Here is a 72,089-nt window from a genome sequence, read left to right on the forward strand (position 1 = left end):
ATGATTAATGAATTTTTTTTTTGTTTAGAAACAAATGGTATTGATTGAGTATATATGTTAATGTGGGGTTTGTAGATGCATATGATGTAACAAGTTAGTGTATATATGCTAGGCTTTTTTTTTTTTTTAATTTTTTTATAAGAAGTAAAAAATATTTAAGATATATATTTGTATTGTTAGGCTTTTATCATGGCTATTTTGTTGTTGTTTGGTTTAATATTTGTTATTATCTTTTTGTTAGAATGATTTGAAATTTTGTAGTAGGGGTAAGTGTTGTCTTTAGTTTTTTTATTTGTTTGAGTATGAAATAATAATGATTGAGTGTGTTTGTATGTGATGTGGAGTGAGTATATGCAAATGTGGGGTGTGTTCGATGTAAGAAGTTGTAATTTTCCTACTTTGAGTACATAAAAATGTTTTGTAATTGTGTTAAAATATGTCACTAACATATTACCCTTGACTAATAGGTTCACAATCTCTGAAGAATATTGACATAAATGTATACTACGGTGGTCCCCTTTTCAATCCTGAACAGATTAACGGATTCCCATTTCAAGGGCCGAATATCGAATGCTATTACATGATGATACGTCGTAAGTTGAAGACATTAAATGATTTGAAGATGAAAATAATGAAAGAACTGAGTTTGAGCCCTACTTGTTATGACATAAATATTATTTATCGTTACCCACAAGAAGTCCTTCATGAGCGGATAAATTACAAGTACATGGCGATCAAAGAAGATAAACATGTAAAGGTCATGTTTAATAGAATCCATAAAATGCCCCAAGTAAATGCTGCTGAGTTGTACGTAAGTTCCGAGCCGCTTGCAAAATTTGATGTCGAGGAGTTGCAGCAACAAACAACTACATCTTTGCAATTAGACGATGGATGCACTACAATGGGAGGTTACACATTCCCATCTCAAGATTATGCTGCCAATACTAGTGAAACACTTCAACCTCAAGAGACATATTTAGGGGTGGAGGACGAAGATCATTTTGTGAATAATGATGAAAATCTCGATGATATGGATGAGTACGAAGAGAGGATTGAGCGAGGCGACTTTGAGAAGGATGTGGATGACCATGAACTTGCTTCCAATTTTGAAGAGGAAAATATGGAGTGCCATGATGAAGGTGATGCGGACAATGATATTGGTGTCCAGCATGTTACAAATACGACCACTGCCTACACACCTCCTGCCGAGTCATTCTCCGCAAATACTTGGGAAAATATGGTTGATCCTTCACATCTTCAGATACCATTTGTTTCTACTTGGGAAGATGGGATGCATTTTAATAAAGGGTTGACTTTTGCAAATAAAGAGGCGGTGAAGCGTGCATTGATAATATACGCAGCGAAGGATAATAGAAATTTTATAATCCGGAGGTCGACCAAAACTAAATTGTGCGCCGCGTGCATTGACACCAACTGCAAGTGGTACGTTGGGGCATTCATGAAGGCTAAATTAAATGGTCTGTGGATGGTCACGTCTTATGTGGGTCCATACAGTTGTATACCCTTTGGCCTGCAAAGAGACGGTAAAATGATAGATTCTAATTTTGTTGCATTAGAAATTGTGGGGAAATTGCGACAAAATCACACTGCTCGTATTGAAGAGCTCCGGGGCCACATAGATACTAAGTATAATCATAAGCTCTCTTACTATAAGGTATGGGATGCAAAACAAAAGGCAATTGCTAAGATATTTGGAGATTGGGAGGAGTCTTACCAAAGGTTGCGAAAGTTGTTGTTGGCATACTTGGATCAGGATTCGGGTACCCAGTACAGCTATTGGACCATACCTAGCCCTATAGATGGTACTACGTTACTGCGCTATGTATTTTGGGCATTCGCTCCATGCATTGCTGCATTTAGATATTGCAGGCCAGTGATCAGTATTGATGGGACTCATTTGTATGGTAAATATCGAGGGGTGTTGATGATTGCAATGGCAACGGATGCTAACCAAAAGGTTTTGCCTCTCGCCTTTGCTGTTGTGGACAAGGAGTCAGGGGCTAGTTGGGGGTGGTTTTTAGAGTGTCTCAGGAATTCGATAGGGCATGTGATACCTAACGAGGGCATTTGCATTATTTCTGACTGACATAAAGGTATCAAATGCGCCATTGCAGAGTGGCCTTTAGGTGATGATGGAAAGTTACAGGTACATCACTGATATTGCCTTCGACATGTTGCTAGCAACTTCAACACACACTTTGATGACCCGACTCTAAAGGCATTGGCCTTGAAAGCTGGATATGCGACTCATGACGCTAAATTTAAGTCCATAATGCAAACTATTAAGAATGTCGAGATTAATGCACTGAGGAGGGTAGACCCTGATGATCCCCATCTTGAACGCTATATGCCATACACATATCTAATGAGTGAGGATGTGGAGAAATGGACCCAGTCACATGATGGTGGAAGACGTTACGGGGCAATGACAACCAATATCTCTGAGTGCTTTAATGGGGTACTTAAAGGTGCCCGCGGTTTGCCCATTGCTGCAATGGTTGAGTTCACTTGGTGCAAACTTGTTGCATATTTCCATGATCGACATAAACAAATTACTTCTGATCGCTCTCAAGGTAAGGTGTGGAGTGATTATGCAATGGGGATCTATAACACAAATTTGCAGAAAACTTCAGGACACACTGTGAGGGAATTTAATCATGAAACTGGTGTATATCAAGTGGTTACCCCGTATAACGACCATAGAGGTGGAGGGGGAAACCACAGTCATGAAGTGCGCGTATTTGCTAGAACATGTGGTTGTGGAAAGTGGCAAAACATTAAGATCCCTTGTTCACATGCAATTAAAGTTTTGCAACAATTGCATCTCAATGCGACTAGCTATATTGACCCATGTTACAGTTTGGAGAACGCCATTCAAACATATTCACATCAATTTGTGGTGCCAATGTCAGAGTCATTGTGGAGGGACGTTCGCGGACCACGGTGGGTGCCTGACCCAAGTCTGTTGCGGGCCAAAGGTCACCCTGTGAAGTCAAGAATAAGAAATGAAATGGATGGGGTACGGCGAAAACGGGGAAGCCGAAACCCAGATTCGGACTTGAGGGAGATTCAACCGAGGCAGCGATGCAGAGTGTGTCATGAAGAGGGGCATAACCGCAGAAGATGTCCCAATTCCCTTGGGGGTTCGACAAGCGGTTCTCGTGGGGCTTCGACAGGCGGTAGTGCTACAAACTAGGCAAGTGCCTTTGTTGTTTTGATATAATATGCTCAGAATCTTATTTGGTTTTTGTTCTTCGCATTTAGGAACTAACAACTGCATTTTAATGTTTTTCAGGCGAGCGGAGGCTCGATTTTGGAATGGCATTGTACGTGGGAGTTATAGTTATCTTCGGTATGGACAACAAGTGTTAGGCAACTATGTAGACTATGTTGTATCGACTTAGTTGTTATTTTGTTTATTACTGAATGTTGTTGTAATTAAAGCAGTAGCTATCCATTGTACTCGTTACATTAGTTGCGTTGTGCAGCTTTTTTGCCTATAATGCCAGCAATCGTACTACTTTGGCATTAGTAGCACTTACTTCGGCAAGTTCAACCACAGGGCCTTGTTTGAAGCAATGATAGCTAGTTATCAAATTGTATGCCGGATGTACACGGCCTTAAATTTGTATGGTCTGTACCTAAGAGGGCAACTATATTGCCCATCCCAGTAACTAATTAATGTTTGTATACATTGCCCATGTGTTGTGTTCTGGATTTGGTTTACAGTTGCAGGGGGGAAGGAAAAAAAATTCTTGGTATACTACTGCAGGGCATGCCAAGGCCTTGGCTGCGTGCCTTGGCCTTGGCTGCTGCGTGCCCATGCCTTGGCCTTGGCAGCATGCCCATGGGGGCTGCCTTGGCTTTGGCTGCATGCCCTACCTTGGCCTTGGCAGCACGCCCATGGGGGCTACCTTGGCCTCGACTGCACGCCATGCGCCTTGGCCTTGGCTGCTGCATGCACATGGGGGCTGCCTAGGGCCTGGCTGCATGCCTTGTGCATGCCTTGGCCTTGGCAGCATGCCCATGGGGGCTGCCTTGGCCTTGGCAGCGTGCCCATGGGGGCTGCCAAGGCAGCCAGGCCCTAGGCAGCCCCCATGTGCATGCAGCAGCCAAGGCCAAGGCGCATGGCGTGCGCAGCGTGCCCATGGGGGCTACCTTGGCCTTGGCAGCACGCCCATGGGGGCTGCCTTGGCCTTGGCTGCATGCCTTGGCCTTGGCAGCGTGCCCATGGGGGCTGCCTTGGCCTTGGCTGCAGGCCCTGCCTTGGCCTTGGCTGCTGCATGCCCTGCCTTGGCCTTGGCTGCTGCATGCACATGGGGGCTGCCTAGGGCCTAGCTGCATGCCTTGTGCATGCCTTGGCCTTGGCAGCTTGCCCATGGGGGCTGCCTTGGCCTTGGCAGCACGCCCATGGCTGCCTTGGCCTTGGCTGCGTGGGCCTTGGCCTTGGCAGCACGACTGTGGGCCGCCTTGGCCTTGGCTGCTTGCCTAGGAAGACTAACAGGAAAAAAAAAAAAAAAACAACCCAGTGGAAATCGAGTCTATAAGACTCGATTTCTAGTTAAAATCGAGTTACAAAAACTCGATTTATATACGACTTATTTACGAAAATACCATTGAGATAGAAATCGAGTGTCAGAGACTCGATTTTTACTGGGAATTTTTCCAGTGGCAATTACCCGTAAATATTTTTGAACTCTCTGCCTGGCGTACTCGCTGGTAGGGAACTCGAGTTCCACTGATGGAAATCGAGTGTCTAATACTCGACTTCCATTTGAATGGCATAATGGTAATACTGGTAGTACAAATCGAGTTACAAAAACTCGATTTCTGTACGACTTATTTACGAAAATACCACTGCGATAGAAATCGAGTGTTAGAGACTCGATTTCCACTGGGAATTTTTCCAGTGGCAGTTGCCCGTAAATATTTTTGAACTCTCTGCCTGGCGGACTCGCTGGTAGGGAGGTCGAGTACTGAATATATAACTCGAGTTTCTAACACTCGATTTAGAAGGTAAATCGATTGTTTAATACTCGATTTATGTAACTTATTTTTTTTAATTTTTTTTTAATCGCAGAACTATAAAAAGGTGATGTAACGAAATTCTGCGAAATTCTATGTAAAGAAATGGAGGTGATGTGGAATCTGGTGCATGTCAAAAGAGTGATCAAAAATAAAAAGGTTTTCTCAACACCTTGAAAATTGTTTAAAAAAGATTTATAACAAAAATATAATTTATGCACCTTAAAAAAACATAGAATTTGTAGAATATATGGTTGTTCACACTTAATCTTTTATTGTCACACTTAACAATGAAGTATGACAATTACAAAATATCGAAGTATGAAATTCCCAAATAAAAATCTGTATCCAAGTATTTTATTCTATGCACGATCTTTTTTTTTTCTTCCTTTTTCTTGTTTTATTCCTCATAAAGTATCAAAGTTGACTGTGCATAAAATGGTTGGAAGTATGAAACACTAAAAGAAAAATTTATCACAAAAGAGAGAAAAAAACAATTGGAAGAAAATATAAGGGACATTTATACACGACAAAAAAGGCATATTATCATTAAAGCCAAGTTACATAGTTGATACTTGCAAGCATAAACCCTGCCTTACCTTACTTTGTTGACTGCTTGATCCCACTTCAGATTCTGTACTAGAGCCTAGAGTTGCAGGATTCACTGCACATAACACTGAAGGGCCTCCAATTTCTGAGCAAGATTGCCTTGGAATAGCCAAATTTACCACGCTGGAATTCTCCATTACAAGCCACCAAACATTGTAACCATTATTTGCTAGATGGTACATTGTAACCATTAAAAAACAGGTACTAAACATAAAAATAGCATTCAAACGCCACTCATCTCAACAAATCATGCTCTACGTATTCAAATATTTGCATTCATATTCATGATATAATCACAAGGCTGGTACAGTTTAAGTGCCAACAGAAAAAATGAAAAAATATTTAAGTAATGTGACAACAGAAAAAGGCTTAAAGCAGCTCACTAAGAATTTTGAATAGCCAAAAAGGGAAAGTATACCATCTATGAACTTTAAAATTCAAGAAGAAGAAAAAAAAAACACTATTTCTCAACACTACAAGTAACAGTTTCACAATTCCAGCTTAATTTTCTGTCAAGCATTACCAAATAAAGGTTTCATATGTTTTTGCACAAAATCCAAACTGTCCGAAAGTGAGTATTTGTAACTTCTTTAATTGCAGAAGCAAAACCAAAGGAGTTAGAGAGAGAGAAACATGAAATTCCAAGAGAAATCACAAAGCAGTCATGAGGGCTGTCTTCTCTTCAAATCCCATCATCTTTGACCCAATTCTCCTCCCATACCACAAGCTTGCCTCATCAATATCCTGACATTCTTCTTCCACAGAACTTTTGAATCCAATTAAATCATCAAAGCCCAATAATTCAAGCAAAATTGAAATGATGTTACTGTCCTATCTCCCAAATTCAACGGCCATGATGAAACCTATCTCATAAGGTTTCTGCTTGGAACCACGGCACATGGAAATCACACTCTTCTTAGACTTCACATAGTCTCTCTCTAAAAATTTGTAACAAGTAGAATATTCACAAATGCTGTTCCTGAATTAAAAAAAAAATAAGAAAAAAAAAAAAAAAAAGATCAAACATCAAAGAGCAAATTAGAAAGAAAAAAATTACTCATAGAAAATTACACAGAAACACAAACACACGAAGAAAGAGCTCCACTCTGATAAACATATTTAACATATACTAATAGATAAATAAATATTCAAGAATTTATTCATTTAGCCATATATTCATAAAACTATCACCCAAATTCAAGCCAATATGGTTAGGACCATGAATGCTAACCAGTGCTCCCAAAATCTGAAGGTGTTACGAAGCGGCGAATCAAAGTCTGTATCCAATGGCAGCAGAGCAAAGCCCCACGTCAATACATGTTGCAGGTGGGCATGAGGGTCTTCACAGTGCGTTGGTAGACTGCATCAATTAACTGGGCTGTAAAGCACTGATGCCACGGGCTCTCCCATACGGCTACATGACAGTGAAAGGTCAGGGCGATTGCTGAAAATTCCAACACGTGAAATAGAACTTTATCACAATAACAAGAAACTCAACCAAACATTTTCTCTTAGGAACCAAAGATACACTAAGCATATCAACAAAACCATGAGATTGAAAACTAAAATTACTTCCTTCTCATACATTTTCGTAGCAACCAACGGAGATGCTTTAACCATTCATAAATTACAATGGAAAGCCTCATATCCAATTTCTCTTTCCGATACATTAATTCATTAATTCTCTTTTTTTGTTTCTTATATGTTTTAACAGACAAAAACTGATATACAAAAAAAGAATCATACTATTCAAAAAAAAATCAATCAAATGGCCCTAAATGTAGTAGAGAGATTCAGAAAGAGAAAAAAGAAAGAAAAAAAAAAAGTCCCACACCGTCAGAAACAATAGGAAACCAACAATAGGAAACCAAAAAAGTCCCACATTAACTACAGAGAGCATAAAACTTCAAAATAGATAATAATAAAGAGCATCACCAGCCAATCATTGCAGTCATTTAGGACATTTAATAACCAGAACATATTAGATACGAAAGCCGAAACCAGAATTCTTTACACTGAAGTGAGAAGCATAATGTATTACACTAACATTAGAGTATAAGTAGCTAAATTTTACAAAATTATTAGACACAGAGCTGCAAGTTGGAGGTTGAATGATACTGAATTATAAGAACTTTTCATCGTGCGAGTATTAAACAGAAGTCAGAGGTGATTTCCACTAGCACTATAGCAGCCAAAAATAATATTTAATCAAAGTAATCTAAAATTAGATATCTTCACAAGTGAGACACATAGTTGATACATGGTTAAACTGTTAGAGTTACTGTTGTTATTTTTTCCATTCGCTTGTTATTACACATTAGCGAGGAGTATTCTAGTAATCTTGCCATATCGCAGTAATATAAATATGTGCTAACCTTTCTCTCTTTTCTCTGTCTCTCTAACTTCTCTTCCTCTTTCTTCTCTTTTAACCATAATTTTCATATTTTACAATTCAACTAAAACCAACAACATTAGAGTCATGTTGAAGTATTTTCTAATATGTTCCACTAATGTCCCAAGTCAAAATGTTCTGGGCCATTAAAATATTTTGTTCCAATAAAAATCCAATGATAAGGTCATCAACCAAATGGGTTGTGAACAAACCAAGCTATGTTCGTGTACAAGCTCATAAGTATCAAGTTTGAGAAATCAAATTATTTTTGCTGATAATATAAATAGTCCATTTTGGAGTAAATGAACCTAATTTTTATACTTTGAATAAACAAAGCAATACAAATATAAGGAAATAGACAATTGAGTATGAAAAAGAAAGTACCTTTTTATTGACCAAAAGGGTTCCCTTAACAGCACAACCATTGTTAAAGAGACGAAACTGGATTAGCAAAGGCTGGAAAACAAATAATAATTGAAATGGGAATGAATTCCAAACCCAAAATAAACACACACACACTAGTAAAGGCTCAAAAAGAGAAGGAAACACCAGTTTTTGATCAACTTCTACCTTTGTAGTCTTGGACAAGATTAGAGAAAACCTGACTTCACAGTAAAAGTAACTTTCAAATCATTATAAAAAATTCTTAGATATGGCTCTCAAAAGACTCATTGGATTGTCAACATACCTAGCCATATAATTGGCCACACTAGGCTATCGATGTGCATGCATGAATGAAGACCTTGCTTCATAAACCTTTTCAATTGACTCCATACGAATGAAAAAACACTTGACAGATGAAGAAGTTGGGTCTTTTTTCTTTCCTTCTTTGCCTCCATCCTTAAACACTAATCAATATAAAGAAAACATAAATTACACTAGATCTTTTAACAAGTCAAAATTGAAAAGACACATGTTCTATCGGTTAACATGTCACTGGCAACAAAACGATTAACTTGAATGATGTAAGAAGCATGAACTATATTGGATGATGAATGTGAAAGAACTTGAATGAAGGCAGCAAGAACTATCCATTTGAATCTTGCCTCAAGGGAAAAGAGCTTGTCAAACAAAACCACAGTAATTGTCGAAAAGTTAAACATGTGTCAAAGTTGCTTACAAATCAATTGTACTTTCTAGAATTCTTTTCACACTAGCTGCACATCCTCCACACGTCATTCCCTGCCATACACACAAAACACAGAAACACAACCAATAATAAACATAAGACAAATATATGAAGTACGTGCCTATATAACAACGAAATTTGTGTCTCAGTTCAGTGTCCAATTACCTTTTTTGAACCCTACGCCGTCGCGTATAATGAGGAGGAGGTCTTGCATGTCCTTCGTCAGATGCCTTAGGCCCAACATTGTGTCCATGTTTGTGCCCTCCTGTCCCACAAGGAGGTGCCTTTGCTATGCGTTTCGGCCGACCTCCTGCCTTTGCAGGTAACCCAACAGGCTGCTCAACGTGAACACGGGGTGGGTCAATGCCCGAAGAAGGGCCAGTGGATGTACTGTGGGAGGGTGGCTGCGGGTGCATGGCAGGCGGGGTTAGATCAAGACCCAGGTCAAAGGAAGGAATGGGTGACAGCTCAGGAAATGACCGTGGGGTGGGTGGACGGATGTCAGACCCAGGACATGGATGTGGAGTGGGTGAAGGGATGGTGGTGGGGCTAGAGGATGGATGTGGGATGGGTGAGGGGATGGTGGGGCTAGGGGATGGATTTGGGGTGGATGGGTGGGGATCGGGGGTAGGGACAACTCTCGGGGTAGCAACAGACGAACGAGACCCACGTCCGACAAGAGCTCTGCTTGTGCTTGGGCTTTGAGTAGGCGCTGCCGCAGGAGTAGCTGCCTCCTCATTCAGGGCCTCAGGGATAGGAGCTTGTACACGGCCAATTTCCTGCACTGCATTTAGCACATCAGTAATGTCCTTGTGGTCCTCGGTGCCCACTGGGTAACGCCTCAACAAACGGGCATATCCTTCAATCTGACATGAAAAAACCAGGTATATTAGTAATGCAATACCAGGTATATTAGTAATTCAATCGATAATAAAATAAACATTAGTTTTGAATTGGTTCTGCTAGTAATAATTGCAAGTTATAGAGTAGACAAAATGCTAATTAAAAATTCAACAGATAGAAAAGTTACCATTATAATCAATCTAGCACCGAGGACATTGATGAACCTCCGAGTTACCCTTTTGTACCAATCGAAGTACTCGTGTTGTGGAGGCATATCACCAAGCACTGCTTCACAACGCTGTTGAAGGCGATTACCCCACTCTGTAATATGCGCAGCATGTTTCCGCATCCAATCAACACCAACCTTCCCCCTCAAATCAATGGCATGAAGCACTGTATCGGTGTCAACATTACGGGGAATTTCTTGGATCATCCCGAATTGACGAACGACACGATTCGGTGTATGTTTCTCTACTAGGTGGAAACATACAAGTGGCACCGTTGCCGTCCACACGGCCCTCCCTGCAACGCACCACGGCGGAAGGTCCTCGAATTCAGCTTCATAAGGCTGCCACACCACCTACGACAGCCAAAAAACAAGCAACACATTAGGCAACAATGCTTATATGTCAAAGTTCACCAAACCTATATCTTGTTCCTAAACATGTTAAATAAGGCATTTTCATACCTGGCTTGACAACATTGAAGCTATTTGCTCGCGGTACCTGTCCAGGAAGATGTGGGCGGGCCTGTTTTTCTTGTTTGGGACCCACAACCACCTACAATCCAGAACAAGGGATCATATTAACTGATATAATTTAGAAAATTTGACACAAAATTATAGTGTATAACCTCTATTTCAAATTGTTTAATATAGACTTAAATAATTCCTAGAAGCTTTTAAAAAAAATAAATTGAAGTTACATGACGTGTATGAGGTAGAGACTTACTTCAGGGACAGTGGACCACGAACTGGAGGACCATAAGCATCCGCTGGCGGGCCATGTTCAACTGTCGGGCACAAATATGGGAACCTGGCCCATGCCCAATACTGGACCAACAGCAAACACCCACCAATCTGATTTGCTTTCTTATCGCTTGCCCTGCATAACTCTCGGTACAACCATGCAAGGCAAGCACTTCCCCAGCTGTACCTTCGTGGATTGCGAAGGTCTTCCAACTGCTGCACCCACATTAGATGCACCCTATCGCCGGATTTGTCCATGAAGATTGTGTCCCCTAGTAGCGCTAGGATGTAGCATCGTGCGTACTTATGCAACTGATCCTCTGTGGCATTAGGCGGCAATGGATTGGCAACAGCTTCCAAAAGCCGTTGGATAAGAATCCTCTGGCCATGAAGTTCCTTTCTCTGATTATTTACAGGTCTGAAGCCAAGAAATTCCTCACACACATTCTCCCATTCTTTCTGCGTGCTCCCTGTAATGACCTCGCCGTCAACAGGAAGCCCGAGAAGAACCTCCACATCTTGCAATGTGATGGTGACCTCACCATGTGGCATGTGGAAGGTGTGAGTCTCCTGCCGCCATCGCTCCACTAAGGCCGTTATCAGGCCGTGGTCAATCTCTCTACCCGGGGTCCTAAGGAGTCCCTCCAAACCGAGTGCCTTAATGATGTCAATGACTCGGTCGTCCACCATTGGCTCTCGATCGGAGAACTCTTCAGTACGGACACGGCATTTAAGAGACCCTGGATCCTGCACAGAACAAAACCATGGATTAATATATGACAACAAGTGCGTGTACATTGTATGAATCAAATGTGTGTACATTCGTTGGCATATTTAGTGTTGTGCTTTATCTGCCCATTCCAAATAGCTTCTGACCGATGGTTGGCCTGCAACGTCAACACCGACTGGTCAATGGGACCAGGCTGTGTGTAGTCAATCTGTCCAGCATTTGCAGCAGCCATACTGCACAAGAATTATAAGCAATTAGCACGTAATAGACATTGAAAACAAAAAGAAAAACAAATGCATATTAATTGGTGCTGCACTTGGCCTTGATTTCAATTTGTACAATGAATCAATCATTCTTAATTAACTGGAAGTTGTTCCTATAATTTATTGAAAAAATCAACGTACCATATTTGTCTAACTATAAAAATTGTTAGATTGCGGGTTGCCTTGGGTTAAGATCATAGTTAATGCTTAAAGTGGTAGCCAAACAAATGAACTATTCATTTTTCCCTTTCATCATGTATGGTGAGTTTATCAGTGATTGGATTTTAGCCGAGGCCAGAGGAGTATTGAATACTGAAGCTGGCAAGCTTAAGAGTGCATGTTTCTTCAAACCTAGCTGGTTAGTCGATTATGCAGCAAACTATTAGAAAAGGAAAGGTAACTATCTCAATTATTACCAACTTTTATCTTTTCACATAATTTAGGTTTCATTTTTTGGAAATTTATTTGCAATATCGTTGGCATATTATTAATTTCCTCTCTTATTCTGTTTTTATTTCATTCTCAAACAGAGCTTTGGTAGGTTCTAATGAATGAAGAGCATAGCTTCTTGTTAGAGCAAACTACAATTAGCACAACTAATATGCACCTATTTGACCCAACAGGCGTGATTAAGAAGTATGACAACCCAGACCAAAGTATGTGAGAGAAATTGGAGTTCTTTACATTAATTTACCGATATAAATTCCATGATAACACATTTAGTGCTTGTGATTTTCCCTCCTGCAGTTCTTGAAGAATTTTTTCATTTAAGACTTGAATTTTATGAGAAAAGAAAGGTGAGCTCACTTATGCTCATAGCAAAAGAGTAGAACTGATACTCAATAATTTCAGCCATTTCTTAGGGAAACAATTATTAATTGCAATTTTTGTATTTTATGCAGAAATTTCTACTGAACAAACGTGAAATGGAGTTGTTGAAGTTGGAAAACAAGGTTAGGTTTATCGTTGCAGTTGTGAAGGGAGAGATCATTGTAAGTAATAGGAAGAGAGCTGATCTGTTTGTTGAGTTGCAAACAAAAGGGTTCACTCCTTTTCCAAAGAAAACTAAAGCTGTTGAGCCAGAAGTTGCTGGTGCCATTGATGATACAGAAGAAACAGAAGTGAAATCTCTTGCTGACAGCAGTAGTAATGGGGTACAGATCAGTGATTATGAGTATCTACTGGCCATGGCAATTGGAAGCTTGACCATTGAGAAAGTTCAGGAGCTATGTGCTGAAAGGGATAAGCTCAATAAGGAGGTTGATGATTTTTCTATGGGACATGGCTACATATAGTTCATAAGACTACACGGGCAGTCACTCACATTAGTAAATTTTTGCAACAAAGAAGAAAATACAAGTATCAGAGCAACCATACAGGAAATGAAGATACATTCCTCTCAAGCTTTGTCGGACATGCCAATGTGGAACATGTCTCCCATATATTCACAAGTCTAATAATATCTTACAATTACAGGCATATGTTGCAACTTGTGCAGTCTCCTTATATTGTAGCCTCAACACAACCTAATTAGTTTGGCTTATGGTCCTTAATTTGGCATACAGAAAAGGCTGCCTTAGATATAGATCAAGGATATCCACCCATAGTCTGTCATCTGGAGGAGCAGAGTGTCCAGTGCAAATACAAAAGAACTCCAAGAAATATATATTATTACGTAGATTCAATAAGCTACACGTACTAGTTAACCACAACAAATTAAATTCAGCCAACCTTTTGATACTTTTCCCTTGATTTCTTTCTTCTTCTTTTTTTCCCCAGCTTTTTACCCCTTCAGTGGAGGAGGGGATTGCAAACAGCAAGTAGAGGCATTTGGCAATTTATTGTAAAAAATAAAATAAACTAAGAATTTGGAGCTGCATCTAAAGAAATAAGAAATAGTGTGAAATTCAGCCTTGGAAGTGTCGAAATGAAACTGCATTTGGCACTGTAAGTGCCAAATTATGTGCTCAATTGGTACTCAATTATTATGTGAGGGGAGGGAAAATGCCACACTTCTGGTAGTTAAAAGAACCAAATTCGCTCAAGTGGGAACTGGTAGTTAAGCACCAATTTTGGTGAACTTTAGCCACTGAATTTGGTGAACAGTTGCACATTTTCCAGATATTTTTAGCTGCACAATTCTGAAATTAAAGCACGGAATAAAGTGACATGAAATTCAGTACTTTAACTGCCAAAATGAAACATGTCAATAACTCTCTGACAACAAAAAGGCTACCATTGACATCCGACAACTCAAAATCTCACACCTTGAAAGGGTCTCCAAGAAGCTATGGCTTGGTTCCTTGAAATTTCTACTCCTAATTGGATTATCTACTTTTTTTTTTTTGATAAGTATTATCTATAATTTATTTCCTCGCTAGTTACCGCCAATAGCTGCTAAAATAGGCATCTCAATGCATGTTCCATTTCTTTCTTTGGTTCATCTACTCCAGAGATAATGACCAATTACAAACCAGCAACTAAGTGAGAGGACTTGATTGTCCTTTCCAAGTGGGTAACCTTTCCAACCAAGGCGATGTTTTGACTCTACAAGGGCAAGAAATTTTTTGAAATGTTCAAAGATATCTCCATTGAGACTATTTTGGGGCCATTGATCTTAGGGACTGAATGCTTATTTTCTGCAGTTGCATGGAGCTCAAATCTCAGTGGCTGAACCTCCTAAAAGAGCTCCACCAAAAACCTATGGTTCTGGTTGGCTTATTGCCCCCCAAAATACAAGTTTGGGCAAACAACAAAGATGACACTCAGGATACAATTGTTGAGTGGTTAGACAAACAAGATAGGTCTGTGGTTTATGTAGCACCTGGAAGTAAAGTGAAACCAAGTCAAGAGGACCAGGAAAAGTTGGCTCATAGGTTAGAACTATCCGGGTTGCTATTCTTTTGGGCTCTAAGAAATCAAAATATTTTGGTGGATGGGGATACTTTTTAGCTACCAGATGGTTTTGAGGACCAAATCAAAGGTCGTGGAATTGTATGTACAAGCTAGGTGTGTTAAGTCAAGATATTGGCTCATGACTTGGTTGGATGTTTCTTGACTCATTATGGTTAGGTCTCAGTCATAAAAGGAATTCATTTCTAGACTTACTGTAGTTGAGATTCAGTTCATAAAGATATGAATTTGCAGACTCTATTTCCAATTTTAAAACTTAAAACTCATTGGCTTCGGCAGTATGGCTACGAAAATCCAGCTCTTCAACAGCTAAATTCCAACATAGCAGACCCAGCAGCGCACATGGCAAGTTGAGTGCCACATATACACGAAATTCAGAACTCTACTGGTTGAATTCAACCTAATTTCAACACTTTCGCACTCAAACTCCCTGCTATTCCTGAAACCCCTAAATTCTTTCAATCTTACCCCGAACACTACATTTAATTAATTTTTTTCACAATAAACTGCTAAAAGCCTCAGCAATAAGCCCACCTTTTTCAACCATACTCCAGACCCCCATTTTATTAATAATGAACAACAAAAGAATAGAGCTCAAACAAATTAATTTTTTCGGCAGCTAGATGAATTGTTATACAAACCCAACAGACCTAGGGTCCTGACAAGATCTAAAACTGCACACACATTGTGAGTGGCCTTTGTAAGTTCTTAACCCAGGAAAGTGCAAATCATCATTCCGTGATAATCCATGAATGCATTTTTCCATCAACCTTTTTATTGTATCATATTTGAAGGTGCACATGTTCCACATTGACTAGTCTTCCAATGACAATGTCAATCATGCAATAATTGTGAACAGAAATTTGTGAATGTGAACAACATATTACTCTCTATTCAACAATCAGTTCAATCATGATTTTCGAACAAAAACCACTAACCCACATAAAAAAATCACACACTTAAGAAGAAAAACATACCTGATTACTGAGTGAGAGTGGAGAGAGTGCTTGAGAGTGGAGACTATGGCAGGCTGAGTGACAGCTTAGGGGGCGAGTCAGAGGGTGGAGAGCCGTGACAGCTGCGAGTGAGAAGGTGGACAGAGGCGCGAGAGGGAGAGTGAAGAGGCGTGAGAGGGACAGTGAGTGACAGAGAGTGAAGAGCCGCGACAGGTCTGCGACAGTGAGAGGGTGAGTGACAGAGAGTGGAGAGAGGCGCGAGAGAGAGGTCTGGTCTGTGCGAGAGGCTGGACTTGGGTTAATTTGAAAAACCCCTATTAGAAATCGAGTCTCAAACACTCGATTTCCAGGTGGTTCAAGTGACATGTCCACGTCACCTGGAAACCGAGTATTTAAGAGTCGATATATAAATCGACTCTTAGAAACTCGATTTCCAGGTGGCCGCCACGTGGAAAATCGCCACATCAGATCTGATCAACCCACGAAAATCGACTATCTAAGAGACGATTTATAGCCTCAAAATCGACTCTCTAAGAGTCGAGATGTTAGTATTCTATTAACTTCTGAAACAGTGCCTACTAACTATATTCTTCCATAAATATGGCTAATTGCCCATTTTGTCCGACTAATGAGAGTCCTACATTATTTCTTACACTCGCCGTACACACAGTCCTACGTTATTGAAATCATGTTTTTAATCACAATGTTAAAAGATGACTTCAGCCTAGCTACAACACACCTCTCTTTCTATTCCCTTGGATTTCCATGACAATCATCGGACAATAGGACAGTTGCATTCAATCGAAGAAATTTTAATGCTGGGCGTAGAAAAAAATGAGAACAAGACAAATAATGCTTTATTTGGATTGTGGAAATAATTAACACTTATGGAAATTATGAACTGCAGCGTGCAAGTACAGCCACAAAACACTTACCTACTCTATCTACCTTGCTCATTGTTCGCCTTTTTTTTTTTTTTTTTTTTTTCTCTCTCTCTCTCCTGCTGGCGACATGTAGAAATGGAACAATGGTGGAGGGGCAATAGTGGAGGAGACAGAGAGAGAGAAAAGTAGGGAGAGAGAAAATCAGATGTCAAACATTTTTGGGTTTAGAGATAAGTTTAAAATGTAATAAATGAAGGTAATTAACGAGATCTTAATAAGAATATTTGTAATAATGATGATTTTTTTTTAACCGTTGGATCTACTTAAATCCAACAGTTTAAAAAAGGTATAACTCTAAAGAGTTACACCAAGTGTAACTTGAACTCATCTCATAGTTGATAAATTTTTGTGTTTGTTATAACTCTACGTTGGGTTGGTACGATTTAGTTTTGTGTTTTAAGTTTTTTTTTTTTGTTCTCTTTGATTGTTAAATATTATACTATTGAGTTATAAAAAAATTAAAGGAGATAATATATAAGAATATAATATATATTATTCTATTACATAATATGATTTGGGTAATTTGGTTTTCATTGTTATATATATATATATATATATATATATATATATATATATATACTTTTTTAATCTTTTCACCTTATTTTATTCAATATTTAAACTCAATCACATCCTCCATAAAATTAGATTGTTTATATTTTCTTTTTTTAATTAAACATATAGTATTTTATATAAATTTAAATAAATTGAATTTTACTCACTTTTTTTAACATTTACACTTTCTCCAACCTTAAGCGTAGCGTTGAATGTTACTGTGCTCATGTTGAGTCACATTAGCATCTATGTCATTATCCTTTTTCTTACCAGTTTTCCTATAATTGTTTTTTAACATTTACTTTTTTTAATAATTGCACTTTCTTTAACTATTCTCATGTCTTTACCTTTTCATCTCCCCACTACCCTCAACCATAATATCGCTTTAAATCTTTCTTTATTGTGTCTCTTCATCTTTCCCTCCCTTACCTTTTCATCTCCCTACTACCCTTATCCTTAATGTCACTATTAATCTTTCCATTCATTTTCCTTTATTTTGTCTCTTCATATTCACAACATCTTCTATAAATTTGTTATTCTCACTTCCATTCTTTGCATAGTTTTCTATCACAGAAAGGTTGTTTCTCCCTCCCTCCCTCTCTTTCTCTCTCTCTTGATAGGCCAAGAATGTATTGATCTTTTGTGATGAATTAATTGATTAATTAGCCAAGTTTATTAATTAAACAAATTAACATGCAAAATACGTGGTAGCACAAACAAATCACCAATTAAACTTGTAAAGTTGTGATTTACAACTATGTTTTATGTTAGCTTTATTCCATGCAAAAAGTGTTGTATTGCGCTTCATTTACTCTTGTTCCACACTTAGATAAGTTCGAGTAGAACCAACCGAGCCGTAATATTTTAATTTGGGGTCTAAACAGCTCTTGTGTTTTTAACACAAATCCGAGTTTTCAAAACTAAATGCAACGGAAAATAAAGTTGACACGGTGATTTGTTTTCAAATGGGAAAAACCAACACGGTAAAAACCCTACCGGGTGATTTTAAGGTCACTACTCCCTAGAATTTACTATTATCACAACAAGCAGTTATAAGTAAAGGAATCTTAGTACCTTATACCAACCTATAGTTGAATCCTTACCCCAATACCCAATCAGACTTGTTCTGTACTGACAATCTCTCATTTTCAATGCATGGCTCCCATTACGTGACAAACTAATTGCGCGGATCTCAATACGCGACTTAATCACCAGCTTGAGAAGGATGTGGGCTACAAAGTTCTTCAGTTCATCACACGATGAAGATCAAGAAGCTCATTCATCACAAAACCCTACAGTGTACAAACATAGCAGCTTCTTCAAGAGAGAGATGAACTAGGGCAAATTCTGTCTTCGGTCACAATTTGCATGAATAAAACTTTGCTCCACACTTGTGCAACTTGTGTCACCTTTGACGGCCCTTAAAATAATCATTTTATATGTCTAGGGTTGTGAGAAAAGAAAGCCCAAACATACATTCACGGATTGGATGAAAAACAGAACAAAAAATCTGAATTTCATAAACCGCGACAGATACCCTAGCTGTCGAGCCATAAGTTGAACAACTCTCTTAAACCTCAATAGATACTAGCTGTCGAGCTTTAATGAACAATACTTTCTCACTTAATTCTTGGACAGAATTGCATGGCTTTAATACTTGAACTTGAAGCCTTGCTAGATTACTTGAACTTAAAGCCTTGCTAGATTACTTGAACTTGAAGCCTTGCTATTACTACATCTCCTTGAGCAACAATGTCTCGAATAATGTGGTACTTTCTCTCAATGCGCTTTCATTTCTTATGATCCCTTAGATCATTGGATTGTGCAACCTCTCCATTATTGTCGCAAAACAATGTGATGGAAACTTGCTCCATTCTCACAACACCAAGATTAGAAAGGAATTTCTTGAGCCAAGCTGCTCCCTTTTCTGCCTCACAAGTAGCAATATATTCAGCTTCCATGGTGGAGTCCGCAATACACGATTGCCTAACACTCCTCCAACTTATGGCTCCACCTCCCAAGGTGAACACACAACCTGAAGTGGACTTTTTGAAATCAAGATTTGATTGAAAATATGAATATGTATAACCAATGGGAATCAAATCCTCACTATGGTAAACAAGCATATAATCTCTCGTTCTCCATAGATACTTGAGAATATGCTTTATAACTTACCAATGTATAAGTCCTGGATTTGATTGATATCGGCTGACCATGCCAACTGAATAATAGATATCTGGTCTAGTACATAGCATGACATACATGAGACTTCCCACTGCAGAAGCATGAGGAACTTTTCTCATTATATTTTCTTCCTCAAGAGTCTTAGGCCTTTGGTTATCAGACAGAGGAACTCCTTGTCTAAAAGGAAGTAATCCTTTCTTGGAGTTTTACATGCTAACCGTTCTAGAACCTTATCTATATACCCAGTTTGTGATAGACCTAACATCTTATTCTTGTGATCTCGCTAAAGCTTGATCCCTAGAATAAAGTTAGCTTCATCCAAGTCGTTCATTTCAAATTGGCTTGACAACCAAACCTTTACCAATGACATTACCCCTACATCATTTTCAATGAGTAGAATATCATCAACATAAATTACTAGGAACATTACTACTTTGTCTCGATGTCTTTTGTACACATATGGTTCATCAAGATTTTGTTCAAAACCAAATGATTTGATTGCTTGATCAAACCTGATGTTTCATGACCTAGATGCTTGCTTAAGTCTATAAATGGACCTTTCAACTTGCATACCATATGCTCTTGGTTCTTTGCTATGAAACCTTCTGGTTGCATCATGTAGATCTCTTCTTCAAGATTGCCATTAAGAAATGCAGTCTTGACATCTATTTGCCAAATCTCATAATCATAATGAGCAGCAATGGATAAGAGAATTCTGATAGATTTAAGCATGGCTACTGGCGAAAAAGTTTCATCATAATCAATACCTTCTTTTTTTGTATACCCTTTTGCCACTAGTCTTGCTTTAAAGGTTTCAACCTTTCCATCTATCCCTCTCTTCCTCTTGTAAACCCATTTGCAACCAATAGGTTTAATATTGTTAGGCGCCTTTACAAGATCTCGTACATGATTGGAATACATAGAATCCAATTCAGATTTCATAGCTTAAACCCAATGATGTATATCTATATCATTCATTGCCTCTTCATAAGTGTAGGGATCCGATTCAGCCTCTTCTAGGATAGCTTCATAAGTTTCTCCCAAAACTATAAATCTTATAGGAGGCCGAACAATTCTCCCACTACGACGAAGCATCTGTATACTAGTCATCTCATGAGTAATATCTTATGGTGTATCTAGTAGACCCACATTATCCCTAGTTTCATGCATCGATTGTTCTATTACAGGTTCATTTATTTCAGCCAAAAAAACTCTACTTCTAGGAGTAAAATTATTCATATAGTCATTTTCTAAAAATTTAGCATTTGTACTAACAAAAACTTTGTTATCATTTTGATTATAGAATAAATAACCCCTAGTATCTTTTGGATAACCCACAAGCAAACATACTTCTGATTTTGGTTCCAACTTATCAGGCTTCTCCTTTAGCACATGTGCTAGACAACCCCAAATGTGGAGATATCTCATACTAGGCTTACTCCCACTCTACAATTCCATGGGTGTTTTGGGAACAGATTTTGATGGAACTAAATTCAAAAGATATATTGTTGTATCTAAGGCATACCCCCAAAAAGAAATTGGCAAAGTTAAGTAACTCATCATGGACCTAACCATTTCCAAAAGAGTCCTATTCCTTCTCTCTGGTACACCATTTTGTTGAGGAGTTCCAAGTGCAGTCAACTAGGATACAATCCCATTCTGAATTAGGTAATCCTTGAAATCCCCAAGAAGGCATTCGCCACCTCGATCAGATCGAATGGCCTTTATGCGTTTACCTAATTGATTCTCAACTTCAACCCTAAACTCTTTGAACTTTTCAAAGGCTTCAGATTTCTTTCTTATTAGGTACACATAACCATATCTTGAGTAATCATCCATAAAAGTGATGAAGTAGTCATAACCTCCTTTTGCTTGGGTTGACATAGGACTACATACATCTGTATGAACTAATTCAAGCAACTCTTGGGCTCTTCTAACTTTTGTATTAAAAGATCGTTTGATCATTTTACCTTCCAAACAAGATTCGCAAATCGAAAATCCATCAAAGTCCATGGGCTGTAAAAGTCCATCTTTGATTAGTCTTTGAATCCTATTTAAATTAATATGACCCAAACGTAAGTGCCAAAGATATGCATCACTAGTAGAAGGAAACTTTCTCTTTAATGATTTTACATGAGAGCTACTATCTAATTCAGAATTGTATAATTCATGCTTATCAGGAGTTAAAATATAAAGACCATCCACAATATTGCTAGAACAGATAAACATTTTATCCTTCTTATTACAATATTGTCTTTCAAGATAACACAATATCCATGCTTACCTAAATAAGTTGCAGAAATTAAATTCCTACGAACATTAGGTACATACAGACAGTCTTCCAATATTAAAACTCTAGAGATATGTAGGGAACTCCTATTTCATGTGTCCAAAGCCTTGACACCCAAAACACTTAGGTCCTAAGGGAATAGTGTACTGACCGCCATCCCTAGCATCCTTCTTCCCTTTGTCTTGACTCTTAAACTGAGAAGAACTAGATTGCCTATGGTCCTTGTCGAAGCCCTTCCCATTGGCATTCTTCATGAACTTCTGGAATAGCCTGATGATGTAGGACTTCATTTTAGAATCTTCATCGTCTGAAGACTCATTCGTGTCACTGCTCTTGACCTTCAGTGCCATGCCCTTACCCTTACTTGATTTCCCAATCCTTATCAAACCCAACTCATAGGTCTGCAGATTGCCAACTAGCTCTATCAAAATAATTTTTTCGGTGTCCTTTGATTCCTCAATAGCGGTGATCTTGGCATGAAATCTCTCTGGTAGAGATCTGAGCACCTTTCTCACAATCTTGGGTTTGGGAATGGTTTCCCCAAGATTAAAGGCTGAGTTCACTATGTCCTTGAGCTTGGCATAGAACTCATCAAACGACTCATCCTCCTGCATCTTGATCTCTTCGAAGCTTTTAGTGAGCCTCTGAAGCTTCGAGTCCTTTACTGCCTTGGTTCCTTCATAGGGTGTTTGGAGAATGGTCTATACTTTCTTTGCAGTTTTAGTGGAGGATATCTTCTTAAACTCCTCATTTGTGACCGCACTGAATAAAGTATTCAATACCTTGCTGTTGAAATTTGCCTCCTTAATCTTTGCATCATCCCAATTGGCCAGCGCTTCCTTCAGCTTGGTCTAGTCTATCTCCACAGCTTGCCACACTTTCTCATCCAAAGACTACAAGAAAGCTCTCATGCGCACTTTTCAGTATGCATAGTTAATGCCATCAAATAAAGGAGGTATAATGAATGACTGTCCTCTATCCATGACAAACAGAGGTCAATGGATCACACAACAAATATTAATCCTAATCAAAGTGTGCCTGCTCTGATACCACTTGATAGGCCAAGAATGTATTGACCCATTGTGATAAATTAATTGATTAATTAGCCAAGTTAATTAATTAATCCAATTAACATGCAAAATGCATGGTAGCACAAACAAATTACCAAATAACTAAATGCAGTAGAAATTAAATTTGACACAGGTGATTTATTTACGAATGGGGAAAACCACCGAGGCAAAACCCTACCGGGTGAATTAAAGGTCACTACTCCCAAGAATCCACTATTATTAAAACAAGTAGTTACAAGTAAAGGAATCCCAGCACCTTATACAAACTTGCAGTTGAACTCTTACCCCAATACCCAATTGGACTTGTTCTGTAGTGACAATCTTTAATTTTCAATGCATGGCTCCCAATACGTGACTAACCGATAGATGTGTGGATCTTAGTATGTGACTTAATCACCAACTTAAGAAAGGTGTTGGCTACAAATTTCTTTAGTTCATCAATACAGTGAAGATCAAGAATCTCTTTAGTTACAAAACCCAACGGCATACAAACGCAGCAGCTTCTTCAAGAGAAAGATGAACTAGAGCAAATTTTGTCTCCGGTCACAATTTGCATGAACAAGACTTTGCTTCACACTCGCACAACTGTGCCACCTTTAACGACCCTTAATATAATCCTTATATATGTTTAGAGTTATGAGAAAAGAAAGCCTAAATATGTACTCACAGATTGGAAGGAAATCAGAATTGAAAATCTGATTTTCATAAATCTCGATAGATAACTTATCTATCGAGCAGTTGTCGAGCATCGGGCTAAAGCTGCCTTTTAAACCTTGATAGATTCTATCTGTTGAGCTAGCTGATGAGCTTTAAAATTCAGCACTTTTTTACTTGATTCTTGGACAGATTTGCATGGTTTTAACACTTGAACTTGAAACCTTGTTCCTTGAAGTATTAAACACATTCTAGAACTATCCAATTACAAGTAAAGTGTGTTTTGTCAAAGGATTAGCCAATTCTATATTGACATATGTTCCTAACATGATTTACATATGTCCTAACAATGAGTTTAGTGTTTTATGACTTCTCTCATACTTCATTTGTTTGTTGTGGTTTTGTCACAGATTGCCAAAGGGGGAGATTGTTAGGACATATGTGGAACTTGTTAGGACATATGTCATATAGAATTGGTTAATCCTTTAACAAAACACACTTTACTTGTATTTGAGTATATCTAGGATGTGTTAATACTTCAAGGAACAAGAGTTCAAGTCTAGTATTGAAGCCATGCAAGTCTGTCCAAGAAACAAGTAAAGAAGTGCTGTTGATTAAAGCTTGATAGATATCTCGACAGATATATCTATCAAGATTTAATGTATAATTATCGACAGCTCTCGACAGGAGCTGTATCCATCAAGAATTATGAAATTCAGATTTTCAAATCTGTTTTTCACGTATATCCAAGTATTTTGTGTAGGGCTTCTTTTCACACAAACCTAGACATATATAAGGATTATTTTAAGGGCCGTCAAAGGTGATGCAACTTAATGCAAAGTGATTATTTACTCAAATTGTGATCGTAGACAATTTACCCTAATTCATCTTTCTCTTGAAGAAGCTGCTTCGTTTGTGTGCCATGGGTTTTGTAACCAAAGAGCTTCTTGATCTTCATCGTCTGAATGAACTGAAGAACTTTGTAGCTAACATCTTTCTCAAGTTGGTGTGTGAGTCACGTGTTGGGATCCATGCATTGATTGGTTAATCACGTACTTGGAACCGTGCATTAAAAGGAGATATTGTCACTACATTACAAATCCAATTGTGTATTGGGGTAAGGGTTCAACTGTAGGTTGGTAATAGGTCCTGGGATTCCTTTTACTTGTAACTGCTTGTTTTGATAATAGTGGATTCTCAGGAGTGGTGACTTTAAATTTACTTGGTGGGGTTTTGCCTCGGTAGTTTTTCCTATTTGTAAAAAAATCACTAGTGTCAAATTTAATTTCCACTGCATTTAGTTGTTTGGTGATTTTTTTGTGCTACCATACACATTGCCTGTAATTGAACCTAATTAATTCACTTTGCTAATTAATTGGTTAATTTACGAAATGGGTCAATACATTCTTGGCCTATCATTTTATGATATGCTATTATAATATGAAACTTTTTGTATACGATAGGATACAATAAGATATATATCATACGATATTGAGAACTATGAGGTGAAGAAGTTGCATTATAAAAATATGATGTAGTTTTGATAACATCATCAGTGATGACGGAGGAATTTCATATTTACCAAAAAATAACATCATCACTGATGTAGCATTTTTCTAAATCAAAGTTTCATTGCATGTGTGTGAGCTGTCGGTTTGGTATCGTTGCAAGAAAATAAATTGTATCCTAAATAGCTTCAACTAATTAAGTGGGAATTAGTTATTATTACCTACGAGTGGGGTATTGTCATAAATAGCATGGTTTAATCAACTTTGTCATAATTGACATTCAATTTATGACAAATTTTTTAGAAATGCTACGTCCACAATATTTTTACAAAAAATTATTGGTTATAATTTGAATTTGTTTGTGAAAATGTTCTAGACATAGCATTTCTCTTTCTTTTTTTTTTTTTTTTTAGTCGGGTTGGGTTGGTTTCAAAACTTTTCAATTTGACGAAGTTGGATTGGATTAAAATTAACTTTTTTTTCTTTAAGAATCGGATTAAAAATAGCTAAAATTATCCTAATTTTAAACAAAGTTAATTATTAGTCCAATGATGTGCTCAGTTTTAATTGGTTAACTCAAACACCACACCATAGACAATCTAAAAAAACCCCAAGCATTTCAAATATATCAAAATATATTGAAAAGAAAGGACGTATGCATGGGAATGCATGAACATGTGACATGCAAAGGTAATTGCATCATGGGCTCAGCCCAATCTAATCCTACCAGCACACAACTAGATAACACATATAACACACATCTAAATGCATGAAAATATAGTTATAATGCACATGAGATGCAATGCATGAAGTGTTAAGATCACATAATCATAACCCAACCTAAAAATTCCACCAAAACTTCATCAATTTCGAAAAACCCCAAATTTTTTTAAAAAAATCCCAAAATCTAGGTTAGAATGCATGAACATGTATGAAGAAAGACAAGAAAAGAGATCATACCTATGAAAATGCAAGCAAAGGATCAAGGAAGGAGTAGGGAAGATGAAGTGGTTGAGTTAAGAGTGTTTGGGAGTGAGAGAGATGAGAAACTGTCGAGAGAGATCGAAGAAATGAGATCAAAAATCGCGACAAGCATATATATAGAAACCTCATAAAGCTCGATCGATCGAGACATATCGAGGATCTATCGAGCTTTAAAACGCATCTTCAAGCTGTCGAGCCAGGTATCGAGGATTTATCGAGGATCAAACAAAAGAATTCTTCACAAAGAAGATCGATGGATTGAGGATCTGTCGAGGAGCTATCGAGGGTACAGAAGAATTCTTGATCGATCCACATAGCTGTTGAGAGGTGTCGAGATTGTGATGAAAAGCAACTGAAGAGCTCGATAGATAAGCCAAGTGTCGAGAGGTGTCGAGGAGCTGTCTAGATTACTTAAAACCAATTTTCCAAAGAAGGGAAAAATATAGACATGAATGCAATCAAACAAGCAACTCAGCTAACAATCCAGTCAACATTTTAAGCTCTCAAAATCATCTCTCAACAAAAACATTAAGCACATAGATCCCAAAACATACACACACACTAAACAAGTCTAACCAATTTTATATTTCAAAAAAAAGTTAAGACGGTTTAGTGAGCATACATTAACACATGTAAACCTTGTGATGGCCAAATCAAAAGTAGGAAAGAATATTGCGTGTTGTGTGTGAGAACATCGCAAGATTGCATAAGTGTCTCTATGTTATAACGATTTGAGATATAAGTAAATCAATTTAACTCACACACGATCATAATTGCTTGATGGGGACTATCACCTTCGAGGTACATCCTATAACTCCCACATCTCCTAGAATACACGCTTGCAATCATATTTGAAGCCTTTTAATCTTTTTTCTTTTTATTTTTCTTTGCATATTTTTCTTTTAACAAACCATGCATGGGCATAAAAAAGAGAGGAAAGAAATACCCAATTATGTTAAGCTTTTTGACATTGCACTTTTACTATGCTGAAGCATACCGATGTCATTGACATTGCACTTTTGCTACGCTGAAACATACAAATGTCATTTCATATTTGGCGGGCAACAGTGGTGAGATGGTTATTTATGCCTTTCTCTTAGGTTTTTCTGTTCTTTCCCGTCAAAAAGAGTGATATGCATGTTAAGTACAAGAGATTACTTAACCTTACTCATCACAAACAAAGAGCCATAGCGCTCACTTGCTTAGTTGTGCATAGAGATGCTCATCTAAGCTACAATAGATACAAAGTTCAGAAAACTTTGTTTCATTGGCCATCAAAGGTGCACAAGCACCAATGTATACAAACACACTATTTTTGTATTTTTCAAATTTTCAATTTTTTTTATGAAAAAAAAAAAAAAAACAAACTGAAAATAACCAACAAAAACATGATAAACAAAGCAAAGAAATGCATAAAACTAGATTGACTCAAAAAAAAGAAGGCAAAAACACACAAGTAATGCAATAAAAAAAAATGGGGAGAGAAGAAGTGATTAAATCACTAGGAGCCATTTTCCTTCCACACCTTGGAAGAACCTTTCCTTTGAGGAAAGTCTTGAACCGGCAGTGGGGGGGGGGGGGGGGGGAGAAGAATTGAACTTGTTCAAGTTCGAAAGGAACATGAGGGTTTTGAAAAGATCTCCAAAAGGTGCAAAAGAGGATGGAAATTAATTCTGGTTTCCAGATGCGATCATGTCGTTGCTCTGTTGAGTGGCTAACCACTTATAGCAATTAGGTCGAGTATGACCGGCTGCTCCACAGTGATGACAAAGATGCTACTTCTTTTGTTTAGACTTTTGAGAGTTAGCCTTCTTAGCCCTAGGATTTTTAGCTTCTTTCTTATCTAGCTTAGGGGGTGCTCCTAAGATGAATTTACCATTGTCTATGTTCTCACTAGCTAAATCAGTTTTGATATTAGTGTTCTCAATTTCAACATTACTACTAGGAGGAACAAAAATAGTAGTACTAGTAGAAGCAATATTAGAAGTAGAGAAATCATACCCTAAACCACTTTGATCAGAAGCAGATTTCTAAAGATTGAACATCTCATCGAGCTTAGCGCTTAAAGTCCTTTCCAGCTGAGCTTTGACTAGGAACAGTTTTGCCTCAAGTTTCTTGGTCTTCTCAGCCAAGAAGTTGTTCTCAAACCTCAGTGCTCCAATAGTTTGATTGGCTTCATCAAATTTTGTGGAAAGCTTTTCATGCTCAAGCTCCACATCACTGAGCTTCTTGGTGGTCAGCTTATACAATTTCTCATGCTTTTCTGAGGCCTTGTACAACTTTGTATAAGTTGTATGAATGTCATCTTGCTCATCCATCTTTTCAAATTTTGACTCCACCAAGTTTTCTTCTTCTTCCACATCTTCTACAATCTCTTCAGTAGGATTGACAATGGCGGTGAAGGCATTCAGGATTCTGTCATCCTCATTTTTGGAATCATTCTCAGGTTCGATGTCGCTTAATGTAGCAACAAGTGCCTTGCTTTTCCTAATAGACTTGAGATAAGTGGGGCACTCCTATTTCATGTATCCAAAACCTTGACACCCAAAGCACTTGGGTCCTGAGGGAACAGTGTACTGACCACCATCTTTTACATCCTTCTTCCCTTTATCCTGGCTCTTGAACTGAGAAGAACTAGATTGCCTACAATCCTTGTCAAAGCCCTTTGCATTGGCAATCTTCATGAAATTCTTGAACTGCCGCGTGATGTAAGACTTCATTTTAGAATCTTCATCATCGGAAGACTCATCAGTGTCACTACTCTTGGCCTTTAGTGCCATGGTCTTGCTCTTGCTTGACTTCCCGAGCCTTGTTAAACCAAACTCATAGGTCTGCAGATCTCCAAGCTTGTAGTAAGCCTCCAAAGCTTTGAATCCCTAACAGCCTTGGTTCCCTCATAGGTTGTTTGGAGAATGGTCCATGCTTCCTTAATAGTTTCAGTGGAGGATATCTTTTTGAACTCCTCATTAGTGACTGCACTAAATAATGCATTCAATGCCCTGCTGTTGAAGATTGCCACCTTGATCTTTGCATCATCCCAATGGGCTAGTGCTTCATTCAGCTTGGTCCAGCCTATCTCCACAGCTTGCCACATCTTCTCATCTAAGGACTGGAAGAAAACTCTCATGCGTACTTTCCAGCATGCATAGTTAGTTTTATCAAATAAAGGAAGAACAATAAGTGGCTATCCTCTATCTACGACAAAAAGGGGTCAATGGATCTCACGGCAAGGATTAAACCCTAATCAGAGTGTGCCTGCTCTGATACCACTTGATAGGCCAAAAATGTATTGACCCCTTATGATAATTAATTGATCAATTAGCCAAGTTTATTAATTAATTAAATTAACATGCAAACGCGTGGTAGCACAAAAAAATCACCAATAAACTAAAGCGTAGCGGTAAATAAATTGACACGGTGATTTGTTTACGAATGGGGAAAACCAACACGGCAAAAACCCACTAGGTGATTTTAAGGTCACCACTTCCGAGAATCCACTATTATCAAAACAAACGGTTACAAGTAAAGGAATCCCAGTACCTTATACCAACCTATAGTTGAACCCTTACCCCAATACCTAATTGAACTTGTTCTGTAGGGACAATCTCTCCTTTTCAATGCACGGCTCCCAGTACGTAACTAACCAATTGCGCGGATCCTAGTACACGACTTCAATCACTAACTAGAGAAGGATTGTTGGCTGCAAAGTTATTCAATTCATTACACATTGAAGATCGAGAAGCTCCTTGGTCACAAAACCCTACAGTGTACAAACATAGTAGCTTCTTCACAAGAAAGATGAACTAGGGAAAAACTAGGTCTCCTGTCACAATTTGCTTGAACAAACTTTGCTCAATACTTGTGCAACTTTTGTCACATTTTACGGCCCTTAAAATAATCCTTTTATATGTCTATGTTTATGAGAAAAGAAAGCCTAAACATACAATCACGGATTGGAAAAATAGACTCGAAAATCTGAGTTTCATAAATCTCGACAGATACCCTATCTGTCGAGCTGCTGTCGAGCCACGGGCTAGAACAGCTCTTCAAGGCTCGATAGATGCTAGCTGTCGAGCTTTAATGAACAACACTTTTCACACTTGAATCTTGGACAGACTTGCATGGCTTTAACACTTGGTCTTGAAACAAGGTTCCTTGAAGTATTAAACACATCCTAGATCTACCCAATTACAAGTAAAGTGTATTTTGTCAAATGATTAGCAAATTACATAAAATAGTGACATATGTTCCTAACATGTGAAACACATATGTCCTAACAAAGATAACTCAAGAAGAATGCCAAAGGGAAATCAAGCGAAAGCAGAAAATGAGGGACAACTCATTGGAGATGTTATGGAGATGTTGAAGAACATTTCATATGCCTAGCTAGCTTCACCCTGAGGTTGAGAGGTAAGTCAGTGGTACCCCTCCTTCTAAGGACCTCACTCAAAACACTTGTACAGTGTAGGTGAAGAAGGGTACTTATGCATGATCACTGTCTATGTCCATGCAGTAATACTTCTAATGTATTAGGGTCATAGTTTCATGTATCATGACATATGCAATCTTCTTGTGTCATTGCTTCCATCCTAGCATGTTTCTTTTATAGGTTTTTGTCTTGTTTACCTTTTTGTTTGTTGATTTTACTTTATTGCTTTGTTTTTTGGTGTGTTGAAAAATTCAAAAACCCATAAAAAGTAAAAATCTCAAAAAGTTTGATCGCTTGTGTTGTGTATATCATATGTTGAGTTTGGCCTAGTACCTCCGTACTAATGGCGTAGTGCATTTATGGGCTTAGCTTGTTATGTATGCACATTTTTAAGTGTGAGCAAAATCTAAAAATCTACATTTGATTGTTGTAAATAGATCTGCAAGCTTATCATGAATGATTAGTCAATAGTCTTGTTTGATCTTGATACATGCGTAGACTTGTGCCTATATATCTCCTCACATTTATTTTTCTCTTAAAAGCTCTACAAATGTCAATCTCTAAAAGAGAAAGAGCTGAAAAAGCCTTACTTCTAAAAATAGTTTGACTAGGAAAATGTGGAGCAAATATGTTTTCAAATAAATGATACCAAAGTCAAAGGCTTATTTTTCAAAGAAATATAAAAAATTCCATGGCATCGCTTCTCAAAAATTGAGTTGTATAGAAAAAAGTATGAAAAATTGAAGCCAAATGAAAAGCTTTCAATCAAATGTAAACACTTTGGTGGGGGGTTATATATGTTCATTTCTACTAGTGAGGTAGGTCACTTGACTTCATGCTAGTTGTGTATGACTTGATTGAATTGTTCATTGAAGCTTCATACTAGACTATGGACTAGTTCATACTTGATTCACACACACAACACACAAGTCTAATGTTCAATGAATGCCTATTTGTGTGATTGTACGTGTTCAAATGTGATATGTGTATACTCAATTGCTTGATGATCAAACCCAAAAAAGATTTTTGAGTATTTTTATATTTTTGAAAGTGTTTTTGTATAGAAGTTTTGTGTTTTAAGGAGTGTTTCCAAAAAGCAAAATCTGTTTTGTTGAAAAACTCCATCAGAGGCATTTTCTTGAGTAAGTCATGAGTAAGTCATCTCCCAGCCTATCTGCAAAAATGAGGAAGCTAATTTCTAATTCTTCCAAAATTTTACACAGAGTTTCACGACTCTCTTGTGACTCTTTCACGAGATATAGCTTCCCGCGAAACTGGCCTTATGCATTTGAGGCATTTCTTGAGTAGTTCGCGAGTACCTTACTCGCAAAATGAGCGGACTTTTTAGTTTTAAAGGCCAAATAGTGACAATTTTTCCAAAAAAAAAAAAAAAAAAAAGTCTCCTCTGTGCCTCTCTTAACCCAAAACTCCTTTTTTTTTTTTTTTTTTTTTTTTTTTTTTTTTTTTTTTTTTTTCAAAATCTTAACCAAAACTCAAGGGACTTCAACTCTAAGACTCATCTAAAGAATGTTTTAACACTTTTTCACTATCGAATCCTTAGATTAAGCCTTAGATTCTAGGATTTCTAGGGTTGGGATATTTTGAAAGGGGTTGGGAAAATTTCATTTTCTTGTCAAAATCTTTTGATTTTTTTATATTTTATTTGGCTGTGTCCCATTGTGTTTGTTTGTGTTTTTGTTGGCCCTAAGTGGCATTTTAACATATATTTAGGCAAGATCTTCATTTGTTCATGCATTGTTTCATATACAAGTGTCATGTGTGCACTCTAAGTGTTCGATAAAATGCCTATATGTTATTTTTTTCATTGTTTTGGACTCCATTGAGTACAATTTTTTAGGGATTACCATGTTTATGTATGCTTAACATGTTTTGATCATTGGTTGTGTTTTACGCACTTTGCCCCATGAGTGCTTTGTCATGCATTACTCATGCATCTCACATGCATACCACAAGCAAACTTGATGCACACACTTATCACTTGACATGTTTTGCATTTCACTCATGCTATGTGCATCTTGTTAGACCTTTAGCACTTAAAACATGATATTGTGACTATGTTTGCTTGTCTATTTCCATTTTAGGACTATTTGTTCGTTTTTATGGACTAACTTATATCTAATCAAGTTTGTTACCATGTTTGTGTTTGTCTTGTTTGCTTGTGTGTTATTTTGCAGATGTCTCGTCGATCTTCACATGGCAAGGAACCTGTGATTAATCCCAAATCATTTCCTGTTTCAAAGAGGACTCGTCAATCAATGGGAGACTTTGACAACAAGAGGTTCAAAACTCTTTTGGACTCTTAATCCTTCTTCAACACCTTCAAGGCCAAACCACTGCTCTCTCTTCTCAAGTTGAAGACATGATGTAGAAAATCTGATTCGGAGTCCGACACATTTTAGGACCTTTGGCCATTTTAGTCAAAAATAGGGAGTAGTTTAGGCTTGAGGGGGAGTACAGCCTGAGGGGGAGTAGTAACACTATTGGTTCATTTTGGTGGTTTTATCTTTTATTTTATGCTTTTATAGCTTTTGGATATTTACAATGCTTTATTTAAAGCTTTCAAGTACTCTAGTTTAAAACATAGTTTTCTTTAGTACTATTTGTATCTTGGTTTTTATATCCGTTTTATTAATGCTTATAGTTATCTATTGCTTCTTGCCTTAGTTTCTTTAATGCATCATGTGGTGTATTGGACATGCATACATCCTTATGCTATTGTGCTTTATCGGTTGCATGTTCGGATGATCATTTGCTTTACTATGTGATCATTGTCTTCATTTCAAATTACTGTTTTGTGTTTGATCAAGTTGCTCATATATTTCACATCATGTTTACTTGATCGCATTTTACTTGTCATTTTATTACTTGCTTTACCTTGAGAATCTAATGTGTTTTATGCAGGTGTTTTAGGATACATGTACTTTGTTCCAAGTTCATCACAGGTTTTAGATTTAGGTGTGAGGGAGTTTTGTCATTGTTCCCAAACTCACGTTTAAGTCTAGAGTCTGTTATAGGTTGTTTTGTCACGGAATAGCCAAAGGGGGAGATTGTAAAATTGTGATTTACAACTATGTTTTATGTTGGCCTTATTCCATGACAAAAAGTGTTGTAAGTGCATTAAATTATTTCCTTGTATTTTGTGGGATTTTATTGTATTAGGTTTAGTATTATGTCGGTGAAGAATCGAGCATGAAATGAAGATCAGTATAGTTTCACAACTAGCTAACAAGAAGTTCACGAGAAAGGTTCCTGCAAAAAAGGCACGTGAGAAGCACATGCTGGAAGCTGAAGAGTCAAGTTCCAGGCTGTATTTCGCGGGTACTTCACGAGACAGGCCATCTCGCGAGGTACCCGTGAAACTCTCTGCTTGGAGGTTTTTAAGTGTGACATTCTTACCCTTCACCCATATCATTACCCACAAAAGTAAAGGAATGTTTTTCAAAGAGAAAACCCTAGCAAATACACTTAAGAGTTAGAGATTGTTATACCCACAATCATCTACATATTTCCTTGTGGTTTTCCTCAAACTCCTAACTCTCCATCTCTAGATCCTTGAGAGGTTGTTAGCCCAAACACTTACCACACCCATTCTGAGTGTTAAGTGAGAATTTGGTGCAGCTAGGAAGCATTGGAAGGAGCCATTCATTGGCGGATGCAATCGGGGTTGAATTGCAAGATCAGAAAAGTTAGAGAAGACAAGACTCCGAGAAGTCCATTGGTAGCAGGAGCTTGGAGGGTTCAAGTACATGGGGTAAATGAGGCTTGTAGGGTCTTTTGTTATTCCTGTACTCCAACTTTATTTTCTAGTGGATCGATTTCGACTTGGAGGGTCACGAAGAGATTTTTCGCTGAGTTCTTCGATTTCCTCTTTGATAACACTTGTTGGTGTTATCTTGTTTTAGCATCTCTCTTCCCTATTGTTTAAGCTTTCATTTTATTGTTGATGATGGATGAATATGGCTTAGGGTAGTGTTATCAGTTCATTGCGCTTATTTACTTTTGTTTTGCACTTTGTTTAAGTCTAGCTGTAATTTTTAATTGGGAGTCTGAATAAGCTCTTGTATTTTAGCACAAATTTGAACTTTCAAAACCCAATCCAAACTGATCTATCCATAGTCTAAATGAAAAAAATTTCTATCTTTTATTTAATAAAAAAAAACAGTGAAATAATTATTCCTCTGTCCTCATTTACTAGATGAAACTTGTCCAAAATTTTAAACATGTCATCTTGAGTGACATATTAGTTTTTATAATTTTTATTCAATTGATTGGTTTTATTCAATTTTACAACTAATTACCTTTTTTTCATGTTTTACCCATTTAACTCATCTTGAGTCTTTCTTAGAAATTTTCAAAACTAAGAACATTGGCTACAAAGAGTTCCACACATCTATATCTATATATATATATATAATAGGTGAAGTAGAGAGAAACTCAAATTAGAATTCCAAATTAGAGTTCCAATTTTGCGCCATGTATCCTAAATCATTTATTTTTAAAGAGTTTTATTTCATAATTTGAGAATCAAATGTGGGACTATATCATAAATATTCATCCAAGTGAGTTATTAAGTAAAAAAACTAAGGAGTCTAGAATAAATGAATCGTTAAAAAAAAAAATTGCTTCACAATAATTTAAAAAAAAAAAGGACAATTTACATTTTATGCCTAATAATATCCTTACAAAGTTTTTTAAAGAATTAAAAAATATATAAAAATGACTATCAATATAATTTAAATTATATATATAGGAATTATATTATACATCTTATTGTATATCTTTAAATGTATTCAAGCATATGCATAGGGTTACAAGCTAGTACTTCTAAAAGTAACAACATTAATGTCTTCTTAAATTAAAATTTCATGGTTAGGCACATCAAAACACTTGATTTTATCTAAGTTTTAAAAACTGAAGACACATGGGTCAAGCATCATACTTAAAACATTAATCCTATATTCAGAGTGTACTTAAACTCTAATACCAATTGAGAAGTTCATTTTGACCATTTGGTTGATTTCTAGCAGAATTAATGAACGTTCTCAATTCACCAATTACGGAATAAAAATTAGAATAAATTAATTACCACAAATTAAAAATCACCATATGATCTCTCCCCCATGGAGTTCTCTCTCTTGTGAATACGAGTTTTCTTCCTCCCTTAACCTAGGTCTAGGGCATCTTTCTTTTTTTTTTTTTTTTTTCAGTGCTTAGTAGAGTGAGTGCTACTAGTCTAACATGGCTGATGAAGTTATAGATGGTTTGGAAAACATGAAGTTGACTACGAAAGAGGAGGAAGTGATTACCATCTCTGATGAAGGAAGAGTGGAAGCCATTGAGGATTGCACCCGAAGTTTGATGGGTAAGGTTTTGATGTGCAAATCTTTTAACAAGAGAGTAGCAAAGAATACTATGAGAAGGGCTTGGGGATTGGAAGACAGCCTATGCATGACTGAGGTAGGGCCGAATCTCTTTCAGTTCAAATTTACTCTTGAGTTTGATTTAAATAGACTTTTACAAGGAGGTCTGTGGTTCTTTGATAATCAATTATTGATGCTCAAGCGTCGGATGAAAGGCATGACAGTTGGGAATATTAGAATGGAGACGGCCACTCTCTGGATTCAGATTTGGGGGGCGCCGTTGGATATGTTTTCTTCACATATTGCTAAGGAAGTGGGGAGTAAACTTGGGGTTGTTAAGGAAGTAGGGCAAAGAAAAGGGCAGGATGAGTTAAATTACTTAATGAGGGTTCAAGTTGCTCTACCTATCTCAAAGCCCATTCGCAGGGGAAGTTTTATTGCGGGGTTTGATGGGGATAGACACTGGGTGACGTTTAAATACGAACAATTGCCATTGTTTTGTCATTATTGTGGAATGCTTGGACATGATGTCAAGAACTGTGCTGCACACTTTGCTGTGACTAAGAATGGAGGTAAGACAGATTACCAATATGGAGAATTCCTTAAAGAAATGGGGGGACGACCAAGAGTGGATCCGTATACAGAGAAACAAGAGGGGTTGGAAAACAGTTCAGAGGGTGGTGGCGGCAAGTCCGATGCTGGTTTTTGCGGGTCCGAGGATGGTCAATTTAGGTTTGAAGCTTGGCTGCATCAAAATAAGGCAGTGACGGTGGAGAGAAGGCAATGCAGAAACCCAAGTAACGATGAAGATGGAGAGTCCGAGTTTTCAGGAAACACACCACAATCTCAGGAACGTGATAGGAAGGATCTTGCCCATGCAGATTACGTGGTGAGGTGTACTGCTGACGTGTACAATTCAGTCTCTGATTTGAAGGAAATATCAGTACAGAAGGATAACGTGCTAACTAGTGGGCTGGATGGTAAGGCTAGTGTGAGCCAAGTGTTGGGCTTAAGTGTCTCTGGTGGAAGTAAAGAAGTAACTTCAGCTGGGCCGAATGCTACAAAGCCCAAGTCATCTTGGGCTAGATTCAATAGGATGGATTTTGGGCTAGAAGGATTACAAAAGGTACTGTTGCCGTCTATAGGTAAAAGGTACCTCCCATCAGATTTTGAAGACAACCAGAATAGTTAGGGAGAGGAGGGAAGAGTTAAGAAGGGGAAGCTTGAGAATGTGGAAGCTACTGATTTAAAGAGAGCGGTGGGGGTGGATGACCACCCTTGCTAAGAGTAATGAGGCTATTATGTTGGAACTGTTAAGGGCTTGGGAACCCTTGGACAGGTCGAAGCTTTCGCAAACTTGTGAGGGAACAAGCTCCCACTGTGTGTATTCTTATGGAAACACGATTGGACAAAGAAGGATTTGAAAATTTGTATGGAGATTTACAGTTTCAGAATACAATTATAGTTAAATAGCCAAATGCAGGGGGTGGTTTGGCTTTATTATGGAAGAATGATGCGGTGATGGACTTGATTAATTATTCACCTAATAATATTCTGATGAAGGTGACTGATGAGGATAGTTTTGTCTAGTTTTTTATCGGATTTTATGGTTGGCCTGAGGCTCAGCATAAGGAAAAGTCTTGGAAGTTGATAGAACACTTGAAAAGTTTTGTTAATGGGGCCTGGCTTTGTGCGGGAGATTTTAATGCAATTCTAAATAGTGCAAAGAAATTAAGTGTACGGCCACCTAATTTAGCAGAGATTGATGCTTTTAGAAGTGTGTTGGACTCTTGTAATTTTGAGTATTTGGGGTATAAAGGTTATACTTACACGTGGTCTAATAAGAGGCCTGGTGAGGCTAATACTAAATTGAAACTGGATCGGGCTGTGGCAACTATGGAGTGGCGGGCTAAATTTCAGATGTCTATAGTTTCTCATCTTCCACCCCATGCTTCGTATCACTTGCTAATTATGATGCATGTGAAGAGTGTTCAGAGGAATCAGCAAAAATTTAAAAAGGGGTTTAAATTTGAAGAAGCTTGGCTACTATGGGAGGATTGTGGTGCTGTGGTTAAAGATGCTTGGGATATGGTGGGAGGGGGGGAGTCGGGTTTGGCTTCAATCAATGAAAAGATCAAGTTCTATGGTGAGGAATTGCAAGCATCCTTCCAAATCAAAGCCGAATGAAGCAGCCATGAAAATCCTTCAAAACCGGCTTAAGGTGCTGAATAATGCTGATGTGGTGACTGAAGAATCCAAGGCTGAATATTTGAGTGTTAGTAAGCAGTTAGATGACTTGCTTTTAAAGTAGGAAATTTACTGGGCACAACGGTCTTGGATCCCGTGGCTTAAACATGGTGATAAGAACACTAAATATTTCACTCAAAAGCCTCCCAAAGAAGAAGGCGAAATTTTATCAAGGGTATTCAATGTGCACAAGGAAATTGGGTGGATGAGGTGGAAGATATAGCCAATGTGGCTACTGGTTATTTTGACAATTTATTTTGTGCAGGTACATGTGATTAGATGGAGGAATCTCTCAATGTAGTCCCAAGGAAGGTGACACCTGATATGCGGGATACCCTGTCATGTGAGTTTTGTGCTGAAGAAGTTAAAATAGCGTTGTTCCAAATGGGACCAACAAAGGCACCTGGACCTGATGGTATGAATGCTCTCTTTTACCAAAGATTTTGGCATGTTGTGGGTGATACTGTAGTTGATGCTATGTTGGATTTCCTGAATAATGGTCATATGTTGCTTGATATTAATCATACTTACATTGTGCTTATTCCTAAAGTGAAGAACCCAGAGAAAATGTCTGACTTTAGGCCTATAAGCCTATGTAATGTGATTTACAAAATAATCTCTACTCAGAGTGCTTTTGTTACCTAATATGTTACCAAATATGTACTCATAGGCCCATATGTTACCTAATATTATTTCTCCTACTCATAGTGCTTTTGTTCCAGGCCGTCTTATTATTGATAATGTGTTGCGAGCATATGAAACATTGCACACTATGCACTGTAGGAAGAAAGGGAAGAAAGGGTATATGGCTTTGAAACTTGATGTAAGTAAAGCATATGATAGGGTGGACTGGCCTTTCCTTCAAGGGGTTATGTAGTGGCTAGGTTTTCTTGAAAAGTGATGAGTTGTGTCACTATGACTTCATTCTCTATTCTTGTGAATGGGAGACTGTATGGTAATGTATTGCCTTCTAGGAGTATTCGTCTGGGTGATCCTCTTCCACCATACTTGTTTCTGTTATGCATAGAAGGGTTTAATTCTTCACTGGCTAGGGCGGAGATTGGAGGGAGTTTGTGAAAGTTCAAAAACGTGTAAAAACACCCTTGAACGTTTAGACCCCTAAAATACAAATTACTAATTCAGGCTTATAGACAAACAATGTACATGCGGAAAATGTAGATAAGCTAAAACAGAATTGATAACACAATCTAAACCAAATAAAATCACAACCACAGTAGAAATTAAATGGCAAAGATTAAGGGAAGAGAGATGCAAACACAAGGACAACACAACGATGTGTTATAGAAGAGGAAACCGAAGTCCTCGGCGTAAAACCTCTCCACCGCCCTCTAAGCGATCAATAATCCACTAAAGAATGTAGTTAGGATACATGGACAACAAAAGACCTTCCAAGCCTAATCTACCCAGTGTACCTAAGCCCTCCAAGCTCCTACTCCAACGAGGTTGCGCCGAACTTATTTCTTCTTTAGCTTACCGGATTCTGCTAAAGCCCATAGCATCAACCAATATGAAATTGGTCCCTCTTAACTACTTCCCAAAGCACCAAACAGCCTTCTCACAGATATGGGTATGGTGAGAAAAGGTTTTGGTAATGTACCTCTCAAGGATATAATAATGGAGAGGAAGAGAGTAGAGGAATTTGAAAAGTCTCTATATGAAGATTGTGGATGAGTTAATCTTGTTTTTCTCTAGGGTTTCTCTCTCAAAATTCTCTCTGGAAGCTCTCTACATTTTGTGAGTATAAGGGGTATTTATACTGAGGTAAGAAAGGAATGCAAAGAGTTAGATTTTCCCAAACAGGGCTAGCTGGCGGCTTGACCTCGCGATTTAACTAAGTCGGGAGCAAACAGAATGGCCAGACTGGACATTTTGTCCTGTAGTGCTACAGCTGGCATGACTATTCACCTTCTCAGTACGCTTTACTCGTGTGCATCATCTAGCGGCTTGCAAGCCGTGAGCCACTCGCGAGATCCAGCCTCGAGCCCCTGCTTTATTGCACATTCTTGAGCATTTCTTCACACTCTCTCACACACTACCCTTACATGAATCCCACCTAAATATAGGATTTCTAAGTGCTGAATTACAAGCAAATTGGCACGGAATAAAGCCAACACAATGGTTGATAAATTTCAACCTTACAATCTCCCCCTTTGGCTATTCCGTGACAAAACCCTAAAACAAACTCTAGACTTAACATGTGAGTTAGGAACAATTAAACAAAACTCACTCACACCTAACTCTAGAATCCGTGAAGCTCTTGAATCATAAGAACAAGTGTCTCCTGAAACACAATAACATAATATGATCATTGCATGCAGAAAAACTTGTAATGCATATGAGACAAGCACAATGCAATCAAGCAAAATGGAGTAAAGCAATAAACCACAGCTTGACCATACACGCAATCACTATAAAATAGTGACTACAATGCTCATTCGCACTTGGAATGAACATCCGGACATGCAAGATATTAGGCTTAAATGCAAAGAATCATTTGCATGTCTAATACTCAGCCAGTGCACAATACAAGAAGTATATGCATCTAGGGACAAGATCTTACTAGGGCACAAGAGTGATGTACTTAAAGCAGTGCATAACAAATCAATAAGTTCAAAAGCTACAAAGCAAAGGTACAAGAACATAAAGGCTGCCTAAGCATGGTACAAACCATAAAAGCCTACATATCAAATCCTAAAAGCTTACAAAAGCAACATGGGTACAGATTAAAGCATGCATAACAACTGAAATATATAACATCCTTGAGTTTAAATTAGCAAAATAACTAGAATATTTGGCAAAGTATGCATAACAACTGAAATATATGTGATGAGAGTGAATATGTTAGTTTTCTCCTCTTGAGGATACAACTCCCCCTTTCACTATGCACACTTCCCTTTGATATGTTCTCCCCCTTTTTGTCACGAATAGCTAAAGGCTATCCTTTAGCTTTTGCTGAATAGCATCTAGCTGATTCTCCACAATCGTGAGGCACAATTGAACTTGATTGTTGGTGGAGTAGATAAGTCTTTCAATCTTAGCCAGACGCATGTGAAGACTTTCACACAGGGGACCCAATCTATCATCTTGAGAATCAGATTGTATTGGCTATTTGCTAGATGGTTGTAACCTGGAGGTGACAGGTGAAGTAGTTGCAATATGCACAGGTGTATCTGATCCATGAGCAGATGGCGTAGCATAAGATATGTTTTCACTTTTTGGTGTTCTAGAGGAATGACTCTTGCTAGCTTGGAAAGTTATCATGGATATTGGTCGAAGGCGGGTCAGTAATTTTCCTTTGATGGGGGATTGATATCTTCGAGAAGTATGATCTTTATGATGAGACTACAAAACGGAATACATGCTCATGCTGCAGATCAAGCCTCTGTCTTCCCAATGATCTGAAAGATGTGGGCACATATATCAATCGGGACTCTTGTAATAAGATCACATAGGAATTGAGCTCTTCCAAGATTGATGAAAGCAGTGTTGGACAATGGGTAGAGGTTGGAGAACATGATCAGCTTCAGTGTGGTCAACTCAGGTGAAAACTTTGCAGTGTTTATAGATGAGCCTTTACCGGAGACTTTATGATCAGGTCCAAGAACTCGCAGAATGTCTTAAACCTTAGGAGTTCTATCATTATAAGGGGTGAGGTCAACATTCTCAAGTCTAGTGATGTCAAGGACCTTGGCAATGTAGTTTGGACTGATGGAGAACTCTTTTCCTCTTACCCAGCATTTCAACTCAACTCCAGTGTATCTGGCATTTGAGAAAAATTCCTTCACCAACTCATCCATCGGGTCTTCAAAATTCCCGAACAGATCAGCCCAATCTTTAGCTTCAAAGATCCTAGGGATAAAAGTTGTCCCCAAAGAGTCAAACTTTACCACTCGTTCCACTATAGGAGAAGCATCTTCAAAAATGCTTGAGTGAGTTTGTGAATCGAGAGGAGTTTTGAACCTCTCACTGTTTGAGTCTTTAGACAACTGAGATGAGAGACGAGTTCGTTTAGCAATAGGGGATGATGAAACATCAGTTACAATCTCTTTTCCTTTAGAAGATTGGCCAGGCATCTACAAAAGCACAGTCAAGATACACAACAAAGAGTTCGACAAGTAATCAGGTGAATCAAGCAACAAAACACTATAATCAACAACACCCTTTTAGCAAACCCAATAGAGTAAACCCATCCCAAAACACAACAACAATTCAGAAATCAAGAAAACACATGTTATAAACAGGAAATACTAGAAGATATAAAGAAAAACCCATACCTTTTCTTGAGAGATGAAGTTGAGATGGTGAAGAGCAATGGTGATTTTCTTGAGGTCAAGCTGCGAATATCTCTGTGTACCCCTCGCGACTAGACCTTCCACCCACGAACAAGTTGCCACTTTGAGCCGCGAAAAGCATAAAGACCCAAACTTTTTGTAAAATATTCTAAGTATTTTTCGCGACTGGGACATTTACTAGCCAGGGAGTCGCGAAAAATCTCTGTATGAGCTCGCGACTGGGGCATACGACTGGATCAACTTGCGACTGAGTCGCCAAAACAGGGCAGCATAGTTTTTGAAATTTTTGATATTTTTGATATTTTTGAAAGAACAAAATACTTTCCAAACACAACTGAAAGACTCAAAAATCTTTTTGTGTTTGATCAACAAAGATTGTGCATATGAAAACACATTTATCCAAGTACAATTACACAAATGAATATGGCATTAATTGATCATATGCTTGTGTGAAGTGTGTGAAAATCAAAAAATGAGGTAGTCCTTAGTCTAGTGTGAAGCTTCAATGATCAATTCAACCAAGGCATAGACAATAAGCACTAGATAATGTGACCCATCTCAATTATAGAAATATGCATATATGACCTCCCACAAAACTTGATAGCATAAAAATGAAGCTTTTCATTTGGCTCCATATACATTATATCATTAGATCTTTTTGAATCAATACATCTCATTGTGAGATTGATGCTAGAAATTTTGATATTTCAATTTGTAAGGTAGCCTTTGGCTTTTTGGGCATCACACACTTTATAAAGGCCGCTTTTCCTTTTTCCTAGTCAAATACTAGTATGTGCGACAGGTTTTTGCAGCTCAATATCTCTTTTCATTGGGAGATTTACATTTGGTGAGCCCTTTTAAGCAAAAACAATAAATAAAAGAGTGGGAAGATATATAGGCACAAGTCTATGCATGTCTCAAGATCCACAAAACCATTCACTAATCATTTATAACAAGGTTGAAGATCTATTTATAACAGTCACATAGATGTCAAGATTTAACCCACAATGATATGAGTGCATAGGGAACAAGCCATGTTCATAGATGCACAAGGCCATAAGTACAAAGGTACAAGGCAAAACATGTTTTGAGACAATACTCAAACAAAGACAATCAAAATTTTAGGATTTTCTACTTTTTATGTGTTTTTGGATTTTTTGACACAAAAAAATGAAAAGATTGATCAAGAAAATAATGTAAAAACATTTAAGGCGAAAACAAACAAACCACCAACAAGCATACAATCAAACATATTCACACGACATAGGAAGAATTAATGCATGAACATGTTGTAATGCTTATGCATGAGTACCCTTTTTCACCCACACGTCACGTGCGTTTGGGGTGATATCCCTATAGGATTGGGTACGAGAGTTAGGACTTTCAAACCTTATTGTGAAGCTTTCCAAGCAGTTGGTGAATGCGCCAATCATCTTCATCACATCTATCATTCTGGGATCACCATTTCTGCTTCTTGATGTTTCAACAGTCCAAATTCTCTTGTCATTTCTTGGTCCTCTGGACCTTTGTTCACTAGCATTCTGCAATGCTCTCAGCTTATGACAATTTGGTTGGGTGTGCCCTTGAAGTCTGCAGTGATGACATACATGATTCGTTCTAGGACCTCTTTGCGATCGTGGAAGAGATTTTGCTCTGACTTCAGACCTGACCACATATTGATTACGGGACTTGTTTAACACCCGTTGGTCAGCCACCTTCTTCTTCTTCTTCTCAATCTCTGCCTTCTCCATAATATGAGCAGCTACAGCCGATTCTTTGGCCTTTACAAACTTCACTTCTTTGGAGGTATTCACAGTGGAGCTACTTTCTCCGGTGTATCCTAATCCAGTTTTGTCAGAAAAAGTCTTTTGAGAGGAAAGGACATCATCGAGCTTCTTTTTTGATACGTGCTCTATTTTGGCATTTGCTTGAACCACCTCAAGCTCAAGGAATCTCACTTTGGTGTAAACTTCGGTTAGTTCGCCATTTAGCGTCTCAATCTCACACTTGGCCTCCTTGTATCTCACTAGGAGACTACAATAGTCCTCCTTTGCTCTCTTCATCTTCTTTACAGCCACCTTGGCCACCCTTGCATACTCTCCTGACTTCTCAAGAAGTGAATTGTAGTTCTCTCGAAGACCAACTGTATCTTCATCTTCTTCAGCATCTGAATCTTCTATGATACCCATGGATTCCTCATCACTATGCTCCCCAAGCTCTTGCACAAGCAAATTCAAGTCCTCCGAAGACTTAGCATGAGCAATAGTCATGAACGCTGAGAAATTCTCTTCTTCATCACAGCTATCCTTCGAATCAGAGGTGGAAGAATCTAAGTCACTGAGAGTGGTGGCATAAGCCTTCCCTTTCGATCTCAAATAATTAAGACATTCCTTTTTGAAATGGCCATGCCCATTACATTCAAAACAAGTAACTCATTGAGTAGATTGGGACTCCTTCCCGTCTCTCTTCTTAAAGTCCTTTTTCTCCTTTCCAAAACTTGTGAATTTCCCTTTGTCACCAAACTTCCCACTGTTCTTGAACTTCAGGAATTTTTGAAAATTCTTTGCAAGGTAAGCTACATTCTTTTCAACTACATTCTCATCCGATGAGTCGTGTGCTTCTACCCTTTCATTTATCATCTTAAGAGCAAGTGATTTGCTCTTTCATCGATTTGGCAATGACAACTCATATGTTTGGAGAGAGCCAATCAACTCTTGAACTTTGATTTAATCAAGATCCTTGCTCTCCTCAATTGTAGTCACCTTTGCTCGGAAACTCTCTGGCAGTGAACGAAGAATTTTTCGTACAACTTTCGAGTCCTCCATTTTCTCTCCCAATTTAAACTTGCCGATGACCACTTCATTCATCTTACTATAAAAAGAGTCAAAGGACTCATCCTCACTCATTTTCAGCTCCTCAAATCGAGTGGTCAGCATCTGTAACTTGGTGTCCTTAACTTTCTTTGTTTCCTCGTACCAATATCTGCCATGCCTCCTTGGCAATGGTTATGTGAGATATCTTGTGGAACTCATCTGGAGATACACCACAAAAAATAGCATTAAGTGCTTTGATGTTAGCATTAGACGCTGCGAAGGCTGCCTTATCCCATGTGGATTTAGCTACCTTCGGTCTAGTCCATCCGACATCAACAGAATCCTAAACAGATTCATCTATAGAACATAAAAATGCTCTCATTCGCACCTTCCAAAAGGCATTATTCCTACCATTAAAATATGGTGGAGCATTCAAAGATTGAGACCGGTCCATCTCAATATGGGGTCAAGGATCGCACTAAGGTGTTTAAACCACAACGAGTGCACCTGCTCTGATACCAAATGAAAGTTCAAAAACATGTAAAAGCACCCTTGAACGTTTAGACCCCCAAAATACAAATTACCAATTCAAGCTTATAGACAAACAATGTACGTGCGGAAAATGTAGATAAGCTAAAACAGAATTGATAACACAATCTAAACCAAATAAAATTACATTCACAGCAGAAATTAAATGGTAAAGATTAAGGGAAAAGAGATCCAAACACAAGGACAACACAGCGATGTGTTATTGAAGAGGAAACCGAAGTCCTCGGCGTAAAACCTCTCCGCCGCCCTCCAAGCGGTCAATAATCCACTAAAGAATGTAGTTAGGATACATGGACAACAGAAGACCCTCCAAGCCTAATCCACCCAGTGTACCTAAGCCCTTAAAGCTCCTACTCCAACGAGGTTGTGTCGAACCTATTTCTTCTTTAGCTTACCGGATTCCGCTAAAGCCCATAGCATCAACCAATATGAAATTGGTCCCTTCTTAACTGCTTCCCAAAGCACCAAATAGCCTTCTCACAAATATGGGTATGGTGAGAAAAGGTTTTGGTAATGTACCTCTCAAGGATATAACAATGGAGAGGAAGAGAGTAGAGGAATTTAAAGAGTCTCTATATGAAGATTGTGGATGAGTCAATCTTGTTTTTCTCTAGGGTTTCTCTCTCAAAATTCTCTCTAGAAGCTCTCTACATTTCGTGGGTATAAAAGGTATTTATACTGAGGTAAGAAAGGAATGCGAAGAGTCAGATTTTCCCAAATAGGGCTAGCTGGCGGCTTGACCTCGTGACTTAACTGAGCTGCGAGTTCAAGTCGCGAGCAAACAGAATGGCCAGACTGGACATTTTGTCCTGTAGTGCTACAGCTGGCATGACTATTCACCTTCTCAACATGCTTTACTCGTGTGCATCATCTAGTGGCTTGCAAGTCGCGAGCCACTCGCAAGATCCAGCTGCGAGTCCCTGATTTGCTGCACATTCTTGAGCATTTCTTCACACTCTCTCACACAATACCCTTACATGAATCCCACCTAAATACAGGGTTTCTAAGTGCTAACTTACAAGCAAATTGGCATAGAATAAAGCCAACACAATGGTTGATAAATTTCAACCTTACACTTTGAATGGGGTGTCTATTTGTAGAAATGCACCAAAGGTTACTAATCTTCTCTTTGCAAATGATTCATTGATTTTTAGCAGGGCTTCACCAGCTGAAATTCATACTATTGTAGAGATTCTTCAAGTTTATGCTAAAGCTTCTGGGCAGTGCATAAATTTGGAAAAGTATTCAATGTATTTTAGTAATAACACCATTGACCGCCAGAAATAGGAGGCTTTGGGGATTCTTGGAGTGAAGGAAGTGTCTCGGTTTGAATCATATTTGGGTTTGCCTACTTTAATTGGAAGGGCAAAATACCATACTTTTTCTTTCATTAAAGATAGGGTGTGGAAAAAATTACAAGGGTGGAAGGGGATGATGCTTTTTAAAGCTGGGAAAGAAGTTCATATCAAGGCAGTTGCTCAGTCTATACTGACGTATACAATGAGTGTTTTTTGAAATTATGTGATGAGTTGGGTGCTTTATGTGCTAGATTTTGGTGGGGACAAGTTGGGAATGAAAGGAAAATTCATTGGAAAAGTTGGGATAAACTGACTTTGTCGAAGAAGGATGGTGGAATGGGATTTCGGGACCTTAGATTGTTTAATTTAGCCATGTTCGCCAAGCAAGGGTGGAGCTGTTAAAGGACACAAATTCTCTTCTCTATCAGTGCTTTAAAGCAAGGTATTTCCCTAGAACTTCAATTCTTGAGGCCATAGAGTCACCTAATTGTTCATTTGTGTGGAGGAGTTTAGCGGCGGCCCTACCTATTTTAAGAACTGGACGTTGGCGTGTGGGTGATGGATCCTCTATTAATGTTTATCGAGATAGGTGGATTCCAAATTACCCCACAAATAAGGCTCTCTTTTCGGTAAGGGATGATGAAGAGGAAGTATGGGTGTCAAGCTTGATTAACCAAGACCTCCATGTGTGGCAAAGGGATTTAATTATGGCTAACTTCAATAGGGAAGAGGGGGAAGCTATATGTGATATTCCTCTAAGTCAGAGGCAAGTACTTGATTCAGTTTATTGGAAGCATAGTAAGGATGGCAACTTCACAGTAAAGTTAGCTTACAAGGTTGCCAAGTCTCTCTTAAAGGAAGATTGGGCGAAACCATCATCAGGAGGTAGGGTTAGTAGGGTGTGGGCTAATATATGGAAGTTACGGATCCCTAACAAGATGAAGGTGTTTGGGTGGAGAGTGTGTCATGATATTCTCCCAACCAGAAGAAACCTAAAGAAGAAATGGGTCTTGTCGGAAGAGTTGTGTCCATTCTGCTCTAGATTTCAAGAATCAACCATTCATGTTTTATGGGAATGTATAGCTGCTCAAGATATTTGGCATGGTAGTACTAGGGCCTTGCAGAAGTGTGGGATGGCGCAAACTCATTTTGTAGCTTTGTTGGAGTACTTGATGGATCAGATGGAAAAAACAGAGGTAGAGCTAATGTTGGTGCAGGCATGGTTGATTTGGAATCAAGGGAACAGAGTGCATGGTGGCAAATTCCTAGAATCGAATTGGTTGAATAAGCACGATGCTGAATTGCTTGAGGAATTCCAGCAGTCACAGGAGAGTTTACAAGTTGATGGTGTGCACGGTGTGACTCGCCAGGTGCTGCAAAATGCTGGAACCAGTTGGCAACCGCCACCTTAGGCCATGTATAAGCTGAATTATGACGCGACAGTGTTCGCGGATAACACTAGTTCTGGGTTTGGTGCTGTGATTAGAAACTCATGGGGAGAAGTTATGGCAGCAATGACAGCCAAGGGTCTGGCAGTCCAATGCAGTGAGGAGGCAGAATTGCTTGCTTGTCGTAAGGCGATGGAGTCTGCAACAGACACTAGTTTCACGGCTCTGATAGTGGAAGGAGATAGTGTCAATGCTACGAGGAGTATTGCTTCAACCAAGGACAACCAGTCAACACTTGGGCATATTGTTGGTGACATTCGGCATCTGATGGGAGAATTGGAGTGGATTTCTGTGAGTTGCACTAAGAGAAATGGAAATAAGGTGGCACATGTGCTTGCTAGATATGCCCAACATGTTAATTCTGATTTATTTTGGATGGAAGAGGTTCCATCAATTGCATATGATTCTGTAAACTTTGATGCTTCTTTGATTTAAATGAAAGTTTATTCTAGTTTCAAAAAAAAAAAAAATCACCATATGTAAAGCAATAATATTAAAGTACACAAGCGTATGGTAACGAAATGAAAATATCATTACAATAAACCAAAGGAAAATCACAATGAGACATGTCAGGTTTTTTTTTGGATGAACACTGAGACATGTTAGGTTAAAGATTGATTTAGTTAATTAATTCAATTACCCAAGTTGATTAATTATTGGGAAAACACAAATAAATCACCAATCTAAACTAGAGTATAACAAAAATTAAATTGAAACAGTGATTTGTTGACTAATGTAAAAAACCTTTGAAGGCAAAAATCTGAACAGGTAAATTTCAGATTACTACTCCCAAAGAATAACAAGTCTTACCACACAATAGTTATTCGTGATACGATATCGTAACAGAGTAAAATTTCACAAGCGAATGCTATTGAATCGTCGGAAACGTTGCTACACATCATTCAGGACATTTGGTAGTTAAGACAAAAGAGCCACGAACTTTCAATTAAATTAGTAAGAGATCCTCAATATCGTGGCTGGCCCATTGCCTTTTTTATGGATGATGGATCATTAAAAATGAAGGATGATATTTGAGTAAGACTTCGAAGGATAAACAGAGTGTAGTGTGTGGATTTCATGACATGTAGATGACAACCAAGGATGGACTTAGGATTTCAAGTTAGAGGCAGTTGGAATATAAGAAAAAAAAAAACTATAAATACGCATCCATATAGTATTAACAAATTATATATACTTAAAATTAGTGTTTTTTTAATACATTAAGATGCAATCATTTACCAACAAAGAAAAAAAAATAATATATAAATTTTTTTTTTAATACTACGATGGTTAGGATTAAAAAAAAAAAAAATTAGAGTATTCACAGTAGTGGTCGTGATGTCCTCCATAATCTGGTCGTGAAGGTTTCAAAGAACAATGATTCCATTGAAGGGAAAGATGGCCAACTGTGAGATAGGCGAAGAGTTTCACCGTTCTAGGTTTTTGGAGAACCATAGACACGTGAAAAATAAACCCATTAAAATAATATAAAATAATATAAAAAATTCATTAAAATAATAAAGAAAGGGAAAGAATTTGAGTTTTTTAATTAAAAGATGAGAGATAATCTTAATAAAATATTGTATATTATTTTTAACAACTTGCTATAATTAATTTATATTTATACCAGTTTACTGTAGTTGTAAAAAATTTAGATTTAGCTTCTCCAATAACATTTGTTTTTTAGTTCTTTAGTGGTAAAATAGTTTTTTTTTTTTTTTTTTTTGGTGCTAAAATGTAATCACCATTGAAAATGTTTTTATTGTATTTTGTTAAGTTTTTATGTTGGATAATTGTTAGTTGAGCTAGGCTAGCTACGCTGACTATGGAGGAAGGGAGCTAGTTTTAGAAAAGGAACAACTACAAAAATGAAATATATAATAAATAAAAATAAAATAAAAATTGGGCCAGGGGGCCCGGGCCCTTGGACTTCACCTGGGTCCATCGCTGATGACAACATTAGTAAGAAGGCCAAAATGGCCCAATACCACAATTTTCAGAAATTTTTAGCAAAAAAACACTGTTTTGGAACTAAATAGGAAAATACCACTTTTATGGTACTCGAGTTTGGCAAACTCGAGTACTATTTGGAACTCGAGTTTAAGACACTCGTGTTCTTAGAAGTTTTGCCACCGTGACACTGCTGAGATGGAAATTTGGCGAATAAAAAAATAATGTGGTACTCGAGCTTGGTATACTCGAGTACTATGCAACACAATACTCGAGTATAACATGCTCAAGTACCTTTTATAAATAAAAAGTCAATTATTTTATTTCTACAGTACTCGAGCTCACCAAGCTCGAGTACCTTGTAACTTTTTTTTTTTTTTTTTGGGATTATCGACAAATAAACATAAACATAAAATGTTGTTTATTTTATTTCTATAGTTTTCGAGCTCACCAAGCTCGAGTACCTTGTAACTTTATTTTATTTTGTTTTGGGATTATCGACAAATAAACATAAACATAAAATGCTGTTTATTTTATTTCTATAGTACTCCAGCTCACTAAGCTCGAGTACCTTGTAACTTTTTTTTTTTTTGGGATTATCGACAAATAAACATAAACATAAAAATAAGTAGTTTTTTTATGTATTTATTTATTTAAATAGAAGCATTGTAAAATATAGAGATTTTAATTTCAAAATATGAATTTAATTTCTACATTAAGTAAAACTGTTCACTGTTTTCTCATAAAAATTGTTGAACAGAAAATAATTTTATGCAGAATGCTAGAAATAGTTTATGCAGAAAATAGTTTGCTAAAAATTAGTTCCGAAATTGTGGTAAAAATTAGTTCCGAAAATAGTTTGCTAAAAATTAGTTCCGAAATAGTTTCTTTTTGCTAAAAATTTCTGAAAATTGTGGTATTGGGCCATTTTGGCCTTAGTAAGAAAATTACTCTTTTTTGGTTTTATCGGCTTGAAACACAGCTCAATAGCCAAAGAAAGTTCTAGTTTTTATCGGCTTGAAACTGCTCAACAACTAGACTTTTACTTCATTCGTTGAGCAATATAAATTTATATTCCAAACACACAAAAAGTGGTAAATATTGTACTCATTTGCTAAAAATTGTAAATATTTACTGCTTTTTGTAAATGTGTTCAATATTTAGTTATTTACCATTTTTTATATGTTTATAATGTAAGCTTACATTGCAACTATAATAGAAACATAGAATTTTTCTTTTATTTATCTTGTATATTTGTAAGCGAATAAAAGAGATGAAAGGCTTAAATTTATAAGTATCTACTTCAAAAAAGTACTCCAACCTCTAAGGATTAAAGGGCCATTTGGTAACGTTATTTTAGTAACGTTATTTGTATTTTTTTGAAATACATATAGATAAAAAAATATATGAAAATGAGTGTAATGTTGTTTAAAAACTGAAAACATATTATTAAAATACTATAGCAAACGGGGCCTAAATTATTATAGCAAACTTGTAACAATGTATACTTGCTCACGTTTTCTTATATTCGGACTGTCGAATTTCACTTTTCATATTTTTTCCCATCCATTCATTCATATTTTAACTGAAATGGCAAGTAAAATTGTAAAAGCGCTATCTTTTTTTGGGTTTCCTTACCGATTTCTTTTCCGAATTGGGTGGATTCTTCAATATTCAGAATTGTTAGGCCAAGACACGTTTCTTCAAAGATTCAAGCAATCTTAACTCCATTGGTCCCACCAATTTCAAATCAAAGCGTGCGAGGTGCGACAGAGTACACAAAACAATACTTGTCACGCTAGTAGTGATACATGTTGCGAGGATGTTCTTACACGCTTGAAATGCCATTACACGTGAGGATATTTTCCTGTCTTTTTTTTGGTAAACTGGAAATTCATTAAGCAAAACTAAACAGAACTTACAGCAGCAACGTTGCGATTAAACAAAGTATCTGCTGCATCAGCATCTAAAAAGGGAGACACCTCCAAGGGAGGGTCAAGAAAGACAACAAAATCTTGCGGCAAATGCGCTCCCAGCCTTGCTAAAGCATCTGCACACCTATTTGACTCTCTGTAACAGTGCTGGACCAAAACCATAGGGATCTCTTTTAAACCTTTCTTGCAATCCTCAACTAAATTATCATTGCTATTCCTGGACCAATCCTCCTTCTTTAACATGTCAACAACCAGTTTGGCATCGAGTTCAAACACAACTGTTTGGAACTTTAAGGCTATACACAGCCGGATACCATCTCACAAGGCCCAAAGCCCTGCTGCTACACTCGTAGTTACGCCAATAGCCCTGGCATAACCTTTAATCCACTTACTTGTGGCATCTCTAATTAGACCACCAGCCCCCGCAAGGCCCGGATTACCAAGGGAGGACCCATCAGAGTTCACCTTATACCAATTGAGAGGGGGTTTGGTCCACTTCACAAGGATATTTTCCTGTCAAAAGGTAGGCCATTGCATTATATGATACGTCACGCCCCAAACCTCAAAAGCTCCCAGCATGAGAAAACTACAACCCGAAAAGTATTTGTAATTTTTTTTTGACAATTCAATCTAAAGAAATCCCATTAATATCATAAATTTTTTTGGTTAACAGAGAAAAATTCAACTTATCCTCCTAATATGATACCTTTAATTTGTGATTGCAGGAACCTCATGGACAGAGACTAAGACGTACAAGTGCTTCACATTTACCGTGAAGCAAATGAATGTGTAGATGCTTTGGCAAAGCAGGGAGCACACGAGCAACACATTTTTGCTGTTTATAGTTCATGTCCTAGTTTTGTATCTGTATGTTATGTGAGGGACTTGGCAGGCGTCGGGACACCTAGACTTTGTGCCTGACGGCTAAATGTTGTTGATGTATAAACTGTCATCTTATAAATAAAACCCCCGTTTCCATCAAAAAAGAAAAAAAGAAAAATGAGGAAATAGTCTTGCTAGCTTTCATCCCACTGGCATCTTCCAAAACATCAATTTTATCAACGTTTACATAGGGGGACATGAGAAGAACTCACCAAGCAGAATCAGGAGATGAGACAAAGGCTTCAGCAAGAAGAGGGTCGATCCAAAGCTGTCCACGAGGATGAGGGAGAAAGCCACGGGAGAAGCGATCGACGAAGGACCATTACTCCAGATGAACAACATTCTGATCTTCTCCAAGAAATGAGGAAGGAGATGAACGAGTTGAGAAATGCCATTAAGGAGAAGATGGATCGGAGCCTAGATAGAATGGTCAGGGCAACGGATTCTCCTTTTACCATGGAAGTCTTGGAACGACCAGTGCTAGCAAAGTTTCGGTTGCCTCAACTTGAGCCTTTTGATGGACTTAAGGATCCCCAAGATCACCTTAATACCTTCAAGACGACACTGGGCCTTCAACAGCCCCCTGATGAAATAATGTGTCGTTCCTTCCCTACTACGCTGAAGGGAGCTGGAAGAGAGTGGTTCATGAGACTGCCCACTTCATCCATTGACAACTTCGAACAGTTTAGTAGCGCCTTTCTGCGCCATTTTGTCGGAGGGCAATGTCTTAAGAGACCACCGGATCACCTACTCACTATTAAGCAAGGGGAGAGGGAGACCTTGCAGTTATACGTGAAACGCTTCACTCGAGAGACCCTAGAAGTGGACGACGCAGACGACAAGGTACAGCTGACGACATTTAAAGCAGGGCTTAGGTCCGGAGAATTCGTCGTCTCACTGGCAAAGAATCCGCCTCAGATGATGGCAGAGATGCTCTTGAAGGCCCAAAGGTACATGAATGCCGAGGACGCACTGGCGGCCATAGTGGACGAGGAAAGGCCGAGAAAGGAGGGAAGGAAGGAAGACGACCGTAGGGGGCAAAAGAGGGAGTGCCCAGGCCGTTGAGGAAGTGACGTAGATAAACGAAAGGACGAAAACGCTCCACGAACGGTAAAATTCACCCCACTAATTATGCTTATTGACAAAATTTTGACACAGATTCATGATCAACATTACCTTCAGTGGCCGAGACCTTTACATTCATCCTCTAACTTGCGTGACAAGAACAAATACTGCCGATTCCATAAGGATCATGGCCATTACATGGAGGATTGCCCAGACTTGAAAGGACAGATAGAGGAGTTGATACAGAAAGGAAAACTGCAGAAGTATGTGAAGAAGGGAGAGTCTAGCAGGTTCAGAGACGACAACAAAAGCCACCGCGAATCCTCGTCCAAGAGTGAGATCCGTCCATCCCAACCACCACAGGATGTGATCGGGGAGATAAGTACGATCGAAGGAGGGCCATTCACAGGGGGATCATACAAGTCCCTCAAGAAAACATGCCAGAGACAAGTAAATAGCGTCCATATGGAACCCCCATTCAAGCAGAGACGGACAAACCAGGACATGTTTTTCAACGAAGAGGATGCTCGGGGAGTAAGGCAGCCACATAATGATCCCCTGGTTATAACGCTCACAATCGAAGGGTTCAACACCAAGAGGATCCTTGTAGACAATGGCAACTCCACAGACATCATGTACTTACCGGCCTTCCAACAATTGAAACTAGATCCTAGGAGATTGCGCCCGTTTGACTCCCCCCTCGTCAGCTTCAGCGGGGACAGGGTATACCCCAAGGGCATAGTAATGCTAAAAGTCACAATAGGGACCAACCTGAAGCAGCTGACCCATCAGTTGGACTTCTTGGTGGTAGATTGCCCCTCCTCATATAATGTAATCATTGGGAGACCCACGCTTAACAGGTGGAAGGCGGCTACATCCACCTACTGCCTAAAGCTGAAATTCCCAACCGAGGACGGTGTCGGCGAGGTGAAAGGGGATCAGGTCTTGGCCAGGGAATGCTACCAGGCAGTACTGGCTGCGAAGGAAAACCACACATGGACAATTGAGGAGGAAAAAGAAGACAAAGTAGAAGCTTTGGAAGCAGTGGAACTCGTCGAGGGAGAGACTGCCAAGATGACGAGGATAGGAACAACCTTTAGTCTCGAGATGAGGACGAAACTCATTCAATTCCTCAAGGAAAACCTGGATGTCTTTGCATGGAGTCATGAGGATATGGCCGGCATATCACGCTAGGTCATCCAGCACGAGCTGAATGTGGATCCTGGGAGAAAGCCCATCCAACAAAGACGACGAGTCTTTGCCCCCGAACGAAGCCAAGCGATCACCGACGAAGTTAATAAGTTGTTGCAGGCAGGCTTCATTCGGGAGGTTTATTATCCTGAGTGGCTGGCCAACGTTATACTGGTGAAAAAAGTGAATGGGAAATGGAGAATGTATGTGGATTTCACGGACCTAAACAAGGCTTGCCCAAAGGACAGTTTCCCTCTGCCTCGGATAGACCAGCTGGTAGATTCTACGGTCGGGTATAAGCTACTGACGTTCATGGACGCTTTTTCAGGATACAACTAGATAAAGATGGCTGAGGAAGATCAAGAAAAAACCGCTTTCATCACGAGCCAAGGGCTCTACTGCTATAGGGTGATGCCTTTTGGACTGAAGAATGCAAGGGCAACATACCAAAGATTAGTAAACAAGATGTTCAGCAAGCAAATTGACAGAAACATGGAGGTGTATGTAGACGATATGCTTGTCAAGAGCAAAAATGAATTGACGCACTTGGACGATTTGGATGAGACGTTTGACATCCTTAGAAAATATCAGATGAAGCTAAATCCTAGTAAGTGTGTTTTCGGGGTAGCCTCAGGAAAATTCATGGGATTCATGGTGTCCCAGAGAGGGATAGAAGCAAATCCGGAGAAGGTGCAAGCAATACTAAACATGACGTCACCAAAGACCGTCAAAGAAGTCCAAAAGCTCACAGGAAGGACTTCTGCACTCAATAGGTTCATCTCTAAAGCAACGAACAAATGCCTACCTTTCTTCAAGACATTGAAGCAAGCTTTCGCCTGGACTGACGAATGCGAAGCAGCGTTTCAAGAGCTCAAATGTTACCTGAGCAATCGGCCCCTCCTGAGTCCTTCGAAAAAAGGACAAAACCTTTATCTATTCCTGGCGGCATCAGCCACGGCCGTCAGCGTAGCCCTAATTTGAGAGGAGGATAAGAAGCAACTTCCAGTTTACTACATCAGTCAAGCCCTCCAGGGAGCAGAAGCCAAGTATCCCAGGATTAAGAAGATTGCATTCGCTTTAAAAGTGGCTTCACGGAAGCTGCGACCATACTTCGAAGCACATCCCATCCTGGTAATGACGGACCAACCGATCAGGAAATCCATGAACAAACCTGAGGCAGCAGGGAGAATGGTCTAGTGGGCAATCAAACTCAGCCAGTTCGACATCGAGTACCATCCCAAAACAGCCATCAAGGCGCAAGCTTTAGCAAATTTCATTGTCGAGTTCACCCTCCCAAAAGATAACGACCGCGGTGATGAGGCAGAACAATGGACAATCCAGACTAATGGCTCATCAGCCCAAAAGAGGGGGGAGTAGGGGTCATAATCACCCCCGGCAGAGAAAAGCTCAGGTATGGAGTTCAACTTAAATTTCCAGCCATCAATAACGAAGCGGAGTACAAAGGAATATTGACGGGGCTGAGACTTAGGAAGGCACTCGGAGTAAAAAATCTGCTCATTCAGAGTGACTCGAAGTTAGTAATAGGACAGATCAAAGAGGAGTATGAAGCAAAGGAGGAAAGAGTGCAGAAATACCTCAAGATGGCGAAACATCTAGCCCGGGAGTTTGACAAATTGGAGTTCGTACAGATCCCAAGAGGCCAGAATATGGAAGCAGACGAGATCGCGAAAATGTCCTCCTTAGAGAAAGAACCAACGAGCACGGAGCTAAGCATGGAGATGCAAAAACACCCCAGCATCGAAGAAATCTCGATGTTCGCAATCTAGGGCATAAACAGCTGGATGACACAGATCGTGTCCTTCCTCCAAGACGGACACCTCCCACGGGATGCCAAGGAGGCTAAGAAGATCAAGCAGAGAGTGACCAGGTTCATGATCCTAAATGACCACCTATACAAAAGGGGCCATTCCCTACCTTACTTGAAGTGTGTCGATAAAAATGAAGCCAGATACATCCTAGAGGAAATCCACGAAGGTATTTGTGGAGATCACACTGGCCCTAGGTCCCTGGTAAGCAAAGTCATTCGAACAGGTTATTTCTGGCCAACTGTACAAGCTGACGCGGTAGAACTCGTCAAGAATTGTGACAAGTGTCAAAGATTCGGGAATGTCCAATGACTTCCAGCAGAGAAATTGACAACAATATCATCCCTGTGGCCATTCGCATAGTGGGGAATCGACATCATCAGACCATTACCCCCAAGTAAAGGTCAGGTAAGATTCCTACTTGTTGAGATTGATTACTTTACAAAATGGGTTGAAGCAGAAGCGATGGCAACCATCACCGAGGCACGAATCCGAAGCCTCGTGTGGAAAAATATAATCTGCAGGTTCGGGATCCCACGGACGATCATATCAGATTATGGGTGGCAGTTTGACAGCCAAGGCTTCAGGGACTTCTGCTCCGGCCTCGGCATCAGGAACCAGTTTTCATCCCTAGGGCATCCACAAGCGAACTGACAGACGGAAGTGACGAATCGAACATTGCTCCAGATAATTAAAGCCAAACTGGACGACGCGAAGGGTGCCTGGCCAGAAGAATTGCCCAATGTCTTATGGGCCTACAGAACCACGGCGAGAACCCCGACGGGCGAAACCCCATTCAGGCTTACATACGGTACTGAAGCAGTAATCCCGGTCGAAGTAGGAGTAGCCAGCATCAGACGAGAAGCATTCCACGAAGGAAATAATAACAACCAATTGTGAGTCAACCTGGACTGCCTAGACAAAGTAAGAGACAAAGCTTCTAACAGGATGACGAAATACCAGCAGAAAATGACCGAATACTATAACAGGAGGGTGAGACTCAGGCGACTCGACATAGGTGACCTCGTCCTGCGCAAGGTCACTACAATGACTAGAGACTCTTCCCAAGGAAAACTCGACCTTACATGGGAAGGACTGTACCGAGTTATCCATTATTCCAGGCAAGGCAGCTATCACCTGGAGACCTTGGACGGGCAAAGGCTCCTTTGACCATGGAACATTGAGCACTTGAAGAAGTACCACCAAAGGATGTAACAAATTAATGTATCCGCTCTTGAAATTAATAAAAGCATTGTTCATCTAATATATTCATGCTAACAGGCCAGGTCGCAAGTACAAGTTACAAGAATAAAAAATGGTTAAGTAATAAGATTTTGCCTAGACGGATGTACATTACTGACGAATCCAAAGTGATAAGATTCCGCCTAGACGGATGTACATTACTGACGAGATCGAGAGATTATCTAAAAAAAAGCTTAAGTAATAAGATTCTGCCTAGACGGATGTACATTACTGACGAGACCAAGAGATTATCTCAAAAAAAGCCTAAGTAATAAGATTCCACCTAGACGGATGTACATTACTGACGAGGCAAAATCCCAAAAGCCTAAGTAATAAGATTCCGCCTAGACGGATGTACATTACTGGCGAGGCAAAATCCCAAAAATCTAAGTAATAAAACTCCGCCTAGGCGGATGTACATTACTGACGAATCTAGGAGATTAACAAGATCATTGAAAGGGGGAAAACCCCTAGAAAAGCGCGAACAAGTGCAACATATCACATACAACCACATGACGGCAAGAAAGTATGCAAATATAAAAACCAAAATAGTAAGTAATTACTTTTTCATCCAAAAGTCCTGAAACATCGGACCCAAAACTAGTGTTCTCAAGATAAAGATAAAATTGTTCTGAAATTTAAGCCCAAAATACAAAGGCACCCAAAAAAAAAAAAAAAAAAAAAAAAAAAAAAAAAAAAGAGAAAGAAGGAATTATCATAAGTTTCAAGTGTCAGAAGCAACGTCGTCAGTAAAAGCGTCATCCGCAGGAACACCAGTCTCAGGGGCCAACTATTGGCAGTCTCATCAGCAGCCATCTCCTTGTCTACCTCCTCCATATCCAGCGTCTCCAGATTTACTCCAGAGGGGTGCTTAATCAAGTATCTCCTCAACAGCTCGAATCCCTTGAAGTACCAACTGAAGAGCACGGAGTTGTACTCTTTAGTTTGCTGGAAGCCTTCTATGGCCCTAGCAGCGACACCTTTCACCCTCTCCCTGGCAGCAGCAAGTTGCTCGTCCTTCTCTAAAACCAATTGCCGTTCAGTTCTGAGGTCGTCATTAAGCTTCTTGGCCTCTTCCTTGGCAAGGTTGGCCTCACCCATAGAAGTTATCAGCTCTTTCTTCAGCTTTGAGTTGTCCACCTCTAAGGCCGTTATTCGTGATAGCGCGGACTCGACCTTGGCCTCCTGAGCAAGATACTCGGAGGAAAGATGAATGCCCTCCCCCAACACCTGAAGAACACGCAAGGAGATAGAACCTCAGAATAATAAAAAAAGAAAAAGAAAAAGAAAAAAAGAAACAGACATAAAAAAAAAAAAATAAAAAAAAAATTGGCACAAGAACGTTACCTGGACGAGCTTGTGGAGATGATGACCCACCAGCTCCTTTGTGGACGAGCCTGAAAAGGTCCTCAAGTCTTCCGTAGTCACAACCTCATGAGCCCTGTCCATTGCCAATTTCTCGTCGTCCCAGATCGTGGACGAGCGAGAATCAACTTTCTCCTTCCCCTTATCAGAGGTGCGCTGCCTTTTTGAGGCAGAGGTAGGGATCTCTTCAATGGAGGCGGCAGGGGAGGCGGACCTCGTTGTATCTGTCCCAGAGACAAGGTGAGTAACTGAAGCGGCTGAAGTTATAGGAGGGCCCTTCCTAGTGACACGCACCACCTTCTTCCTGAGATGGGACAATGGTTCGTCCTTCTTGGCCCTCATCTTATCATACATACCTTTGTTGAACTTAGTCGTCATTTCTGCAAGAGGGAAACACTTGTAAAAAAAAAATATATATATATATATATATATGTATATGAAAGAAAACTCGATGCAGATGAAACATCCACTTACTCTTTTTTCCCTTGATCCGGAGATTACGCAAGACAAAAGCAGAAGGCTCTGGGCCAAGGCAATAGAATGCAAGAGTCCTCGAGTCCACCAGATCGTCCCAATCCTCGATTGTCTTCGCGTATTCGATCACCTTTTCCACTCGCTCCTTATACCTGCTCTTGAGCTTAGGGCGCTTCTTGACAGCACAAAACAATGGACGGAGGAGTTAAAGACCAAAAAAGCAAACACCACAAAACTCAAATGATGAGAAGAAGTAATGACGCACCTAAGGTCTGGGTCCCCCACTGACAAGATAACCTCGGGAGTTCACCCCAAACCCTTCCGGAGGAAGTTTCAAAATCGTCCCCCGACACAAAGAAAAATTGGGACTTCCAATACTTGAAAGGCGAAGGTAAATTCCGGACGATCCTGGTCCTCCTTTCCCAAGGAACTAGCTCATAATACCCATATTCCTTGAACTCCTTCAAACGATATAAATAGGTGAGCTCGTCCACTTTAAGCTCTCTACTGTCCGTAGCGGCTAGCCATATCTCCATACAGCTGACCACTATCCTCTAGGAGTTGGGCATGAGCTGCCCTGGAGCAATACCGTAGCAGTCTAAAAGCTCCATAAAAAAGGGGTGGACTGGGAACCTCAGCCCACAGACGAAGGAAGATTCATAGAAACAAACCTCTCCAGGAAAGGAATGACATGCCTGATCTTCCTCATTGGGCAAAGGGACCCTAACCCGCTCCAGGAATTGAAACCTATCCCTAAATTTGCCTAACGTCTCAGAATCCAGCCCACATACCTCTCTGAGGGCGTGGAAAGCCCTAACCTCTCGAAAGGTAGAAACGGCTGTATCTCCCTCCACCGGGTTGTCGCTAGACGACAACCCAGTCTCGAGCTCACTAGTCCTCACCTCGGACATCCTTACCCCCTCCCTCACCAAATTCTCGAACTAGTCGATGGACTGACGAAGCAAGGGCAACAAATCGGCCACAACAACACCCAAACCGTTACCCTCAAAAATAAAATCCTCAAGATTTGGAAAAACACCTAGAAACCCTCCTAAACGTGCAAAAAGGAAAGAAATTGAGGGGAAAATAGTCCAAACCTCAAAACTACCAATCATAGAAAAACCAAAGAAGCTAGACCAAAAAAAAAAAAAAAGGGAAGATATCAGAAATTCACCGCGATATGGGATTGCAAAAAAAAAAAAAAAAAAAAAAAAAAAAAATCGAAAGGGGAAAAGAGGGACATACCTCGAATGGAGAAAGTAGGAAACCCCGCGTCGCACCAGCTTGCAGAAAAATTAGAGAGGTAGAGATGCTTAAAGCACAAAAAGGGAATTTGAAAAGATGAAAAGAAAAGAGGAGAAAAGATGAGGTTTTTAAAACAAAGCCCAGAAAAACCGAAAATCGGCGGGAAACCCAAGGGTCATACAATAGGAACAGTAACCACACCCACCATAAAGCGCCACGTGGCCACAACCAGTATGGCGCCGCCACTACGCCTTTAATACAACACGAAATCCTAAGAGTCGCCTACAGTCTAATAAACCTTTCGCATTCTGTGGCCGACATGACATGTCACGACGACCATAAAATCCGGGGGCATCTGATGGGACTGACGAAATAGATCACGGACGAATTCAATACTGCAGACGACACCGCTCTCTTTGACGAACCCAAGCAGCCAGCCACGTCACTAACGAGGATACCAGAATCATTCAATGCCGCCAGCAATACCTCAGGCGGTTACAACACCAGCTAGGTAAACCGTTGGGGGCATATTAAAGATCCATTACTCAGCTGGGAACGTTACTGAACAAGGCATTAATACCACAACGGCTAGAATCCAGAAGAAGGTATATAAAGCCTTCACACTTCCAACACAAGGTACATTGACAGATATAGTCACAAGAGATACTGAGTTATTCTGTTATTATTATTAAAAACCTTCTTCCGCACTAACTTTGGCATTGGAAGCATTGTGGCAGGCACCACACCGGTGACCATTTGAAGGAGCTCTTGCCTCCGTTGTGACGCAGGAGTGTGACCGGCACTATCTGGACGAACTCATATCGACTGACGAACTTTTGCTTCATCAGGGTTCGTGTGAAACCCCACGTGGCAGTAGAAGGAGTGCCTACTCTCTGGGTTAGGCTTCAGTTTTTCTTCAGGTTTTGATCAGAAGGTCGAGGTTTGCATAACTGTGAGGACGTGATGGATGATCTCTCGGCGAAGTGGGAAACTTTCTCGTTGACTGAAACCGAAGGAAGCAAGTATAGGGTGTGTGGAAACAGTAGGGAGGGTCCATACCTCTTGGCGGCTCGGTTTTTCACAAGTAGAGTCCTTAGTATGGAAGCGATTGCTAGAACCTTTAAACTACTTTGGCACGTTAAGAAGGGTTTTGAGGTGAGGGATATGGGAAATCACTGTGTGTTATTTGTTTTCATGGAGGAATCTGATGTAGACAAAGTTCTAGAGTAGCGGGTGAGCCATGGTCTTTTGATAAAAATTTGGTTGCGTTAAAGCGAGTTTCGAGGCCGGCAGAGGTGAAAGGGTTGAATTTTGATAGAGTTAGCTTCTGGATTCAAGTACATGATCTTCCGCTAGGTAGCCTGAACATGCGAATTACTTCAGTTATTGTGTCGTCTGCGGGCATAGTGATTCCAAGCTCGAGTGACGCTGAGGAGTTTGAAGGAGGTAATTTTATGCGTGTAAGGGTCTCTATTGATATTACAAAACCCTTGAGTAGAGGCAAGAAGGTTGAGTTTGACAATGGGGAAGAGAGTTGGGTTAGTTTTAAATATGAGCATCTGCCTAATTTATGCTATTGGTGTGGATGTCTTACTCACCAAGATCAGGATTGCTCACTTTGGCAGAATAGAAAGGGATCCATGCTGGCAAGAACTCAACAGTTTGGTTCGTGATTTCGTGCTGGTACTCCGAACTTGGCCAAGAGGACGGTTGTTAGAGTGGCTGGTTATGAGGATGACAATCCGAGGGGTTTTAAACAACCTTCATCTATCAGAATGCAAGAGAGGCAGGGATGGGCTGAAGTGCACTTTGCCCAAAGGACTATGCACATGGATAAGCAACACGTTCAGTCTGATGGGGATGAGTAGGGAGATCAAGCAGCAGAGAATGAGGTCCGTACAGAGGTGGAGAGGGTCTCGGGTCATGGCTGTGAGACAGATCAGACCGAGCACACTTCCTCATAATCTTTTTAGGCGCAGTTGGACGAGATAGATGGTGAGTTGTCACGGTTTGATCAAGTGGAAGATGACTCAGAAACTTTACAAGATGGTGTGGGGTCTAGGATGATGGGGTCAGCTCTTTTTTTGAAAAATTTATTCACAAAGGAGAAGTCCTCTATACACAACCCAAGTACCTCTAAGTTTACTCGGGTCCCTAGAAATTCTAGTATGGTCCTTGAACCTTTGGGTGTAATTTTGTCTAAACAGTCGCAACAAGAGGAGGAGGGTGGGGTTTTGGAGGAAGGCAGTAAAAGGTGTAGGAAAAGGGTAGCTTTTTCGGATAATTTAACGGTGGAGGCTGATGGTCAGCCTCGTCAACAGCCATGAAACTCTTAGCATGGAACTGCCGAGGGCTTAGGAATCGTCATGCAGTTCAGGAGCTTGTAGATATTGTACAAGCTCAAGATCCCATGATTGTGTTTTTATCTGAAACATGGTCATCTAGAGAGCATATGTTGTGGGTTTGGAACAAGATTCGGTATGATGGTTGTTTTCCGGTTCCTACGGATGGTAGAGGAGGGGGTTTGGCCCTCCTTTGGAAAAATGGGGTTGATGTATGGGTGGATAGTTTTTCGGATTATCACATAGACTCTATAGTAGATGGTAATTCGGAGTGTGCTTGGCATTTGACTGGATTTTATGGGGAGCCTGAGGCAAGTCGTAGAAGTGAGGGATGGAATATGCTACGCATGTTGAGTTCAAAACCAAAATTTCCGTGGTGTTGTTTTGGGGATTTCAATGAATTGCTTGAGGTTCAGGATAAGAGAGGTGGGGTCCCGAGAGCTCATAACTTAATGGAAAGCTTTCATGAGGTTTTAGATATTTGTGGCTTTGTTGATTTGGGATACTCAGGTCCGGATTTTACTTGGAGAGGCAGAAGAAGGGGTGAGATGATCTGGGAGAGGTTGGATAGAGGGGTAGCAAATTATGAATAGTTGACAAAATTTCCCACGGGGAGGGTAAGGCATTTAAATTGTTTCACATCAGATCATTGTCCCATTCTCTTGTCTTTGGATGCAGGTGGGGAGCGTCATAATTGGCGGTAAAAACCTTTCAAATTTGAAGCTATGTGGGTCACGGATTCAGGATGTAGAGATACTATCTCTCAAGCATGGAATTGTTCACCCGGTGGTACTCCTATGCATGAAACGACAATGAAATTGAAAAAGTGTAAACATAGTTTGAGGTTGTGGAGTCGAGATCATTTTGGGCATGTTCAAAGTAGCATAAAACGACTTAAAGAGAGGCTTTGGAGGGCTGAGGAGGATGCGGTCAGATCTGGAAGTTGTGATGAGGTTGATCGTCTGAAAAAAGAGTTGTCTGATTTATGTGATAAGGAAGAAAAGATGTGGCATCAGAGGTATCGTGTACAATGGCTGAAGGATGGGGATCAGAATACTCATTTTTTTCATGGCTCTGCAACACAAAGGAAAAAGGCAGAATTTTATTAAGGGTTTGAGGGATGCTCAGGGAGTATTGCAGGAGGATGAGAGGGCTGTTTCGGCCCTCCTTATTGAGTATTTTTCAAAACTTTTCACTTCCTCTAATCCGTATGATTTAGAGCGCATTTTGGATGGAGTTCAACCAAGGGTTACTGATGATATGAGAGCGGAGTTGGGTAAACCCTATACTAGTGAGGAGGTGGGTGAAGCAATGAGGCAAATGGCTCCACTTAAAGCTCCTGGATCGGATGGGATGCCTCCATTGTTCTATCAGACATACTGGACAGATGTAGGTATGGCTGTTACTTAGGCTGTGCTTTCTAACTTAAATTCTGGGTCTATTCTTAAATCTATTAATCATACTTTCATCACCCTAATCCCTTAAAGTTAAAAATCCAGAGAGAGTTACTGATTTTGGACCTATAAGTCTTTGTAATGTGATCTACAAAATAATCAGTAAGGTGTTAGCCAATCGCCTTAAGCCTATGCTTCATTCTATTATTTCAGAAACACAAAGTGCCTTTATTGCTGATAGATTGATTACAGACAATATTTTAATTGCTTTTGAGTCTTTACATCATATGAAGACTACTTGTTTGGGGAAAAAGAGGTTTATGGCTATGAAGTTGGATATGAGCAAAGCTTATGATAGGGTGGAATGGGTTTTTCTGGAGCAAATTCTTCTTAAATTGGGATTTCAGGAATCTTGGGTGGATTTGATTATGGAATGTATTACAACGGTTTCGTACTCTATTCTTGTGAATGGTGAACCCAAGGGTATGATCACACGGTCAAGGGGTTTGCGGCAGGGACACCCCCTTTCTCCTTATTTATTCCTATTTTGTGCGGAGGGTTTAAATGCCTTGATATGTGATGCAGCAACTAGGGGTGATATTCATGGGTTCTCTATTTGTAGTAATGGTCCTAGACTAACACATTTATTTTTTGCCGATGATTGTCTAATCTTTTGCAGATCTACCTTGGAGGAATGCCATAAAATTCAGGAGCTGCTTGGGTACTATGAAGTGGCCTCCGATCAAATGATTAATAAGGAGAAAACGACTCTTTTCTTTAGTAGGAATACTGAGGAGTCCTCTCAGTTGGCTATCCAAGTAGCTTTACAAGTCCCGGCTATTCGTCATTATGATAAATATTTGGGGCTGCCTTCTTTTGTTGGTAGGAACAGGAAAGCTTGCTTCACCATGATCAAAGAGAGAATTCGGGCTTGAATGCAAAGGTGGAAAGAGAAGTTGCTGTCTCAGGCTGGTAAGGAGGTTATGATAAAAGCTGTGGTTCAATCTATTCTAGTTTATTCCATGAATATTTTTAAATTACCGGGGGGTTTATGTAAGGATATTGAGGCAATGATTCGAAAATTTTGGTGTGGTAATGGTGACACTAAGAAGATTCATTGGGTAAAGTGGAGCTCTCTTTGTTCATCCAAGTCGATTGGTGGTATGGGGTTTTGGGATCTTCAAAAATTTAATAATGCTATGTTGGCCAAACAAGTTTGGCGCTTAATTCATAATAAAGATACTCTACTGTATAAAGTTTTTAGTGCCAAATATTTTCCTGAAGGTAGTATACTTGATGCTCTCGTCCATCCGAAGAGTTCTTATGCATGGAAAAGTATTTTGCAAGCACATGAGGTGATTCACAAGGGTGCAATTTGGAGGATTGGGAGTGGCGAAACAATTAAGGTCTGGGATCATCAATGGTTGCCTGAACCAGGGTGTAGTAAAATAATATCTCCAAGGGTGGGTTCTGATGTGGTTCGGGTTAGTGATTTGTTTTATCCAAATTCTAGAGTTTGGGATCCAGGTAAATTGGCTGCTTGTTTTCTACCTTGGGAGGCTGAGAAGGTAGGGGGGATATATGTGGGTGAAGATGCCATTGAATATGTGTTGATTTGGCCGTTGTCCTCGTCTGGAAGCTATAGCGTGCGAAGTGCATATCGCATGTTAATGGAGGCTGACAATTCTGTGTTGCCGAGTTCCTCTTCTCCCTGTTTGAGCAGAGTATTTGGAAGAAGATTTGGAAATTAAAAGTTCCCAAGAAGGTTTGCCATTTTATGTGGAGAGCTGCGAAAGATTCTCTTCCTACCAAGCAGAATCCGAGACGTCGACACATTCCAATTGATGATACGTGTGAAGGATGTAATGATCAATCGGAATCTCTACTTCATTGTTTATGGCTCTGTGATCAAGCTCGGTCTGTGTGGTTGTCTGATCCTAGGTTTTTGTTTCTTACTCAGAAGAAGTGCAGTTCTTTTTTGGAGATTTTGGAGACTCTGTTCAGTGTTGCGACGGGTTTTCGGTGTGCTCAATTCGCCATGATTGCTTGGTGTTTGTGGGAGCGTTGAAATCGCTTAAGAGTTCATCAACGTACCTGGCAGCTCCACGAAGTTGGTGATAGTGCTTTGAAACTAGTTCAGGAGTTCTGGGATGTCCATTGCACAGAGATGCAAAATTGTGTTCGTCGAGCTCTTGTGCGTTGGAGTCCTCCACCAGCTACGTGCTATAAGATTAATTTCGATACAGCAATTCTGGATGGTTATAACCAAGTTGGGTTAGGTGTGGTGTGTAGGGACTTTAAGGGTAATGTGTTGGCTGCTTTGAGTCAGAAAGTGGGGCTGGTTCAATCAGTGGAGATGGCAGAGGCTCTGGCCGCTAAACGAGCAGTTGATTTTGCAAGGGAGTTGAGTTTTTTTTATGTGCAAGTCGAGGGAGATTGTCTTCGTGTTATTCAAGCTTTGCAAGCTGCTGATCGGTGCTATACTCTCTATGGTCATATTATTGATGAGACAAAAAAAGTGGGAAGGTTATTGTGGCATTGTCAATTTCTACATGTGAAAAGGGATGGGAATAGATTGGCTCATGGCCTAGCTAGACGAGTGGTTTTAGCTGCTGACACTGATATTTGGGTAGAGAATTTACCTAGTAATTTGGATGTTATATTCCAATCGGATGTACCTTGATTTTTTCAGTTTGATTAATAATACCCCGCTTAAGTTTTGTTCAAAAGACAAATACACAATGACAAGTAATAGTAAATTTTAATTTCTAATTTTTATTTAGTTAATAAATAATGTAACAATTTCTCATTAAAACTAAAGAAAATTGCAGTTAAAAAGGTACTGAACGTAAATCAAACTCTCTTTTTTATGCTGTGTATGTAAGTGAATAAAAGAGACTGTGTTAGGCCTAATTCTACTTTAAAAAAGTACTCCAACCTCTAAGGATTAGATTTATTAGTGTTAGGCCTAGTTTCACTTCAAAAGAGCGGTCGAACATTTTAGAAATCTTTGGTGGATTTCTTTTATTAACATTAAAGAGCCTTTCCTTTCGGAATTTTTTTCATATTTGGTGGATTCTTCTTTTTACAAGGATTCAAACAATCTTATCTCCTTGGTCCCTCCAATTTGAAATCAAAGAGAGCGACAGATAGATGCACCTAAAGCATGATTCACATGGGAGATGTGACGTAATACATGAGAGGATATATATTTTCCTGTCAAAAGGTTGGACATTGCATTATACTATCAATCAATTATTTAACACAACTTTCGAGATGCATTATGGTTACTTATTTTGTCGCAGATAGACCTGTACTCCAACCTCCGGTCTGTTTTGGATTTTATTTGATGTGATATTTCTTCAAAAATAGTAATTAGTTTTTTTTTTTTTTTGAAGGTGGAAAGTTTGTAAGTGTGCGGTCACTGTTACATGCATGCAATGTTCTTAAATCCATAGAAGTCTTGGGGTACACATATCAAAGGTGGGTTATCATTATGATTATTTTTATTTTTAAATTTATATGTCAATTAATCTATATCCATTGTCAAATTACAACCTTCTTCGCAATAGGCTGATTTGTGTATCCAAAAATGGCTTTGGTTGCAGGTGCGGTCTACTGCGCTTGACACATGGCTTCCAGAACAGGTTGTGTTTATTCAATGTAAACTTGTTTATTAGTTCATTGGCTTGAATATATCTTGACTAATTTCACATTGAATTTAAGATTGAGAAACTGCCTACAGATTTTTGATTTTATCTTTTCTATGTAGCAATGGGAAATCAGAAGTCAAAAAGTTACTGGGAAGCAGAGCTTCCGCCAAATTATGATAGAGTTGGAATTGAGAATTTTATCCGTGAAAATTATGTGATAAGAGCTAGCCTTATGAACTTGTATCTTACAATATATCATTTTAGTGTATTGTTATTCTTTTTAATGTACATTTGGTTACAATTATAAGTTTATATTTTCTTTTTTATTTATAGTAATTTTAGCACATTCTTCTAGGTATGAAGAGAAGAGATGGATTGCAAGGGATGGAAAACCAAAATCACCAACTAGAGGGCAGGAAGACAAGGCTTCTATGCATTGGCAGAGGCCTGGGGAAAGAAGTGGGCACGGCCATGTTTCTAGTTCCAAAAATACGTATGAGGAAAGGAAGATCACTCGACCACCTAGTACTAATGCTACAAGAATTAGCCTTCCTGTTCCACCAAAAGGACCTGAGCAAGTATCTTGATTTGTATTCCGTAGTTGATTACCATTTACGTATAGTCTTTGCTTTCAAAGAAATTACCTGTATGGATAAGATGAACAAATTGAACATGGTGACTTCTAAAGTATTACTTTATGAACCATCATAACCTTTTGGTCCCACAATGCGTAGAGAATGCCTGTAATTTAGCTTTGCAGTGCCAGTTATTGGTGATGTCTAAAAGGGAGGCCCAAGGGGGGCCATGAGCCCCAATGCCTCTCACGTTTGGTCATTTTACCTGGAAGTGTATCAAAATTCCACAAACTTACTTTAAATGTTTTAACCAAGTGCTCTACTGCACTGTTTAATAATGTTAAAAATAAGTAAATAATTGTAAATTATATTTATAAGCAAATAATTGTTAACTGTGGAAAACAGAGTAGTTAGTCTTCATTTTGCTGCCGGTGGCTTGCTTGCAATATATGGATGATGTCATGGATCTTCTTGAACTAGTTAAAAGTATAAACATCTTCAACTCTGTAGATCTCTTAGAAATAGTTTTACACGTCTCCTGACTATTGGAAACATGGCTCCATTTCTTGTGGTATTGCCCTTTTGATTTCACAGAATCCTTTTTCCAACAGATAAGATTGTTGAAGCTGTAAACTAGATATGGCTTCTACATCTTATACTCGCTAGATTCATTTCTTTCCACACTATTCTAGTTCCTTCTAAAAAAGAATTAATCTTCTTAGTTTTGAAATTTAAGGAAAAAGCTACACTTTTCTTCTGAATTGTATTTGGTAATGAGTTAATAGCATGAACAGTTTCTTTCCTTGTTTGACTGCTCTAAGAGCTAGCTGTACACCATAGTCAGTTCATTGTTGTGGATTAAAAGATATACTCTTTAAAAAATTTTAAATAAGAAAAAAATTAATAAAATTAATTGTAGTATTGAAATCATTGACAGTTTCTACTCTAATATTTCTGTCTCTTGATTTATGCGAAGTGGAAAATGATGATTGACGTATATCAATTATTTGCTTGCTTCCACAATATTTTTCTTCTTGTTAACGTGATGTGCTGCAGATAGGTACTTTGCTCTATGTTCGGGTCGTGAAGGATTCTTTCTGAATTTTTTTCGCATTTGGTGGATTCTTCTTTTTTCAAGGATTCAAACAATCTTATCTCCTTGGTCCCTCCAATTTGAAATCAAAGAGAGCGACAGATAGATGCGCCTAAAGCATGATTCACATGGTAGTTGTGACTCGTGATACATGAGAGGATATATATTTTCCTCTCAAAAGGTTGGACATTGCATTATACTATCAATCAATTATTTATCACAATTTTCTAGGTGCATTATGATTACTATATTTTGTCGCAGATACACCTGTACTCCAACCTCCGGTCTGTTTTGCATTTTATTTGATGTAATATTTCTTCAAAAATAGCAATTAGATTTTTTTTTTTTTTTTTTTGGAGGTGGAAACTTTGTCAGTGTGCGGTCACTGTTACATGATTAGCTCATTTGCTAGGTTGTAGTTGTGACATGTAAGAACTAGGGCCGGCTTTATAGTATAAGTAAGTTAAGGGATCGCACAAGGCCTCTATGTAAAAAAAGATTCCCAAATTTTAATCAGTAGGCAATGCAAAAAGGTCCCATTATTGATTAATAAAATATATTCTATTCATTTGCCTTACACAATGGACATTTTAATTATGCCCCTCACCTAATATATATATATATATATATATATATATATATATATATATATATATATATATTAAGGCCCCATCCATTAGCCAATAGTTTTTTTTTTTTTTTTTTTTTTTCGATTATCAAATATATATATATATATATATATGACGATGCTGAAAATCGCTAGTAAGCTGCATAGTCTTCATGTGCTCGAAACAACACCTGCAGAACACCCAAAAAAAAAGAAAAAGACCTTAAGAGAGTACCGGTGTGGTACCGGTCTAATACCCTTCGAAGGTTAAGTCAGAGAAATTGTCACAACTCTAGAGTGCCAAAGCTGGGATGAGTTATACGTACCTCGTTTTCTAAAAGTTTTGGCCTTTTTTATAGTAGTGGAGAATCGACCTTGGTGCCTTGGCAAAGAAGAATATTTCCTTGTAGAGAAGATCATCATAAATGTGCATAATTTAAGGGAACCTTTTCATATAAGGGTTCTATTGACTAGGGTTAATCGTGGAGTACAAGTCATGGTTATTTGAAATTTCCTTGGGGGCCAAGTAAGCCATGTTATTGCCACATGGCTTATTTGCCATCGTCGACCTCAGTATTCGTCCGGAACATTATCCGCCCACTATAGATGACCCGTCTTCTTTAGATCATCCATCCATCTTTAAGGAGTTTTGTTGCTTTATCTTCTTATCCGTTGTCCATCTTTTTATATTTTGCTGCTAAGAAAAAGTAGGAGGGGAGTCTTCCCCCTAAGACGGGCT

The 72,089-nt window shown here is 39.0% G+C and overlaps 5 protein-coding genes across 5 annotated transcripts; 4 read left to right on the forward strand and 1 right to left on the reverse strand.

Annotated features, from left to right (window-relative positions):
• Nucleotides 1-10,701: 10,701 nt before the first annotated feature.
• LOC142634589 (serine/threonine-protein phosphatase 7 long form homolog) lies at nt 10,702-12,069 on the reverse strand. Its single transcript, XM_075808888.1, has 4 exons — nt 12,056-12,069; nt 11,889-11,949; nt 10,970-11,733; nt 10,702-10,798 (listed from the first exon to the last, which is right to left on the reverse strand). Exons 1-4 carry the CDS (start codon nt 12,067-12,069, stop codon nt 10,702-10,704), a joined length of 936 nt encoding a protein of 311 aa, XP_075665003.1.
• A 23,653-nt stretch (nt 12,070-35,722) lies between these two features.
• LOC142634590 (uncharacterized) lies at nt 35,723-38,031 on the forward strand. The gene is made up of 2 exons (XM_075808889.1): nt 35,723-36,970; nt 37,435-38,031. Exons 1-2 carry the CDS (start codon nt 35,723-35,725, stop codon nt 38,029-38,031), a joined length of 1,845 nt encoding a protein of 614 aa, XP_075665004.1.
• Nucleotides 38,032-48,479: 10,448 nt separating this feature from the next.
• On the forward strand, nt 48,480-48,947 carry LOC142634591 (uncharacterized). The gene has a single exon (XM_075808890.1). The coding sequence runs from the start codon at nt 48,480-48,482 to the stop codon at nt 48,945-48,947; it is 468 nt and encodes a 155-aa protein (XP_075665005.1).
• A 5,462-nt stretch (nt 48,948-54,409) lies between these two features.
• Nucleotides 54,410-55,537, forward strand: LOC142634592 (uncharacterized). Its single transcript, XM_075808891.1, has one exon. It carries the CDS (start codon nt 54,410-54,412, stop codon nt 55,535-55,537), a length of 1,128 nt encoding a protein of 375 aa, XP_075665006.1.
• An 8,472-nt stretch (nt 55,538-64,009) lies between these two features.
• On the forward strand, nt 64,010-64,844 carry LOC142634593 (uncharacterized). The gene is made up of 2 exons (XM_075808892.1): nt 64,010-64,603; nt 64,707-64,844. Exons 1-2 carry the CDS (start codon nt 64,010-64,012, stop codon nt 64,842-64,844), a joined length of 732 nt encoding a protein of 243 aa, XP_075665007.1.
• Nucleotides 64,845-72,089: the final 7,245 nt, after the last annotated feature.

The sequence above is a fragment of the Castanea sativa genome, chromosome 5, assembly GCF_040712315.1.
Source record: "Castanea sativa cultivar Marrone di Chiusa Pesio chromosome 5, ASM4071231v1".
Classification (NCBI taxonomy): Eukaryota; Viridiplantae; Streptophyta; class Magnoliopsida; order Fagales; family Fagaceae; genus Castanea; species Castanea sativa.

Coding starts and splice junctions, on each gene's coding strand:
- LOC142634589 (XM_075808888.1), bottom strand. Junction 11,734..11,888: donor CTGGTCCCATTGACCAGTCG/GTGTTGACGTTG, acceptor TGTTCTGTGCAG/GATCCAGGGTCTCTTAAATG. Junction 10,799..10,969: donor CGTGGTCCACTGTCCCTGAA/GTAAGTCTCTAC, acceptor TCTGGATTGTAG/GTGGTTGTGGGTCCCAAACA.
- LOC142634590 (XM_075808889.1), top strand. CDS start 35,723: ATGGCTGATGAAGTTATAGATGGTTTGGAAAACATGAAGTTGACTACG. Junction 36,971..37,434: donor GGCTAGAAGGATTACAAAAG/GTACTGTTGCCG, acceptor AGTTTTGTCTAG/TTTTTTATCGGATTTTATGG.
- LOC142634591 (XM_075808890.1), top strand. CDS start 48,480: ATGTATAAGCTGAATTATGACGCGACAGTGTTCGCGGATAACACTAGT.
- LOC142634592 (XM_075808891.1), top strand. CDS start 54,410: ATGCTTATTGACAAAATTTTGACACAGATTCATGATCAACATTACCTT.
- LOC142634593 (XM_075808892.1), top strand. CDS start 64,010: ATGAAACTCTTAGCATGGAACTGCCGAGGGCTTAGGAATCGTCATGCA. Junction 64,604..64,706: donor GGGAGAGGTTGGATAGAGGG/GTAGCAAATTAT, acceptor CTTTGGATGCAG/GTGGGGAGCGTCATAATTGG.